The sequence below is a fragment of the Esox lucius genome, chromosome 11 (assembly GCF_011004845.1).
Source record: "Esox lucius isolate fEsoLuc1 chromosome 11, fEsoLuc1.pri, whole genome shotgun sequence".
NCBI lineage: Eukaryota > Metazoa > Chordata > Actinopteri > Esociformes > Esocidae > Esox > Esox lucius.
In genome coordinates, this window is record NC_047579.1 from 11,288,921 (window position 1) to 11,349,868 (window position 60,948).

Sequence of the window (60,948 nt, forward strand, 5' to 3'; positions counted from 1 at the left end):
TTTATAAGCCCGGCCTACCAAAGGCGTAGATTTAGGGTGGAAAAGTGGGGACATGTCCCCACCAATGTTAGAGACATTTCAAATGTCCTCACCAATAACTGCAAAGGATCTGAATGTCATTTTTCCTTGTTTACCCTTTTCTGTTCCACATCGAGTTATCGTTCTCGCTAGATCAGAGTTTCTCCTGATTGGCAGGTAATGGTAACTGCCAATGCACATGCCACTCAGGGGGAGTAATTGCTGGGTGAACAAGGGACCAAGTCAATGCGGTAGAGGACGTTTATTCTCTGACTTATACCCCTATACTGTAAGATTGTCATTAACATTGACTGAATAATAAACTATAAATGTTCATCGGGAAAACCTGGACCTCAATGATCTCAAAGGGATCTGCCAACCATTTGTGTCAGTCAATTACAGACATAGACATGTGTTGAGTCTTTCCAGCAGGTGGAAGCAAACGTGACATGCAAGCAAGTTACTGATAACAGGAATAATGTTCGGATAACAACAAAAGCATTTCATGTAAGCCTGTACTCATTTGCGTAATCTTTTTTCTCCATTATTATTTGCAAAGTAATGTAGCCTATTTTCACGAAAAAGGAAAAACTGTACATACACACGTCACTGCACCTACAAAATGAAGAAAGAGCTAATCGGTAAAACATAAGCTAGTTAACTTTTGTTTTAGTTAACTATATGTCGAATGTAAGACACTTTCTTTACACAGAATAACAGAATACACCCTTGCCGCTAATGTGCTGGGCTGTCTGAACCATTAAAAGATGTTATTTGGCATTGGAATAACGGCCTTCTAATTTAAGATACACCAGAACTTTTTACTACCATTATTTAATAGTGTTGTTTTTACCCTGTAAACAGGCAATTGACAAGGTTTGACACCAATCCATGCTTTCATTTTCTTTCTCTGACTGGCAGTGATTACAAATGGTTATTCAAGTCCTTGTTCCAATATTAGCATTTTCGGCATAGCATGTCCAAATCAATGGAAAAAGATTACAAACCTTAAAAAAACTATTTTGATTATATCAACATGACATGGGAATTGTTCCACAAATGCGACAAATTCATGGTACCTACACGTTCATTTTTCTGTGAATTAAAGCTGGACTAGGTACAATAGGTTCTGAAAATGATTCAAATGTGACAAACAGCTCCTCCAATTCTTCTCTCTACTCCACCTTCCCTCCTGCCCGAGTTTGATTGACAGCTGGGTGTCTCCTTTCTAATCACATGAATGTGCATACAGGTGATCTGATGCAATTTTTAGACAGCAAACCGAAAATGTATCAACATAGAACCAGCTAAATACAATGGCAACGTTAGCTATCTAGTTATATGTTTCTTTAGGCAAATATATATTTTATTTTAATTGGGTTAAGTTAGACTAGCCAGTTACACAACTGAGTGTAGCATAGCCACCGATCAGAAAGTGACACCACACCAGTGCCAGATAACGGAAGGACTGGCAAACAGTGCTCCTTGGAGTCGATGTAGTAAGGTCTTTCCCATAACTACAAATCACATTACACACATTTGTTACATGCTAGCTAGATAGGGAATTAAGCTACGTATATAATACTGGAAATGATAGCTAGCCTAGCTGCTTCCACTGGGAGCTACAGTTGACAAGTGTAAAACGATATCAAGCGAAACAACCTGTATAATAATGCACAACATATTTTTCCTGTCCAGAAAGAAAGCGCTAACTCTATGTCCAACTTAACATTTTTGATTGGGTAACTCACTAAGCTAGTGTTATCTTAGAAGTAATGGGAGCTACAGTACCTATAGTTGGCTGTTCAAAAGATGAAGCTAAACAATTTGTATAATAATGTGAATAAATCAATTTACCTCTCTAGAAGAAAAAGCACGAAATCAGAGTCAAACTTAATCCCTTTTAAAAGTAGGGAATTGTCAGGGGCCTCTACACCCGAAGGATAGATACAAATCTGTATATGCAGCTCCGGAGAAAATGTATAGAACACTGCAAATTTTTACTTTTGAAAAAGGTTGAAAAGGAAAGTTTTGGGTGAGGAACCGAAGCGTTCAATTTGCAGTGATCTCTTAATTTTAACCCCTCTGTCCCTCACTCAAAACCTTCCTTTTTAACTTTTTTGGAAAGGAAAGAAAAAGGTGCCGTGGTCTTTAAATTTTTTCCAGAGCTGTATTTTTGTATATTATCATTTTTTGTCTTAATTGTAATGATCTTAAAATTCAGGTGTGAATCAAGTGTGTGAGTGCTAGAGCAAAAAAATAGCACACAAAGCCAATTGACTTTCAACTGTGATCAGCTGTGGTCATTTTGATTTGCTCAGCATGAAACAAGCTTTTCCTGAAGCATTTCAGTCCTTGGTAGTGCAACTGAAGAAAACAATCAACTATGGGTGTCAAAGCATTGTCAAAAAAGCTCTGGGATAAAGTTGTTGACAGGCACAAGTCAGGAGATGGATAAAAAAAAAAAAGACTTTATCAGTGCCTAGAAGCACAGTGAAGTCTATTATTAAGAAGTGGAAGGTATTTGGTACAACACAGACCCTCCCTGGGTCAGGACGTCGCTCCAAACTGAATGAAAGAGCCAGGAGGAAACTGGTCAGAGAGGCTACCAAGAGGCCTACAGCAACTCTGAAGCAGTTGCAGGAATTACTGACAAAGAGTGGTCATTGTGTGCATGTGACAACAATATAACAAATTCTCCACAAATGTTGCTTGTATGGGAGGGTTGCAAGAAAAAAGCCACTCTTCAAGAAAGGCGACATGCAGTCACGACTGAGCTTTGAAGATTCTAAGGCCACGTGGAAAAAGGTGTTATGGTCAGATGAGACTAAAATTGAATTATTTGGCCTCAGCGCCAAACAATATGTCTGGCGAAAATCCAATACAGCTCACCATCCAAATAACACCATTCCTACAGTAAAGCATGGAGGTGGTAATATCATGTTATGGGGTTGTTTCTCTGCAGCAGGGACTGGAGCACTTGTCAGGATAGAAGGAAAAATGGATGGGGCAAAATACTGTCAAATTCTTGAGGAAAATCTGCTGTTCTCTTCCAGAAAGTTGTCAATGGGAAGAAGACTTACCTTCCAACATGACAAAGACCCAAAGCACACAGCATAACTGACCACACAGTGGTTGAAGGAGAAAAAGGTGAATGTCCTTGCATGGCCTAGTCAGAGCCTGGACTTAAACCCCATTGAGCATTTGTGGAATGACTTGAAGACAGCAGTTCACAAATGGTCACCATCAAATTTAACTGAACTTGAGCAGTTCTGCAAAGAAGAGTGGTCAAATATTGCAAAGTCTAGATGTGCTAAGTTAGTAGAGACATATCCCAACAGACTAAAGGCTGTAATTAAAGCAAAAGGTGGTTCAACAAAATACCAACTCAGTGATTATGTTTTTTTATTTTTTTATGACATGTTGGTGTTGTATCTTTCACTTGGATGTTATAAGTTGCACTGAGTAAATACAGCTGAATGAAACAAAACTGTGTCTGTCTTAATTTCAGTCTGCAAAGCAACAAAATGTGATTATTTTAAAGGAGCGTGATTATTTTCTATACCCATTGTAATAGGTGGAACAATTGTAAGATGCTTCAAGGCCCCCTAGAGGGCTCATGTATACATCACTAATTCAGAGCCAATAGCGAGCCTTATCTTGTTTTCTCACACATGAGCCTAGCTAGCTGGCTAGCTTTTTGCAATGATGGCGATGGCCCGGCTGTCAGCCCTGGCTTTGATCTCAATAAAAAAAAAAACTTTAAGATTTAAATTGAAAAGACAAGCTACATGAACCTGCATTATCTATTTCATAAAGAAGGACAGGAGAATAAACTTTAAATGATAATCATAATGGTGAGTGGACTTTTTGTTTTCATCTTAAGCTTGCTTTTTGTTGCTATCTCGTTCATATCATTTTGAATACAAAGTGTGAACTATTATTTCAACTTTAGATCACTGATTGTTTGGTAAAAACCAAGGCAATGGTGTTGCAACTGGAAGTACTGGGTACATGACATTTCTTGTCGTGGTGCATTTCTTTATTTTTGCATGCTGGACATCGAACTTTTTTCTTTCTGAAAGAGTATACTTTCCGCGGTCTTGAAACATTGTGAGTAGTGAGTAGTATTTTATTCCGCCACTATCTGAATGGCTGTTTTCTTTGAAATGACTCAAAAATATTTTCTTCTATCGTATTTTCTTCAACAATTGAGTACGTTTGCTGTTTCTGTGAGCCACAGCTGAGGCGTGGCTTAGGACCGTTTGACTCTGTCATCAAAGAATGTCTTCTCCTACATAGGTCCGCAAAAGAAAGGTCTCAAGTCACAGGCATCAGAGTTCTCTATCTATATGTATGACGTATATGTATTTCCTATCTGGAAACCTCTGCATCTGGCAACACTGGTTACACCCCCACGGTCGATCATACAAATGTTTTATGGAATAATAAAACAAATATAAATGTTTATTTGTTACTTCAATGTCAACTAAACATTAAGGTCTCTAGCAAAAAATTCTAATGTATTCTGCTTGCGTAAATGTTTTCAGCCGTAAGATAAACTTATTGTGGGCCCCTGTGATTGGCTGCCATGGGTGCTGCACACCCATCGCACCCATTAAAGCTCTGTCTCTGCGAATAACCCTTCTCTCCGAAATATTTCTTTGCTTTGCTTCTTTTGATGTGTATGGTGTTGTAGGCAACAGAGGACTTGGCATTTTGTTATCATCTCTATCTGCCATTGTAGCTTCTGTCTGAAATGTATTTTTCTTCGCTCCTTATCGCTGACTTATGCAACCTCAAGGCAGTATGCACATTTACACAAATGGAGCCAGCCACACCCTGCCTCATCAAAGGCGATTGGCTAAAGATTGGCTGGATTAACTGCTTAACTACCAGCGTGTCACATTTTCAGAGTAGGATTCCAGGGGCAGGAAGCTGCCTCATTTAACTTAGACATCATGTTTATGTAGACAAAACATTTTATTTTCAATGAAAAAATAATTTTGGTAGACAACGTTGTCAGTTAATTATTCAGCAAAATTTTTTCACACATTTACTTTTTTCCTTATTTTAATATTTTTATTTAAAGGATATTAGGAAACAGAGGATAGCAAGACAGGAATGTAGAGTGAAAGAGAACAGACTGTCAGCCAAGCTGAGGCTCAAACCCCTGTTGCCTGACAACTAGAAGAGAAAAAAACACCATTACATTTATCTCAGTATGAAATACAGTACAGATCATGGTTTGTGGGGTAATCGAGTGCTACATTAGGTTGTATTTTGTTTTTAGAACTTGTAACCTCACTTTACAGGAAAGGTGAAAATGTCTTTGCCAGTGGTAGCATGCTGATACGTGGAATGGGAAACAGAGTGGTCAGCACAGTCCAGAGCAGCAGGTTTTCTTCTGCAGACTGAGGCCAGTCCAGCGGTGAGAAACTGTTTCTGGCTGATACTGAGGACTGTTGTGATGAGACAGGGGTTTTCAACAACTGCACGCAGACTTATTAAATACACGCCATCTTGTCTATTCAGAAAATATCCTCATTAAATTCAGGCATCGTCATCACAAATAGGACGAATACAAAACAAATACTTCAACAAAAGATGCAAGCACCTGAGTGCTTTCCTCAGGTGCTTCTGTAAGGTTTCAGTCCATGAGAGATGTGTAGTTGTGCCCTTGTCCAAAGTTTTTAAAAGTCAGGAAACCTTTATACCTGCAGAAAAGCAAGGATGTTGCCCCCTTGTGTTTCTCTCAGATGTACATCCAAGCTGAGAGAAAACATTTCAGAAACAACAAAAGGTGCACTCCAGTGTTTGCATCGAATGTATGCCGAGGACATGAAACATCAGACAGAACTAAAAGGGCTGTTCAGTGCTTCTCTCAGATGTGTACTGACAACACAAAATGTTTCAGCCACAACAAAAGATGGAACGGTGTTCCCCCATGCATCTCAGGGGTAGATCTGAGCTGAGAGCAAACATTCTCAGAGATCAGAAAAGTGCTTCTCTCTTGAGTGTCAAGGGCCTGTAAAAACGCTCGGATACCCAGGGATGTAATTTAGCTCCTGGAGCTACTATCTGTAGCGGGTAGAGGGGGCGCATTGAAAAGTTATTGCATTCATAGCTAGAGTACTGTTTTCTTACACCTATCTTCGTGAAGTGCTGTCTGGCTTTCTAGTAACCTACTTAAACTGAAATTCTGTCCGCTCATAATTTGCTGCTAGCTGATTGTTGTTATTCTTGTCTAGTTCTGTATTTTGCTAGCTAGTGCAGTTGATGTAATTAGCTCTCAGTGTTTGATTCATTCAGTTCTTTTCTTTACACCTCTATTTCCACTCCCTTCCTCTATTGACCGTAGCATTTCCTATTTCCCTCCCACTCACAAGGCAGGCAGTGTACTGGACCTCATCTATACTAGATGCTGCTTATCAACTGATCTCAAAACAACCTCCATGTTTCTCATCGTTATTTCTTCTCATTTTCTTTTTCTCTCCTCCAATCATTCTCACTTATCATTCTCATATCTCTCTGTATTTTCTTTCCATAACACAGGGATGTCTCTGACCAGATCTCTCAGAGCCATCTCCCCAACCCAACCCCAACCCAACCCCAACCCCAACCCAACCCCAACCCAACCCCAACCCCAACCCCAACCCCAACCCCAACCCAACCCCAACCCCAACCCCAACCCCATCCCAACCCCAACCCAACCCCAACCCAACCCCAACCCTACCCCAACCCCAACCCAACCCCAACCCATCCCAACCCCAACCCAACCCCAACCCCAACCCAACCCCATCCCAACCCCAACCCAACCCATTGCATTTGAATAACTAACCAGTAAAGAAGGTTAGATATTAGTGTAAGATTTTATATTTGAATTTGATTGTCTGATTCAAAATAATGTGTTGTTGCTTTAATCTGGTTGGAGTTTCTTAAACAACACATTTTCGGGATCCTTTATTCTTTCTGTGTCACCGAGGCCCTTCAACAGTCTAAGCTGACTATCTTCTCTTAAACTCTACACATATGGATTGCATTATAGCTGATCAGCTGCGTTGAACAGATGACATGGAGAGGATCTATCTGCTCCACTGGCTTTCACTACTGGTGTCCCCCAGAGCTCTGCTTTAGGCCCTGTCCATTTCTCTATGCATTAACACACTTGGCTCTGCATGCCTGAAATACATTTTTGCTTGAAAGTCTGCCCATCACTGTGGACTCACTGCATTAAAAACAGACACGATTCAGCAGGACAATGCCAAACAACCTTCTGCAAGTATCACAACAGCTTGGCTCTGTAGTAAAAGAGTCTGGGTGCTAAACTGGCCTGCCTATATCAGGCAAAAATGGGACAACATTTCACTTTCAAAAATACAGCAATTGATCTCCTCAGTTCCGAAATGCTTACAGAGTGTTGTTTACAGAAGAGGTGATGCAACACAGTGGTAAACATGCCATTGTCCAAACTTTTTTGACATGTGTGGCATCAAAATAAAAAATGGTTATGTATTTTCCAAAAACATTAACATTTCTCAGTTTCAACATTGGGTATGTTGTCGTTGTACTATTTGTAATTAAATGTAAGAATAGATTATTTGCACATCATTCTGTTTTTATAAGTAGCATCCCAGCTTTTTTGGAAATGGGTTGTATATTCACAGAGTAAAATCTCACCTCACACAGAAAGTGGTGCATTTCCCAATCCAAGCACTTGCCATCTCAAGTCTGGACCACTGCAACATACATGACTGTGCCATCAAACCCTGCCAATGTATCCAGAACATGGCAGCCAGTCACAGCCAGACAGCTTTATGCTTGTCACTAAACTGGTTTCCAGTTGAAGAACTCTACTGCCTACTGAGCAGCAAGCAGAACTGCCCACCCATTACTTCAGGCTATGCTTCCCTAGCCAAGCTTTTCATTCTGTCACCCCTTGACTCTTAACCTTCCCACTAATATGGGAGAGCAAGTCCTGTTCAGGCCCGAAAAAAGAAATGTTCTGCACTTGCAGCCTGATGAAAAAAAAACGTCCTTCTGCTGTCTAGCACACATTTAACAAAACAAAAAAAACTGAAATATCACATTGACATAAGTATTCAGACCTTTTGTTATAACACTAAACATTTTGTTAAGATGGATGTTTCAATTGATCATCCTTGATATGTTTCTACAACTTGATTGAACTCCACCTGTGGTAAATTCAGTTGATTGGAAAAGTCCCACTGTTGTCATTACATGCCCGTTAAACTCAGACAGGATTGTGTAGAGGCACAGAACAGGGGGAAAAAAACAGAGAAATGTCCCAATGAAGTCAGTGGCCTCGGTCATTCTTACATGGAAGAAGCATCAACAGAGATTCCTAGAGCTGTCCACCAATCAAGGCGAAATGGCCTTTGTCAAGGAGGTGACCAAGAACCAGATATTCACTCTGACAGCCATCTCTGCAGCACACCACCTTTATGACAGAGTGGCCAGATAGAAGCCACTCATCTAAAAAAGCATATGACAGCCAGCTTGGAGTTGCCTATGAGGATTCTCAGGCCACGGGAAACAATGGTCTGGTGTAACCATGATTGAACTCTTTGGCCTGAATGCCAAGCATCACACCTGGAGGAAATCAGGCCCTCGGCCAATCGCATGGCCAATACCATCCCTGCAGTGAAGCATGGAAATGGCAGCTTATTGCTGTGGGGATGTTTTTCAGTGGCAAGGATGGTGAGACTAGTCAGTATTGAGGGAGAGATGAACAAAGAAAGAGCAGACAGATCCTTGATGAAACATCTTCCAGAGCACTCAGAACCTCAGACTGGGGTCAAGGTTCACCTTCCACCAGGACAACGACCCTACGAACACAGCCAAGACAATGCAGGAGTGGCTTCAAGACAACTCTGTGAATGTCCTTAAGTGGCCCGGGCAGAGCCCAGACATCTGTGGACCTGAAAATGGCAGCCAACCCAACAGAGCTTCAGAGGATCTGTAGAGAAGAATGAGAGAAACTCTCCAAATATGTTTTAAATGTGATATCTCTGGGGTTTAGTTTCTTTGCAAAAATGTCTAAAAACCTGATTTTGCTTGGTCATTATAGGATATTGTTTGTTGATTGATGAGAAAAAAATATGAATTTAATACATTTTTGGATAATTCTCTAAAGTTAGAAAATGTGGAAAAAGTGAAGGGGATCTGTGCACGTTCTGAATGCACTTTGTTTGAAACACCTGCTCCAGACTCTTTAGAGCTCTCCAGATGTACCTCTAAGCTGAGGAGAGCAAACACTCCAGCCTTTCCATTTCATGTTTTTCAGAGCTTGAAGCCGATGCCAAAGTATTCTACATGGCAACAAGTGGAGGAGGGAAAAGGGAGTGTTTGTCAATTGCTAGGTCCAACCAAAATGTGTCTCTGGCTTTTATTTTAGGGATATTAGCAGGCTAGACACATTCAACAAACTGTATGATTATAGGGCCTCTATCATTACTATACAGTTTAGATTTTTTTTAATACAGTTTTCATTTGCTGAGGTCAATAAAGAATATTGAGTTTCGCCTGTGGGCCATAGGTTTGGGTCTCTCCAGGTCTGGACATCCGAGCTGTGGAAAGGAGATGCTGTAAAATGTTCCCATTTGTTTTCAGCACTTGAATTGCCTGTCTGAGTGTGGAAGTCATTTTGTTTAAAATGTTTTTTCTGCCATCAGTAACAACAATCCAGTAGACAAAATACATGGCCTTTTGGGGAGATAAAGTGCATACACCCACATGTGTCTACCCAGACAAACCGATTTGAACTCTCCTGAACCAGAGGCACTATGAGCCAGATTGACCAACTCAATACTAAGTAACCTGAGGAAGGGAGGTCACACGCGATAGAAGGATGTGGGGAGTAGGAGCAAGGTTACTGTAAAGGTTACTGTAACTATTTTCGGAGTTTTTTTCACATCAATAACAACAATCCTGGACAAGACACCCAGTGTACGATAAAGATCTACATAGGGGGGCATCAGTCACACAGCAACCTCCTTCTAACTCCACATCCCAGAGCCGAGGGATTCATTATACTTTTTCAGTTATTTTCTACAAAGAAACGGCTGTTCAAATAGAACATTTCTACTTTCTCCATTTGCATTTAACTGTTGTTCAATTTCTCAGCGTTTATAACGTTCAAATGTCTGAGGTTTTGTTGCTCTTTTCTTCCAGCCTTCTTTATTTCTTTGTTCTTTGGATTGAAGAAATGTGTTGGAAATCTCCACAGACTTCCACCCGTTCCGCTTCCCACTAGACAGCAAGACAGTGATTCCTATGAAGAGGAGCTGCTGAAAGGGCATTCAGTTGTTCAAATCAGATCAAATCATCTTTAATATCAGCACTCACAAACCAGTTTGGTTGAGGGATTTTAATGCAGCCACTGTCTGTCTGATTGTTTGAAAAAAAGATCCAGCTGTTGAGGTGCTTCAAAGAAAATCATCTACTCCATTGTTGACTTTGTCCTCCGGTCTATGGTTAATGCTAATGCCATTAAGCTTCCATGTATTTTTCTGTTATTCCATATTTTCCGGTCAAATGTAGCACTGATACATCTTTCTGTTGGTTTTTTTCTGAAAAAGAAAAAAGGATTGAGATCGGGGGAGAAAGAGTGACAGAAGAAAAGAGATGCAGATGAGAATGAGAACAGAGTTAATTGACCTATGTGGTATTTTGTATTCAAACTTTAATGGATATTATTCTCAACTGTAGGCATTCCAATGCATGTGATCTGTGATTGAGTGCTTGATAAAGCACAACAAACTGCTAATATAAATCTGCCATAAAACTGTGATTTGGCTATTTGGCTAACACATAACCGAGGCCACAATGCACACTAGCAATTGCAGATTTCACAAACATATCTAATTTGCAATGCATTTTTATCCTTGACAGGGGAAAATAGAAGTCTGTGTACACTAGCTAGCATCTCACTCAGGTTTTCTGTACATTCATTTCTGCATCAAGTCCAGACTCCTGTAAATCACAAAGCCACACGTAAATCAGCAACAGCAGTAGGGTCCCGAGAGCAGATGATGAATATAAAGTCAGTCCATCATTCTATAGCTGGCAGTTGCTTTTCCAGTAGCAATTTGGGAGGTGTGCTTGATTTGAACAGCATTTCTTTCGCCTGCTGATTTTGAAAGTGTCTGTATTGTGTGCACTGTAAGACTTCCCTGCCAAAACTCCCATGCCATAGGACAGGCAGTTTCTAAAGCATGTGATAACTCTCTCCTTCTGGGAAATGCTGCTGGGCATGAAACAGACTTCTTTAAGTATAGGAAAAACGCGATACCACTTTGCGAAATTCATTGAATCCTTGCCACAATCTCATCAAAATGGGTCTTAGAGAGGACCGTGCTGAACAGCATCCCACTGACAGCCCATCCAGCCGAAGTCTAATGCGGATGGCCTCTCACCTTAAAGGGGTAGTTCATGTGAAGAAAATGACACCTGGCAGAATGGTTGTCATGCCTTGTCAATAGGGTTAGGAAACAAATGTCATTTTTAACTTTGATCAATGATCCTTTAACCAGTTAAACTTTTTTAAATAGCTTACAGGTAAACATGTTTCCTTAGTTCTTCCCGGGTCCAGCACCTTAGAGAGCTGTTTCAGGAGGCTGGACTTCAGATGACAGGTAACTGACAGTCTGCGCCCCTGCCAGCTACAAAATACACCTGCCAAAGCCACACGGCCACCTCCCATTCATTTCAAAGGGATTTCTGCAGCGGGCAGCTGTGCACCGCGATTCAAGCCAGGAAAGCATTTAACTAGTTGGACGACATCATTATTACCCAGGCCTGTAACCAATCACCAGGGTGGCATCATTATTACCCAGGCCTATAACCAATCACCAGGGTGGCATCATTATTACCCAGGCCTATAACTAATCACCAGGGTGGCATCATTATTACCCAGGCCTATAACCAATCACCAGGGTGGCATCATTATTACCCAGGCCTATAACTAATCACTGGGGTGGCATCATTATTACCCAGGTCTATACAGTGGGGTGAACAAGTATTTGATACACTGCTGATTTTGCAGGTTTTCCTACTTACAAAGCATGTAGAGGTCTGTCTTTTTATCATAGGTACACTTCAACTGTGAGAGACGGAATCTAAAACAAAAATCCAGAAAATCACATTGTATGATTTTTAAATAATTAATTTGCATTTTATTGCATGACAAAAGTATTTGATCATCTACCAACCAATAAGAATTACAGCTCACACATACCTGTTAGTTTTTCTTTAAGAAGCCCTCCTGTTCTACACTCATTACCTGTATTAACTGCACCTGTTTGAACTCGTTACCTGTATAAACGACACCTATCCACACACTCAATCTAACAGACTCCAACCTCTCCAAAATGGCCTAGACCAGAGAGAAGTTTAAGATGATGGTCAATCTCCCTCGGTCTGGGGCTCCATGCAAGATCTCACCTCGTGGGGCATCAATGATCATGTGGAAGGTGAGGGATCAGCCCAGAACGACACGGCAGGACCTGGTGAATGACCTGAAGACAGCTGGGACCACAGTCTCAAAGAAAACCATTAGTAACACACTACTCCGTCATGGATTAAAATCCTACAGCGCACGCAAGGTCCCCCTGCTCAAGCCAGCGCATGTCCAGGCCCATCTGAAGTTTGCCAATGACCATCTGGATGATCCAAAGGAGGAATGGGAGAAGGTCATGTGGTCTGATGAGACAAAAATTGAGCTTTTTGGTCTAAACTCCACTCGCTGTGTTTGGAGGAAGAAGAAGGATGAGTACAACCCCAAGAACACCATCCCAAACGTGAAGCATGGAGGTGGAAACATCATTCTGTGGGGATGCTTTTCTGTAAAGGGGACAGGACGACTGCACCGTATTGAGGGGAGGATGGATGGGGCCATGTAGCGCGAGATCTTGGCCAACAACCTCCTTCCCTCAGTAAGAGCATTGAAGATGGGTTATGGCTGGGTCTTCAAGCATGACATAGACCCGAAACACACAGCCAGGGCAGCTAAGGAGTGGCTCCGTAAGAAGCATCTCAAGGTCCTGGAGTGGCCTATCCAGTCTCCAGACCTGAACCCATTAGAAAATCTTTGGAGAGAGCTGAAAGTCCGTATTGCCCAGCGACAGCCCCGAAACCTGAAGGATCTGTAGAAGGTCTGTATGGAGGAGTGGGCCAAAATCCCTGCTGCAGTGTGTGCAAACCTGGAGAAGAACTACAGGAAACATATGATCTCTTTAATTGCAAACAAAGGTTTCTGTACCAAATATTAAGTTCTGCTTTTCTGATGGGTGAGAAGCTCGGTCACCCGGGAGGAGCTCAGAGTAGAGCCGCTGCTCCTCCACATCGAGAGGGGTCAGCTGAGGTGGCTTGGGCATCTGTTTCGGATGCCTCCGGAACGCCTTCCTGGGAAGGTATTCCGGTCCCGTCCCACCAGGAGGAGACCCCGGGGAAGACCTAGGACACGCTGGAGGGACTATGTCTCCCGGCTGGCCTGGGAACGCCTCAGTGTCCCCCCGGAAGAGCTGGAGGAAGTGTCTGGGGAGAGGGAAGTCTGGGCATCTCTGCTTAGACTGCTGCCCTCGCGACCCGGCCCCGGATGAAGCGGAAGAAGAAGATGATGATGATGATGATGATGCTTTTCTGATGTATCAAATACTTATGTCATGCAATAAAATGCAAATTGATTACTTAAAAATCATACAATGTGATTTTCTGGATTTTTGTTTTAGATTCCGTCTCTCACAGTTGAAGAGTACCTATGATAAAAATTTGACTTCTACATGCTTTGTAAGTAGAAAAATCAGCAAAATCAGCAGTGTATCAAATACTTGTTCTCCCCTTTGTAACAAATCACCGGGGTGGCTGTTTTGCTGGAATCTCTTCACTGTTGGACAACCAAAGTTCAATCCCAAATCATCTCCTGTCAGACAACTAAAGTTGATCCCAACTCACCCTCCACCATTTTCCTTACTATGGTGGGGGTGAGTTTACAGGCATCTTACTATGGTGGGGGTGAGTTTACAGGCATCTTACTATGGTGGGGGTGAGTTTACAGGCATCTTACTATGGTGGGGGTGAGTTTACAGGCATCTTACTATGGTGATGGGTGAGTTTACAGGCATCTTACTATGGTGATGGGTGAGTTTCCAGGCATCTTACTATGGTGGGGGTGAGTTTACAGGCATCTTACTATGGTGATGGGTGAGTTTACAGGCATCTTACTATGGTGAGGGTGAGTTTACAGGCATCTTACTATGGTGGGGGTGAGTTTACAGGCATCTTACTATGGTGGGGGTGAGTTTACAGGCATCTTACTATGGTGGGGGTGAGTTTACAGGCATCTTACTATGGTGGGGGTGAGTTTACAGGCATCTTACTATGGTGGGGGTGAGTTTCTAGACATCTAACAGGTAGCTACCCCTTCAAAACTATAGTAACGACGTAGGGCACTCAAAGTGAACAGGGCAGCAGGGCTTGGCACCAGAGTATACTTTAGTTCCATTAATAAACCTTCTGTTGTTGTATTTAAAACATTATCTGAGGGGAAGGGGAAAAGTTGCTATATGTGAGACTACAAGGGAGACTATATGGGAGACTATATGGGACAGTGCTAATACCAGCAGACCCTGTGGTTTTGGTGGAACGTTCTCTACTTTGGCGTGCAAAATTAACACTTTGATCCAAGTTCAAATCCATCCCAACATTACAATTTTTGTTTCTCAGAAATATTTATCAACTCTGTACTTTTACAGCTGTTGTAAAACTGTACACATCCGTTCTGTCGTGAACGGATGTGTCCACATGAACGGATGTGTCCACATTTGGAGCTGGACACAAATGCACTTACCACTACACCATTGGGAGGTGATCATTGTGGATGTACAGTGGTAGGTCTAATATACGGGATCAGCAGGGAAGCATTTCTCTTTTGTCAACTATATTTAGTAGTAAATGAACATATTCTGTTTCTTAACACATTCTTTATGAACCATTGCAAAACAGACCTTCACCTTGAAATAAAGTCATGAAACAATAATGGATTATAAAGAACCATTTAATAACCGGATCTCCCGTCCTCTGAACATGTTCAAATACGTTGACTTCAATCCCAAACAAACGTTTCTGTGAAACACACACAGACCTGCAACTGTGTTTCATTGAAATGGAGGAATTGAACTTAACTAATCTACTATTTAGAGGCAGGAGCTCGTTTCAGCCAAACATATTGTCAAATGAACCGGCTTCTATACGGTTTGCGGTGGTGTGACATCAGGCCAACACGTCCTCAAGCGTCCCCTTCAGAGCAGCAGAGATGTATCATGGGCTTCAGACACCAACAGCGTCACCATTTGTTACTCTGACGAGAGTCGCTTGACTCTAATGAATTGAAAACTCCATTCGTCTTGAGTGAGCGGAGATCCTCCACCGGTTTCTGTTCCTCACTCAAAACCTTCCTTTTCAAATTTTTTGGAAAGGAAAGAAAAATGTGCAGTGGTCTCTATATTTTTTCCAGAGCTGTATATAAAGAGTAGTGCTGTCACGATTAAAAAAATCAACACTGATTAATCTCAATCTTCTGCAGTTAATCACCATTAATTTAGATTTTAGAATGTGTTCAAATGTTGCTCTTAATACACACTTATCTGTTTAAAAATCGGGGCATCATGTTAAAGACATACTGTGTTTTGTTTTAAACTTGACTTGGAATTAAATAAATGCAAGTTGACACAGCCCTTAAATGTCAGTCCATAACTTATCACAATACCTGGCAGCCTCTATATGGCGCCCATGTAAATCTAAATAGAAGGTTGCTTGTTCCATACAGTCGTTCTACCAACTCATATTGTTCTCTTCATTAATGTATCAAGTACAATTACTATTACGTCAGGCTGCTGTACAAAACACATAAGCCCTTCTTACCTGGAGAGATGCAGGGTGCTCAGGCATTGGATCCAACACTGCATCACACCCAGACTTTTCAAGGTATTGTATGTGGTTAGAATGGGGTTCAGGTGGGGGCCTGTAAATATTAGCTTTCCAGGTGGATGGTTAACCACAACCAACTACTTGTGTCTTTATTAAATGATTCCCAAATTCAACCAAATGCATAAAATAGGCTACTTGAATGAGAAATGGCATAATGTATTCCAGGTTGCTAGGGATGTTTATCTATGGTAGGGTGACCAGACGTCCGGGTTTGCCCAGGACTGTCCCGATTTGCCCAGGACTGTCCCGATTTGCCCAGGACTGTCCCGATTTGCCCAGGACTGTCCCGATTTGCCCAGGACTGTCCCGGTTTGCCCAGGACTGTCCCGGTTTGCCCAGGACTGTCCCGGTTTGCCCAGGACTGTCCCGATTTGCCCAGGACTGTCCCGATTTGCCCAGGACTGTCCCGATTTGCCCAGGACTGTCCCGGTTTGCCCAGGACTGTCCCGATTTCAAGCTGGTTGGGCCGGGTCCCAACAAATATTTGTAAAACACTAAAATGTCCCAGTTTCCGCCATTCACTACCAAATTGTCCCGGTTGTCACCACAATAATAATAATAATACTGTAATGTTTCCACATCCAAGTCGGAGACAAACAAACAGCTTTGTAAAACTGCCTGGCAAAGCAACAGTTCTCATCAAAGTTCAAAGCACCCCTCCCCCTCTACCAACCACAAGCACACATGACGACCAACATTAGCGTGCGGTTACACAAGGGTCCCGGTTTGGGGGTTTGACAATGTGGTCACCTGATCTATGAACATTAATCAGGGGAGATCTGTAATTAACGCAGAGCACACAAGCTGTTTGTTAATTCAACTATTAGAATATGCTTTGTTTTGTGTCCGCAAGTAGACAATGTTCTTAAGGGGGGCTCCATCTTACCCCTAATGCATTGTTAGGCAGCATTCATACTACAGCCGGGTAAACACGAGTCAAGTATTCATGCCACGAATGCCTGATCTCCAACAATACCCTATATTGGAAAAAGCATTGACTCTGAATGGCTCTGAATGACTGAGGCTCAAAAATGTAAATGGCGATTAAAAAAGATTACCGGCATTAATCTCTGTATTTTAAATTAATCGCAAGCGTTAACTTTGACAGCACTAATAAAAAATGATAAATTACATTAAATATGGCCACATTTTGTATGCCTTTCTTTGGTAACCTTGCCTTTTCTGCTTCTCCTTTTCAATTTTTTCTCCATCTTTTAACATATTATCAGTCACATGTTATCAGTCACATCAGTCAGTCTCTCCAATGTAAACTTGTATTTACGTCTAGTTAAGTGATTGTCAGAGGGCTGCTTGTTTGGTGCCAGCCCAGTTGGCAGCACTTGTGTGTTTCTATATGTAAGAGAGAGAGAGCCGCAGAATTGCAAATTGTCAGGCCGGTGGCCCACTCTGTGCTGCAACAAGTACAGCCATGATAAAATAGCTTTTCTGCCCCGCGTCACCCACCCAACAACCTGTGGCCCAGTGGGAATGGTCCCAATTACCCATTCCGACATTGTACCAGGTGTGCCTTTGAGGTGAGGGGATCTCTCTCGTTGGAGCCCTGTGAAGACACAGGGATAGAGGGAAGATATACTCAGTTATGCCTGTTTGTAAAACCATACTCACTGAAAAGAGATGAAAATGTTCTCTACCCCATGGCAAAGTCCTACGAACAGCCAAAAGGGTGGGCACTAAAATGTTTTAGTTGCGAGGTGTCGGGCCACCACTCAAGATAAACCAAGGAAGGTTTAGGGCCCCCAACACTACAGGCAGATGTGTATAACGGTGTTTAACTGTCCAGGGCTGGAAACCGGCAGAGCAGCAGCTGAACGATGCGGCGTGGCAGCTTATCAACGTGTCTGAAAGCAGAGCATGATTGATGAAGCCTCACTGTAGATGGGGAACACGAATGCAAAACCACATACCCACACGCACAGAACAGACCGAGCTGGACGGAATAGGAATCACAACGCTTACAGCTGATTGAATGTTGGCAGAAACCATGCGAGAACCAGTAGCATCCAATATTATTATTCATTTTTTGAAGTTTAAGATCTTTTTTTTTAAGTTTAATACAAATATCCATGATGTATTGTTACAAGCTGTCCGTCTGCGGAAAGTGCTGATCCAGTCCAGAGTTGGAGAATCACGGTGGGACATGGTGGATAGAGTTCAACAGAGATCACATTACGTAGAGCCAGATGACACCCAACCTGATGAGACATGTCGCTAACTAGAGGAAAAGAACATTAGCTGTTAACACAGAAAGGAAGTAAGGCAGGGTCAGACTGACCGAGAGACACGGAAATACGTCATCTCTGTAATAAGCATTTTTATTGACTGAGACACATTGTTATTTACAGGATTTCTTAGTTCAATGATTGCCATTGCTGTTTTTTATAAATGCCCCTCACTCATATCATCATTTGTTAAGTAACATTAAGCTATACGTTTTGACGACCATAAGAGATTAAATGTTCAATAAATTATCTTTTATTGTTCACTATAATTGCTTTTCATAATGTGTGTTTATTATATACAGCTCTGGAAAAAATTAAGAGACCACTCCTAATTTTTCTTAAATTAGCATCTCTACATGTGTGGCAGCCATGCCATTCCAGGTGTCTGTTAAATTCCAACACAGACACACTTCATTTTAATTAATGAGGCACTGATTAGGTAATTACCTGAACCAAATCTCATTTAATAAGTAAAAGTATAAAAACCACTGCTGTGGTCATCACTATCCTCTTGCAATAGGACCAGCTGGATGGCAAAAACTAGAACTCTTGTCTTAACTATTCAGAGTTGAAAAGAAAAGCTTTGAGTGAAGAAATGAAGGGTTCAATTCTGGCTTTTCTGGGAGAGGGATACAGGGTCAGGTTGCTTCCATCCTGATTTATAATGTCAAAGACGGCGGTTCATAAGAACAAGGTCAAGCAACAGACATTGGGGACAACCAAGCTACAGACTGGCAGAGAGAAAAAACAACTGTCCACTGACCGAGATGACCGTCAACTCATTTGAATGTCACTCAACAACCGTAGGATGACATCAAGTGACCTACATAAAGAATGGCAAACAGCAGCTGGGGTGAAGTGCACAGCGAGGATGGTTCCAAACAGGCTCCTAGGGGAAGGGCTGAAGTTGTGCAAAGCTAGAAATTAGCCCTTCATCAATGAGAAGCAAAGAAGAACCAGACTGAATTTTGCAAAAGACCATAAGGATTGGACCGTAGAGGAATGGAGTAAGGTCATCTTCTCTGAAGAGTCAAATTTTCAGCTTTGCCCAACAGCTGGTTGTCTAATGGTTAGACAGAGACCTGGAGACTCCTACAAGCCACAGTGTCTCACACCCACTGTGATATTTGGTGGAGGATCGGTGATGATCTGGGGATGATTCAGCAAGGCTGGAATTGGGCAGATTTGTCTTTGTGAAGGATTCATGAATCAAGCCAAGTACAAGGTTATCCTGGAAGAACACCTGCTTCCTTCTGTTCTGACAATGTTCCCCAACTCTGAGAATTGGTTTTTCCAGCAGGACAATGCTCCATGCCACACAGCCAGGTCAATCAAGGTGTGGATGGAGGACCACCAGATCAAGACCTGAACCCCATTGAAACCCCCTGGAATTAAATCAAAAGGAAGATGGATGGTCACAAGCCATCAAACAAAGCTGAGCTTCTTGAATCCTTTTGCCAGGAGTGGCATAAAGTCACCCAACAGCAATGTGACAGACTGGTGGAGAGCATGCCAAGACGCATGATAAAAAAAATCTGGGTTATTCCACCAAATATTAATTTTAATTAATTAATTCCTAAGTTATAACATTAATATTTTGTTGTGGAAAAATCTATATGAAATAGTTTTCTTTGCATTATTTGAGGTCTGAAAACAATGCATCCTTTTTTTTTTTGGACCAGTTCTACAAATAAATACTTTAATGACAATATTATTTTTGGGAATTTGGGAGTAATGTTGTCAGTAGTTTGTAGAATAAAACAAAACTTAATTTTACTCAAACACATACCTATGAATAGTAAAACCAAAGAAACTGATCATTTTGGAGAGGGCTCTTACCTTTTTCCAGAGCTGCAGATTTGTACACTTATGTTTTATTATTGCTGTAATGACAGACTCAACAGCAAAAGGCCTAGGTCTCAGCTTGGATTCTCAGTATAAATAATAAAAATCAACTATTGGCACTTGAGTAACGATCTCCAGTATAACTGTTATAATCACAGACACCCAGAGTTGGGCGGGTTACATGAATTCCTTGGATTATTCAAAGTGAGTAGGCTAGCATGAAATCGATAAGATCCTACATATCATCCATAATTATGTTTGTGAAACAGTTGCATCAAGGAGTGTCAGTACACGGCCACACCCCTTGATTGCTCCAAAACAATCAGTACAAGACAGTAGATCCATTTGTAACAGATTAAATAGAGGGATTCAAAACATAAATTGAACATGACAACCCCAAGCAGGATGACCAGTGGAGAATCATAATCTTGTCTCCGACCATTAGGAAACTGCTGGCAACCGTTGAGCTCTAGTGTTTGACAATAGGCAACTTTACAGCTCCAGAAAAAATTAAGAGACCACTGCACCTTTTTCTTTCCTTTCCAAAAAAGTCAAAAATAAATGTTTTGAGTGAAGAACAGAAGGGTTAAAATTAAGAGACCACTGCAAATTGTTTTTCACTCAAAAAAAAAAAAACTTTCCTTTTCAACTTTTTTTGGAAAGGAAAGAAAAAGGTGCAGTGGTCTTATCATTTTTTCCGGAGCTGTAGATCTGTCAAAATAATGTTCCGACCTTTTTAGGTCTTTGGGAAATCCTTACAGAAATGTGGTTTGGAGAGAGAACCTGAACATGGAAATGGTTCTCCTCATTAATCCCTTAAAACATCACCGGATCCCTCAAGGTACAGAAACAGTGTTTTAATAATTACACACTCCTCTTTAATCCAAGGAGGTTTAGCAGATTGTGAGTTGGCAAAAATCCTGCATCAAGAATATGGGCAACGTGTTATTATTGACAATGAAAAAGGTAGCAATGTTGCTCCCTGACATTAACAGTCAATACATTGAAATGCTGCAGTGAGAATATTGGGTCATAACAGACATCCTGGTTCAATGTGTCCTGAGTCAAAACAGGTTGAGAACCAATGTGGGCATTATAACACAAGGCATATTATGGGCACAAGTGGAGTTGGCTTGATACATTAAGGCTCATTTCAAAGACCAGTCTATTTCAGACATTCATTTGTGTCCCAAATTGCTTTATATTCACTTGATAGCGCATTACTTTTAAGATGAGTCCAATGGACATTATACAGAAGAGGGCCACTTTAGATGTCAGCGTTTTATTTACTCAGTCATAATAGATCCTTACATCACAAAGTAGATCATTAGTAATCCAGTCAATCAATCGCTATCATAATCCATTCGATTCTCAGTCAGTAGGCCTCGTCTAGAAACGATCTCCGGAAGGGCATGTTGCACTGAGTCCCCGGCCTGGGAGCCCCACCACAGGGAAATGGAAAGGATAATGACCTCTGCTATTGGAGGTTAACAAGACGACACCCCATCATGCTCATCCTCCACAGACAACCTTCCCAGACATTACGTTGTCCTTTCGTCCAGTCCACGTCAAGACACGGCTCAGAGGCTACATTGAGTACTGGTCCATGACGGTGGTCGCCAGGCCAAGCTGGGGGCATTTCTTTTGTTTTCAGGGTTTTGGCTCTGGGTCAAGGGTGCCTGAAGGGTTCAAATTGGCCTGTTCACTGGCACCCAGGTAATCTCCCGGTCATGTTCAGTTAGAACAGTTAAATACAGTAGGGGGCATGCTATGGCAGACACCCCGACACAAAGGTCAAAGTTGAGACTCCTCGCGTGAGATCAGGTGATGACCCTGATGCCACAATAGGTCCTCAGCTGTTCTAGAAAGATGAACGTTAGGACCGTTTGAGGGATGAGGCGGATCCCTGCAGGAACCAGACCCTACATTGGAGAGACAAGACAAGTCAGTACACACTGGAGAGACCAGACAGTCAGTACACACTGGAGAGACCAGACAGTCAGTACACACTGGAGAGACCAGACAGTCAGTACACACTGGAGAGACCAGACAGTCAGTACACATTGGAGAGACCAGACAGTCAGTACACATTGGAGAGACAAGACAAGTCAGTACACACTGGAGAGACCAGACAGTCAGTACACACTGGAGAGACCAGACAGTCAGTACACACTGGAGAGACCAGACAGTCAGTACACACTGGAGAGACCAGACAGTCAGTACACACTGGAGAGACCAGTGGATAAATAGTCCCAAAAAGGGTTAAAATTTTTGACCCGTTATGTTTCTCATGTGGAATGCCAACAAAGAAATCAGTGCAAATGTTTGTAGCAAGATTTCACAAATTCCAATCAGGGTAATGGTACAATTCACCTTATAGAAGGCCATGGGTCCCAGTTTAGCAGTGTCTGTCACACAGTGTAGAACCCCCTGAAACAGAAACAAACTGAATCAACTCAAGCCTTTCTGGCCGGGTTCAAAGCCCCAAGGCCAGCGGTCTTCCCTCTCCCCGCAGCATCAACGTCAGAAGTGTCAGGGCAATGGCGAGCAGCAGGCTGACAGACAGAGTGTCCGTGGGTTTGACAACATCCGAACCGCAAGGCTGGCAGCGGCGGGATGAGGTTGGAGTGATCGAAAATAAAAGTCCCCCCGGGTTAACAGCGATATCCCCAGACACCATCCACGGAGTGTGGGCTCTCAAGCTGATTCAATGAGTCACTGGGGCCCTACCAATTGGTTCTGCTTGGTCCCTTGTGAAAGCACCGGTGATTCCCTTTCGTTTGGTTCAGGTGAATCATCAAGCCCTGGACTCGTTGAATCACAAGCTGTAGTGTTGGGCTCCTAAAGTTGTGTTTGTAGCTGAGACTGGAACTAAGAAACCATGATCTTTATGCTAGCCCACACAGCCACGTCACAAACAGCCACCAGACACACACTTACCACATATTCCCCTTTTGAGTTCATCAGCCTGGTTTTCAAGACGTCCAGTGGTTGGCACAAGACCGTGGCACAGCCTCCCTGCACACAGAGACAAGGAGTTCATCACACTACTGACGTCTTTACAAAGGTTTGGAAGGAAACGAGCAGCGTAAAAAAAAACACCCTGCATCCTAAACCATGAGACCAAGAGGATTTCCCGGCTGGTTTCCCAGGGCCTTTACAGCCGTTTCACGTTGACATTTTAATCATTTAGGTGACACTCTCAGTCATTTAAATGATATTACTGATTAATCCATGTAGCACAAAAAGTGTGTGTGGATTTCTTTAGATATTGTATTAGTATTTAATAGATAGAAGGATATGGATGACAGAACTTTTTTTTCTTTTACAGAAAAAATTGAAATGCTTGTTTTAGGAAGAACCAAAGATCTTTTGTCTGATGTCACAGTGAATTTAGATGGACAATGTGAGAAAACTTGGCATTGCCCTTGACCCTGATCTCTCTTTCGATTAACATAAAATATATTTATTGAGCAGCTTATTTCCATGTTTGGAACAAAATTCAAAATTCAGTGACTTCTTATCAAACAAATTATGCAGAGAAGCTAATGCTTTTGTTACTTCAAGATTAAATTATTGCAATGCTCTTCTCTCCGGTTGCACTGATAAGACAATAAATAAACTTCAATTAGTGCTAATCTCAGCAGCCAGAATCTTAACTAAAATGAAAAAACTTTAGCCTATTTACACTGTTAACGCTAGAGCTGATTTTAAAGTCCAATTGTAAACTTGCCATTCAGTATAATAGGTATAATTAGGTACTCTTGTGAATCCTAGGAACGCTCGCTCTACATTTCCGGCTGTCCTCTTTGACCTTAGGAGGACACAAGCACTTGGACCTCACCTCTGATCTACCTGGCCAACTGTCCACACCCCACCTGCCTGTCTCAGTCCACACCTCACCTGACTGTCCCAGTCCTGTCCCAGTCCTGTCCCAGTACACAACCCACCTGACTGTCCCAGTACACAACCCACCTGACTGTCCCAGTCCACACCTCACCTGACTGTCCCAGTCCACACCTCACCTGACTGTCCCAGTCCTGTCCCAGTCCACAGCCGACCTGACTGTCCCAGTCCTGTCCGAGTCCATAGCCCACCTAACTGTCCCAATCCTGTCCCAGTCCACAGCCCACCTGACTGTCCCAGTCCTGTCCCAGCCCACACACACCTGTAAAAGCACTTTGTGACAACAGCTGCTATAAAAAGGGCTTTAAAATAAATGTGATCGATTGATAGGTCCAGACAATAGGATAGGATTCAAATGTTAAAGATCTGAGAATTATTTGAATGTTTTTTAATGATATGACTCCATTAAATATTGCAGGTGTATATTCTAGGGTTATGACTATGTGAGAATGAGTCTGTGTTTTGACCAGACTACATAGACACTCACTGCGATGATGCTGGCCAGGAAATGGGTAAGAATATTGTCTTGCATGGCTCCAGTCCCCAGAACAAGCTGCTTAGACTGGTCATAACATGCAAGCTGGAGAGACACAAAACAACAGGTTAACAAGAATTAAAACATTGACTTTCAGTCTGATATTTTCTTTTAAAACACAGACACTTAATGATTGACTGGTGGCATTGGGTTTATGTTGGGAAGAATTTGTCAGATAAGTATTCATCCCCTGTGCTGTGGAAGCTCCCAGTAACCCGAACGAGGACAATTGCTTTAACATAACCTTTGAACCAAAACTGCCATCTGGAAGCATGACAGGGAACCATCTACAAAGCGGGAAAAGGTGGTGTGGTCAAAGGAGACCTTGATAGATATTTCAGTCCAGAACTCAAAGTACTATCTTGTACAGACCAAAGACTAGCCAGGCCTCAATAAACCCTACAGGGAAGGATAGTGGTGAGGCATCATGCTGTGGAGATTTTACATTTATATTATTTTCATCTAGCAGATGCTCTGATCCGGAGCCACTTACAGTAAGTGTACACATTATAAAAGAGCCAGGTGGAACAACCACACAGTTTAGTAGTAAATGAACTCTAATCAATGAATTAGTTATTGGCAAAGTCAGTGCAGGAGAGAAAACCATACAAAACAAACATACATAAACATAAAACATAAAATGTTAAAAGACAGCTTGGGAAATTTATTTTTCAGCAGTACAATGATTCCAAGCACAAGACCAAAGAAACATTGGATTGGCTCAAAGACCAAAAAGTGAATATCCTACAGTGGCTCAGTTAAAATGATGATATGAAAGATGGCCCTACAAAATATTAATGTGTGGGATTGAATACATATGCAAGCCTATTATTATTATTATTATTACTACTACTTTGTTACAAATATTTCCTAACATGAAACCAATACCACATTACAATTATTGAGGACAGTACGGCCTCACCTGTCCAACAGTGACCAGCGCCCCTCTACTAGATGCCATTGTGGCTCCAGAGAACAGCTTCTTCATTCCCTCTATTGAAAAACACAGCGTAATGGGAGCAGCTGTCCAATCAGCTGTCTATCACACTAAATCTTATTCCAGCCCCATTGGTCCGTAATAAAACAACTTACCTTCTTTTCCTACTCGAAACAGTCCATCTAGTGCATGAGCATAACTAGAAGAAAACGTATAGATACCGTAAGCCGGTGTCTACATGTATGATAATGTTATTATCACAGTACAATATAACATCCACATACATACTTTCTTCTGAGTGCTGGTGGTACTTTCACATCATTCTGCATTCTGGACCAGAGCAAAAAAAATAAACTATGAATGTCTTGTCCTATCCTGTGTTAGGTTCCTCTGTTGAACGGTAAACATACTGTGTGGCATCGCTGACATCTACTGGACATTGACATCAATGACCAACTGCCATACATTTATTCAGTGTGAAAGTTAGTAATTAGATTGTAGGGTACCGGGGTGACTTGCCTGACATTAACCATGTCTGCAGGGGTCCCAATGAATCCACCAGCGAATCCTACAGACAGACATGCGGGATAGTTGAGAGACTTCTACACACTAGTGTGAGGACATCAACTGTACCGCAGTGCATTGAAGAACCAATCATGTAGTTACAGGAAACTGGTTATGGGTCTGTGGGGAATCAAGTACTGTTGTGGTTACATGCTGTGGGAAGTTCGCTAATATTTGTATTCAAATTCTCTTCAATGATTTTTTCTTCTTAGATAAGTAACATCTGAAATCAGAATTTGGTTTTCTTGCTGAATCGGATAAAAAATATGATACGTACCTGAAGCAAACCCCAAGAGGACCTTTTGGTAGAACGGCATGGGGCCGTGGGTCCAATCCTTCATCTTATCGCTCACCGTCTCATAGATGGCAAAGCGGGTCAGAGAATATGTCATCTGGAATAGAAAGATTAGATGTTAGCGACACACAAGTGAGAATAAAGTTGATTAATGGCAGAGGCTTAGCAACATACATGTACACAGTAAGCTCATTTCACATAATACTCTCTTCAAAATGTGTGTGAGTGTGTTTGTGTGTACGCATGAGCCCCTGAGTGAACATACGTGTGTGTAAATGTGAGTGTGTTTGTGTGTACGCATGAGCCCCTGAGTGAACATACGTGTGTGTAAATGTGAGTGTGTTTGTGTGTACGCATGAGCCCCTGAGTGAACATACGTGTGTGTAAATGTGAGTGTGTTTGTGTGTACACATGAGCCCCTGAGTGAACATACGTGTGTGTAAATGTGAGTGTGTTTGTGTGTACACATGAGCCCCTGAGTGAACATACGTGTGTGTAAATGTGAGTGTGTTTGTGTGTACGCATGAGCACCTGAGTGAACATACGTGTGTGTAAATGTGAGTGTGTTTGTGTGTACGCATGAGCACCTGAGTGAACATACGTGTGTGAAATGTGAGTGTGTTTGTGTGTATGCATGAGCCTCTGAGTGAACATACGTGTGTGTAAATGTGAGTGTGTTTGTGTGTACGCATGAGCCCCTGAGTGAACATACGTGTGTGTAAATGTGAGTGTGTTTGTGTGTACGCATGAGCCCCTGAGTGAACATACGTGTGTGTAAATGTGAGTGTGTTTGTGTGTACGCATGAGCCCCTGAGCGAACATACGTGTGTATTGGCCCATGTCGACCCACCTGTCTGCAGACTGAGGCACTGAGGCCACAGTAGAGTGCCAGCACTCCTTCCCTCTCCACCACGCTCATGGTCATCCCCACCATCCTCATCCTCACCTCGTGCTGCGTCTGCAGGTGCACCTGTCAGGCCCAAGTTCAGCAAATGGTCCTAATGACTTAAAACGTCTGTTATACGGACTTATACTCATTTCTTTCAAGTTTAAAATAATGTTAATTATCATATTTTTTGCATGTACATTGACTGAACGATTAATCTTGGCAACACAAACATCAAACACATACATTTGTCTAAAGTAATCCAATCAATTAATAAAACAATTATTTTGCTCCATCTACTGAAATGTGTGAATATTTTTTTTTTTACCTTGACTTTCAGGCCTCTGTGCTAGGATTTAAATAACCTGACAGCACAGCACATTCTGAAGATATTTGTTGGATATGTTGCCTATTCACAGTTAAATATCTCATAACAGTTGTGGCGGAAATAAAACCATAGAAAAGGAATGGGTTCAATAACCATGTCTTTGTCATTAACAAGTACAGTCATGGGTGGTAACTCTAGAAAGGGCAATGCATACTATACGAAATTATATTGTAGGTGTGGCTCTATATTACACAATTCTTTAAAGCAAATACAAATAAAATCTGAAACCCTGTTTAAGTTGTATCAACTGAATATATTGGCGTGCTTTCTCAATAATTTAAATAACATGTAAAGAAAAGATATATGTGTAAACCCGAAGTTATTCGGGTTTACAGTTCGGTGGAGATATTGATGTCCGAAATTTAGCTTCCACTATCAGGAAACGTTATATATTCAAGACGACAATATATTATTTTCACTTATTTAAAATGTTAGGCTACTGACTGATTTTGATTTAGTTTATTTAATATTATACGTAATTCTCAGAAACACAGGTGCTATATGGGTAGCCTACAACACAGCAGTACTAATTGTTCGGTTTCCGTGAAAACACATTTAAAGTGCGGCAACAGGCTGCAACTCAATGACCTCGGCCCCAAGTGCAGTTCATAACTTGAATAAGCGCATAGACCACAGAGAAGCAGCTTGAACTTGACAGTTTCCTACGAGCTTTGCGCGTACATTCCCCATTAAAATCCTAACAAAAACCGACAACGATTAATGTAAACTGTGAGGAGCATGCTGTCCAGATAGACCGTGGGAACAACGGCTCTGAGGCAAATTAACCGGACTGTATGAGCAGGGACTCTGATGCACCACTTTTTGAAATTTTACCTTGATCAGATCCAAAGGGTGTGTAACACAGGCAGCAGCACTAGACGATATTCCACCAAAATACCATCGCGACCGGTGTTTCTCCGTCATGTTTCCAAGTATCCTTGCTTTCAATTAAGCCAAGAACCCGCTAGGTCTAGGCGCGTCTTGTGTAGCTTACGCCCACAACCGCTTGGCCTCAAGATCCTTACAAGACAATTATTGGCATCACAGTCACAGACAGTAGGGCCTTATTTTTTCCGGTTCCTTCACCGTACAGAGTAAAGCTGATGCTAAACGGCAGTAAAATCTATCAAACAAGTGGACCTATAGGATATACTCACTACTTTGTGTTGCAACAGCTGAGCTGAAGTAGACACTTGAAAGCGGCTCTAGTGATCCTGGCTTTGTTAACACCACCACACTACGAAACCAGATCGGATTTTCTTACTATTCGATCTGATTTCCAATCATTTGTCTTTTGTGTGGGTCGGTGGGTGGTGACGAAAATATTAGCTCTGGGTTGCCTGTATGGACACAGATAGTGGTGCATACGAAGTTGAAAGTTGATATTGGCTGCATTTAGCCCAACCAAGAGTTTTAATACCCATGAAACACACACACACAAACAATTTTCTAGAAATAGGCTATGCAATGTGCAAAGCTTCAGACATAAATGTCAAGTGAAAACCAACTGTTGCCTTATAATGGCCACTGATGAATTGTGAAAATGTATTTACGCGGAGCTATTCAAAGGTTTACGGTGTGCAGGCGCCTCAGTCTGTTGGTCAAACGTGCCGGATGGCCCGTGGGTCTGAGGGATGAGAATTCTCCTTGCGCTACAATCCTGTGCCAAGACTGTGCGCAGCTGGTTCCGTCTTAAGTGGCCTACGTGACTGATGTAAAAATAGTAACCAAGAATCTTCCCTGACCTCTGCCGTAATTTTGTGGAATACATTTGAACCCAGCGAGTTAAAATCAATAGATGTTACTACTGGATTTATTAGAGGGCTGTAACAGCTGCTTTAATCAGGACCAATCTGATTTATCCACCGCTAATAGAAATTCTGAGCTAATGATTGCTCCAAATAATTTAAAAACAGGCCGTCTGTGTAAATTTGACAGAACGTTTTCAGTTCATGTCAGTCAATCGAGCCAAAGGAAAAGTCCCCAGAAAGTCAAGCTCAGATGTTACCTCCCACCCAACCTGTTATACAGGTTGGAGTATTTCAGTCCTCTCCGTTTTCCCCCTGCAACAGCTGTGTCATTGGTCTTTATTGAACTGGGGTTTGAGGTTAAGACTATATTCATAACCTGTGGTTGGTATGAATGGGGTAACTCTGCACCATCAGTAGGCAGCAAAGAAGCAGAGATGCCAGAAATGGTAACCAGACACCCAGCGTTCCTCCTCACTCGCCACCATGACTGTCACAGGGAAAAGCAGTGACACATCCCGTCACACGAGAGGCAACTGAAAAAGGAGAGACAAAGGCTGGAGCTAGCAGAGGAACCTACAGGAGGGTGGACTCTTACTGGACTCAACCAAGCAGGAGTGGTCTGCTACAAAAGCCTTAATATTATATAACTAAATAAACTTGACCACCAGTGGGGTTGACTTTAAAACGGATGGCTGAGTAAGAATTAAGGTACTAACTAGTTATGTTTATTTTAGTACATGAATATTTCATGTCATTTAAGATGAAAAAGATAAATAGCATTACATTACATGCCATGATTACAACAGACGCCAACTACTAGGAGCCTCTGTAAGGGGACTATGATGATCAGCTCCACACATCCTTTAGACTGGTACTCAAAACCCATTGGAGGTCAAACGGGCAGGACCTCTAGACTCACTCAATAGGATTCAAAGTGAGGCGTTCATAAGGATGTCATTGAGCTTTTCCCTGCTTAAAAATGACTGAAGAACCTCTTCTGCCACCTGGTGGTGATCGTCCATAATACAAACTCAAACACCAGATATTCACTAGAAATGGACAAGGCTTAACATCATAGAAATAAAAATGCAATGCAACTCTATGAATAAATGTCATGAGCATTATTTAATAAATTTTGCTTTCACTGTCTAATCTGTGATTTAAAAACATATTTAAACGACCAAAGAAATTGTACTTGTATTTTTCCATTTTAATCACATCACCATTGATAGTACAGCAGCCTAACAGTATGAGGACACATTATCTTGGTGCTGCACGACACATTGTTTTACCACAAGTAATAACAGTGGCAAACATCACATTACACAGGACATGCCTGTAACCAGCGACGGGCTGTCCCAAAAAGCTTGGCAGCGAGCACAGCGCCTGGAGCTACTCCCTGACGACCCAGACACACACCACCCATGGAACAACCAGCCAAGTGCTTAATTACACAAATGTAGGAAATTAATAAACAGACGATGGACAGATGACTGACAGTCAAACTGAACTAAATGGCAACTAATACGCTGTGACTGCCGTGTGACTGGGTCATCAGGAAGTAACGTGCTGTGTGGGATAACCACCTTTCGGGGTAACTGACATTCAGACAAACAGGGTTAGTGAGCCGCCACGGTGTCTGCGTGACAGCTGCCCAGCGGAGCCGGCAACACCAAATGAACCTACCGGCTACATCCCTGATCTCCACCCTTCTCCCAGAGTGTGCACTCCCCCGTCGCGGAATAAAATGCAACGTGTCGGCGGACACAGAAAACATGGGCTTGTAGGACAGTTCAGCCCACATGAGGAGGACTGCCACTGCACACACAGGGGAGGAAAGGTGGAGAACGGGAAGGCAGCCGCGGACAAACAAACAGGCAGATGGATGAGTGGCCAGGTGGGAGGGCAGGCGTGTTCAGGCTCTGAGCCTGAGAAGATCAGTCTGTGAGTTAGTCTCTCCCGCCCCGCCCCGCCCCGCCCTGCCTCCCGCTCTCTGGTTGGTGTCTAGAACAGCCAAGTGGCAACATCATCAAGGCAATGGGTTTTTCATTTCCCCAAAGTACGGTTTCCCTTCACCTTTACGGCTGTAAAAAAGAAGAAAAAAAAAGAAAATATGGACAGAATGGAGGAGTAACCAAGCACCAGCCAGATGTAGAGACGGTCAGTCGGAAGGAGGGATGGTGCCCCCCTGGTCACTACTCCAAAACCACAGTGCCCCCCGCCGCCTCCAGGGCTGCCTTCAGCTTCTCTGCCTCGTCTTTGGACACATTGGCTCGTATCTCCTGGGGGAGAGACTCCACTAACTTCTTAGCCTGGAGGATGAGAAGAGAGCATTTTACTACTGACCCTACATACAGCAAAACAGCAAAGGACAAAAATCCAGCTTGATGTCATGGACAAAGGACTAGAAAAGAAATCAAACAGACACTTTCTTTTAAAATGATGGATGTGTACATTGTCACATACAGACCGAAAGCCCAGATCGAGCTTCTGATCCCGTTCTTCAACAACCGTGCCCTTTCTGTCTCATCTCCCTCCCAATGAACCAGGCCAACTGTCCTATTGTCTACTGGATCACCTGCTGTCACAGATTTAAAGATTTCTACCCAAATCACCACAGGATATCACCCTGGAAATGTAGAATATGTAGCTACCCTCAATCCGACTGAGATAACATTCAATGGTGTTCCTTTGCCCAATGGTTGCAGCTCAGACCCAAGACAGCGTGTTCTTTGGCCAAACAACGACCATGCAGGAGAACAGTGTTAGAGGCCATGCAGGAGAACAGCGTTAGAGGCCATGCAGGAGAACAGCGTTAGAGGCCATGCAGGAGAACAGCGTTAGAGGCCATGCAGGAGAACAGCGTTAGAGGCCATGCAGGAGAACAGCATTAGAGGCCATGCAGGAGAACAGCATTAGAGGCCATGACTTGGCAGCTATTCTACAGATATATCCCAACCACAGGGACATTTACCATATTGAGGGTGGAACTGTTTTGTGCTGCATATATAACATGTCAAGTGGCATTTTCAGTGTTAAAGCATCCAATAGAGACATACTTTAACACACAAAATCAACCAAAACAAAGCTGTCATGGATCGACCTGGTTTTGTATGTTAGGGTGGTTGGCAGGAACATTGTGTTGTTTTATAATGAAGAAAAAAACAGACAACCAAAGCAGATAAGAAAATTAGCTGGAACAAAACAACCAGTGACTAGCTTAATACAAAACTAGTCAGCCTTACCTGCACCAGGTTCAAGCCTTGGATACAGTTCTTAACTTCCTTTATGAGTTTCACTTTCTCTGGTGCCTTCAGTTCTGTCAGCTTTACTGTGAAGTGAGTCTTCTCTTTCTTTACTGGAACCATTTCGTCTTCCACAGCCTGCAGGTTGACAAATGATAACTGGCATTAAGGCTGGGCAATATGGGCCAAAACATCACAATATATTCAAGATTTTTGTGGTCAGTCAGATATTTTATTTGTGGGTATATATATGTATTTGTATATCTACGTTGTCATTATTTGAAATGATCCTTTAGAAAAACAACAGTTTTTTCTGGACCGTGTAAACGGAGCCGGCTAAGAAGAGCAAATGTCACTGACTGACTGACTTTCAGGACAGAAAACTTTCACCTGCTACAACCCTACGTAGTTACATAAAAGGAAGCCTAAAATAAAACGGTTCTGGTGGATATTAGGATTTGTTCAGGATAGACAAACACTTCGCTGGCTTCACGATTCTCTCGTCTTTTTACTTTTCACAAAAAAGTCAGTTATCATTAGTGATGGCCATTCAAGGCTTCATTACCATTCTTCTAGTAGCAGGATATTATGCTAGCAGTGCTAAATCAGATTTTCATTTTCTAAATAAAAGTAATCATTTTACTATATGTTAATCTTTTCTGTACATTTTATACATTTCAATTATGGCTTATATTGTGATAAAGAAAATCGGAGTGCTGCCAGCATAATATCCTGCTGCTAAAATAACACTAATGAAGCCTCGAATGGCCATCACTAGTTATCAAATTGAATGCTTCTGTTCCTCACTCAACTTTTGTGGAAAGGAATGAAAAAGGTGCAGTGGTCTCAAATTTTTCCGGAGCTGTAGATGAATGCAGACCCTTGCACTTTTCGGACAATTCCCTATTTATATTAAAAAACATTTTGGTCTCTAGACTTGCTATGGATCTTTGACACTGCCTCAACAAATTAACTTTCATTAACTCCAAATGGATATTTAAACATGAAGATGAAAAATTTGAGACAGAGGAGCATGAGCCTATGGCATAAAAAGTAGCAAGAACGCAAACCAGAGCACGATCAATCCTTCCACTAAATGGTTGTAGGCAGGGTGTTCTTATCTTTGAACACTTAATTTGGTCACTGCTAAACATAGTTAGACCACACCGCAGACAAGAAAGTCTGATTGAACTTCTCAATAACCCACTTAAACAAGCCTGAATTATTTGCCCTCTTCGGCAATACAGATCACTGCTGTGCTTACTGGCAACAAAATCAGGCATTCAATGAAACATATATGTTGTCACATTACACACTGGCATATGTAGTTGCGCTTAGGCTCAACTCCACCTGGCTCTTGTTTGGATATGTGGATATATCTCTAAATAACTGCATAATATATTGGAATACAGAGGTGCTTCTTCTGGGTTATTAAAAAGTGTTTATCTGCCACAACTTTGGCCAAAGGCTGTGCAACCTGTAAAAATGTGAACGTGCGTTTGATGAATACTAAAATGAATACTCATTGTAGAATACATTGTGAGCTACGTCAGAGCCAGATTACACTTTCATCAGCCTTACCTGAGCTACAGGGGCTGCTGCCATCGCTCCCATCGGCATCATTCCAACATCCTGGATATTGAGGGTTTTCTGGGGGAATAAAGCCGTTAGTCAATAGTGGGCAAGACGTATAGGTTAAACAAATGGAGCCGTAGTACCAATTCAGTCGGTAGTTTGGACAGTGGTGTTCAGGAGCCGGAATGAGTCCAGTGTTCTGTTTGACTTCTCATTCAACTGTCAGGGTTTTTCATGCATTTAAAACTCAAAGGCGACTGCCTTCTCAAAATCTCACACAGCCTCTGTGTGTCAGCATGGTATTACATTATACTGCGTTCTTATGTTAAATACCAGCAAAATACTGCAGCAAAAATTATTTTCGTACTGGCAGTGTTGCCAGATGGGGAAGTATCCACCTAGTTGGATTCTTTTTAATGGGCTTGGGCTAGTCGATTTACAGATTGGGTTGTAAAGTAAAGATTGTGTTTGCGCATTTATTTTGTGGAGTATGCAGATGTCACGGTTTACAGTCAATGATCTGGCAACCTTGCATACAGGGACCTAACTGGTCGAGACATGACGGAGACGAGTGATGTCGGAAGAACAAGCTGATCCTGGGTTTCTTTTACAGACAATCATGTCAAAATATTTCATTAAAACTTAACTAAACTACATCCAATCTGCATAAAACATAAATAACTGGTGAAAAGACCACTAGATTAGTTATTATATGCAATATAAAGGGTAAACATACAATTAACATATTTAGCTGTCAGTAACAATATAAATACACTGCTCATAAAAATGAAGGGAACATGTAATAATCACAGTAAAACACCCAGTCAGTTAAACTTCAGGGATATCAGTCTGTCCAGTTAGGAAACATAACTGATTGTGAATCAATGTCACCTGTTTAGGTCCAAATGAACGTGACCACAGGTGCACTGGAGAGACAACAGCAAGACAACCCCCAAAAAGGGAATGGGTTTGCAGCTGGTGGCCACAGACAATTGCACTCTCCTTATCCTTCCTGACTGATTCTTCTCTAGTTTTACATTTTGCTAGTATCCTTGCAACTACTGGTAGCATGAGGTGGTACCTGCAGCCCATTCAAGGTGTACAGGTAGTCCAGCTCCTCCAGGTTGACATCCATACGTCCCATCACAAGAAGGTTTGCTGTGTCTCCCTGTACAGTCAAGAGCATGGAAGAGATACCAGGAGATGGGCCATTACACAAGGAGAGCTGGACAGGGCGGAAGAAGGGCATCAACCCAGCAGCAGGACCGGTATCTTCTCCTTTATGCAAGGAAGAACAAAAGGAGCACTGCCAGAGTCCTACAAAATGACCTCCAGCTGGCTACAGGAGTGCATATTTCAAAACTGTCAGAAACAGACTCCATGAGGGTGGCATGAGGGACCGACGTCCTCTAGTGGGACCGGTGCTCACAGCCCAGCACCGTGTAGCTCAATTGGCATTCGCCAGAGAACACCAGAATTGGCAGGTCCGCCATTTGTGCACTGTTCTCTTCACAGATGAGAGCATGTTCACACTGAGCACATGTGACAGATGTGAAAAGGTCCGGAGACGCCATGGTGAATGTTCTGCTGCCTGCAACATCATCCAGCATGACTGATTTGGTGGTGGGTCAGTGATGGTCAGGGGAAGAATATCTTTGGAGGGTCACACAGACCTCCATGTCAGCCAACGGTACCCTGACTGCTGTTAGATACCGGGATGAAACCCCCAGACCCATTGTCAGACATGCTGGTGCAGTGGGCCCTGGGTTCCTCCTGGTGCAGGATAATGTCTGGTCGGATGTGGCCAGAGTGTTTAAGCACTTCCTGGATGACGAAGGCATTGATTTGACTGGCCCTCAGGTTCCCCAGACCTGAATCCAATTGAGAACCTCTGGGACATTATATATCGGTGCATCTGATGCTACCAAATAGCACCACAGACTGTCCAGGAACTCACTGATGCCCTGATCCAGGTATGGGAGGAGATCCCCCAGGACACCATCCACCCTCTCATCAGGAACATGCCCAGACATTGTCAGGAGTGCATACAGGCACGTGGGGACATACACACTACCGAGTTACATTATGAGTTGCTGTGATGAAATTCACACAAGTTGGAACAGCCTCTGATTTCAACGGTTTACTTCGATTCTCGGTGGGAGTTTGAATCCAGCCCTCAATCGATTGCCGCAACTAATTATGCAATGTGCAGTAAAGATTATGATCTTTACTATAGTTCATTCATTAATATTTAAGTGTTCCCTTCATTTTCTTTGAGCAGTGTATATAAAGTATATCACAGAGGGGAGTATATCACAGTGTATATCAAGTATATCACAGAGGGGAGTATATCACAGTGTATATAAAGTATATCACAGAGGGGAGTATATCACAGTGTATATAAAGTATATCACAGAGGGGAGTATATCACAGTGTATATAAAGTATATCACAGAGGGGAGTATATCACAGTGTATATAAAGTATATCACAGAGGGGAGTCCAGTGGAGCGCAGGGTAGCATGGAACAAAGCGGCTTAAAACTGGGTGAAACAGGGATGTACTACCTGGAGTGGAATTGTGAAACGTCTTTTCCCTTTACAGTTGCAAAGTGCTTTGCTACAATGCGATCAAATGAACATGACCTAACTTTTTTGACTGACTATGACTGTATTTTAGATCATAGATCTTTTCAATTAAAATCAGTTGGAAAAATTTATGGCTGCCGGTATAAACTCTAAAATCTGGAAACCTTCAACATAGCATGTGTCTTACACACATGATCCTAAATGGGCCAGTTTGGTACCTTGAGTAGCTCGTTGAGGTCTGACACCTCTAACAAGGTGAGGCCGGTGATGTCGTTGACCAGCTGGGTAATTTTGGGGGAGTACTGTTTGGGGCTTCCATCTAGTGGTGGGGAGGCGATGACATCAGAATGGCATGCTGGGCTGGTCCTGAGTGTTCGGAGGGCACATAGAGTTGGGGTCTGGATCTCCTGCCTGTTGAAACATTCAAATGTAACACGTTCATCATTAACCATCAACTACTGTTGATGTTGTGGTGCAAGAGGACCTGGAGGTTAGCTGCTTTGAAATGCTAGCTATTTTACTTGTGGTAGCACTATTAGACAATTGGCGAGGTACCAACGGTTAATAAATTAAAGGCCAAACCTGAATAAATGGAGGAACTAAACGCGCATGCTTCCACACTGACGTGCTGCACGATAAAATTAAGCAATTAACATCATATCATGCTCTGTGGCATGTATAGAAATGCTGAGCAGCCCCAGTTGACCTGCAGTTTGGATCAAGACGTTAAGAGGAAAGGATCTATGAGTTATTTGGTGCTCTCCACCACCATCAAAACACCAAATGAGAGAATATCTTTGGAAGAATGGTGTTCCATACCTCCAGTAGTTTCACATACTTCTAGAATCCAAGCTGTTCCGGCTGCTCCTGGTGGACCAGATCCTTACTGAGGATTTATGTTTGTTTTTCCTTTGTCAGCCATCTGTATACCGTGCTTATTCATTCCTTGTTCTCATAGGCCTCAAAGTTTATCCTCCATGCATCTCATTACATTAAAATTATAGTAATTTAACAGACACTAAACTAGAGCAACAGGCAACATTTCCTACATCCAATAGGTTCCTATCCATTTTCTGTTCTGGGAGGACAGGGGATGAATGAACCAACTGGAAGGGTTTAACTCCCATGGGCCTTTGAGGGAAGAGTGACTTGGACCTTGGATGGTCCCTGCTCAGCTTCAGAGGAAAGCCAGCAGTGGGACTGGTTGGGTTGTACTACACACAGTTGCCTTGTTCAATTGAATGTTTTCTGCACTACTGCATCAATAGGACAGGCCACCAGCTTAAAAGTGTTTGGCTTCTGGCAGAGTTGAATCTGTCTCTCCACATAATTGTGTGTCATTTTTCTAACAGATGTCCAAGGATCTTCAAATCCAACATTACATGTAGCTCACAATGAATGACTTGCTCATTCATTGTTTTATGTATTCATAGAGCAGGAACTCCATTGGCTAACTACACAGCATTAGTTACCCAGGTATAGAGGTGGAAATCCATACCATCCATAATCCATGGATAAGAAATCCATATCCATAAGCAAACAGACTGAAGAACCAGTAGCTAGCGACCAGTGACAGCGTTTGTCAAGGTTCAACACAGAACGTTACTGGCATTCTGTAGCACGGAACACAGATGCACATGACCTTGGATAGCTAGCTTGTTACCAACACACATCAAGAATCAGCGGGCATTCGGTCCCTAGGACTAGGTGCTGGAAACATGGTGTTTTGTAACACACATTTCCCGTGACAGATCCAGGACAGTTGCTAACTCAAGAACATATTTTGCCTGCACGGTTGCTCCATCCCTACGTTAGCTGGTTAGCTTAGGTAACGGACTAAGGTATTGGTGGCATTGCATTGGTATATTAGTTAGCTAGTTATCCGGTTGAACATAAAATCGTTCTACACATAAATTAGTCGCGGAATATAAAAGCCATAATTGAAATTGCGGGCCAAATAAACGATGCATTGTTTGCCCTTGAATGTTTTAAACAGTGTTTGCGGACTCCAAGTCAGACAGTTCTAGGAACACAAGCAGATTTACCGGCGCTCCCCCGTTATGACACCCGCTTACCGATTAGTCTTTGCGGCCATTCGCAGTGCGGTCCGTATGCAATGTCTTGTGCAGTACATGTTTATTATTTGTGACCCCAGTAACACGTCTGAAACTACTTTACGGATCTACGACAGCTAATTCCAATTCAGTCAGAAGCGTACTCTGTCAGTCCTTCTTCCTCAAAAGCACATGGCGTCCTCCACTACTGTCTCTTGACCTACCCACAATGCAATGCGCCTCAGATGTAGTTGGATTCAGCTAACTATATAACTTTATTAACAAAGGATATATATTTTTAAAAGATATATACAGAACACATTAAATATGTAAATATGAATGCACTTTATATGACAGAAGTAAATATGTAGGGACTTTAGCATGTGATATGATTAATTAATTGCCAAATATGAATAACTGAATGCGAATATTTTACCTTATTTCACCTTGAAAGTTGACAGCGAACACATTCGTATACAGCTACAGCAACGACAGGGAATCACTGGGGAGGAAAGGGGTCCAATGAGCCAAATGGAAGTAAAGTGTGAGTATACAATCATGTTGGTATTAGGGTCAGATTTAACATTTGGCCATGACACGGGTTCAACAGAACTCAGAGGGGTAAACACCCATAATCTTACATTCAGGTATTTTTCAGGATTGTTTATCGTCCCATCTGAAAAGAATGCGCATTGCCCTGGGTCAATGGTTTTCGATATTTAGACATGATGGAAGAGTGCTCCCTACTGGCCCTCCAATACCAATTCCAGCAGCATCTGGTATCAATCCGACACCAACCAGGAACAGGATATGTTTGACAAACTAATTACATTTTTCATTAAAGTATAATAATTTCTTGTACATTTGATGGATCAAATCCTGAATTTGGCTGTGGATAAGAGACCTTATGAACCAGATGGTTTAAATCCTAAGTTTCAATTGGCTGATAGCAGTGAATATGAGACTTTATGAACCAGATGGTTTAAATCCTGAATGCAGATTGGCTGATAGCAGTAGTATACAGCTCCAGAAAAAATTAAGAGAACACTGCAACTTTTTCTTTCCTTTCCAAAAAAGTTGAAAAGGAAGGTTTTGAGTGAGAAACAGAAGGGTTAAAATTCAGAAACCACTCCAATTTTAACACTTCTGTTCCTCACTCAAAACTTTCCTTTTCAACTTTTTTTGGAAAGGAAAGAATAAGGTGCAGTGATCTATACATTATTTCCGGAGCTGTGTATGACACCTTATACTACAGGTATGACATCACATCACTTCTTAATGCTCTAATTGTGTCTGACCGGTTAGTAAAATCAATAAGTCATCTTGGGGGTTTGTAGTATATTGCCAATATACTACGACTATGTGCTGTATCCAGTCAATCCAGCAATATGTTGTGGTTTATTGGCTTTGTGCTTTATTGCTGAAATAGTGTTTGCGTTTAGTGTGTATGTCTTTTTGAAGACACTGCCTTATATAGATTCCGTTTGGGGGAGGAGTGTTCACTAGAGCATCCAGAATCCTCTTAGCCAGGTAATCTGGAGACCCATCTGCCCCATAGGCTATAGGGCTGTAGACTACCCATCATCCTCCTCCTGGTCCCAGCCATCAACCATGCCATTTCATTAGCCTCCAGAGCAGCTCAAGAAACAATCATATTTAGACAGCTGCGTGGATGATTTTAAACAGTTTGCCTTTACTCTCACTTTCGGGTTGATTCGTTTAATTATATCCTACACTCTCTCTCTTTGTGAAGACCATGCTGATCTCGCCTCTGGCTGACAGAAACCAGAAGGAGCTGTGTTCGGTGTTGAGCGATGTGTTGGAGGAGCAGTCTCACAGGGAACTCTTTGCCTTAGAGCTGGGCTCCGGCACCGGACAACATGTGGTCAACTTCGCCCTGGCCTTGCCCTTCGTCACCTGGCAACCGTCAGACATAAAAGAGGAATCTCAGGAAAGGTGGGCCCTGCCAACAATATAGATACTATAAGAACAGTATAGGTAGGACAATTCACAATAGATAGACACATGCAGTATATAGATAAAAACATAAATAACAATAACAACAGGTTCTCCCCGCGTCTTATTGTAAAAATCTGAGGGATGGTGCTAGAGAAATGTAAGCACTCTGAAATGCATTGACAGAGCTATTGTACGGACAAAAGGACTGTGATCTACATTTGAATTTTTCCAGAGAGTTCTTCCTAACCACTGTTCATCAACTCAGTTGTTGCTTGCTGTTTGGGGTATCAGAGGTGTTTGTAAAAGCACTTGTGAGAACTGCTGATGTGAAAAGGGGTTTATAAAATACACTTGGTTGATTAATTTGAGCTATGAATTGGGGCTGTAGGCTTTTAACATTTCTTTTCTTTTCAAAAAATCTGATATCAAGCTTACTTTTCTACAGAGTGCTAGAGTCTCTAATATGTATTTTGCAGTATCAGATCGTACATTGCAGCAACCAGAGTGAAGACTGTCCTCCAACCTGTGCACCTGGATGCCAGCCAACCCTGGGAGAAGTGGGCGGGTCTTCCATGCAGCTCTTGTGATGTCATCGTTGCGATCAACCTGCTTCAGTACAGCTCTTTCAAAACAGTGGAGGTACGTCATATCTGGCCGCTGGCTTGGATCTGGCTACCAACAGGAAACATACCAGTTGTGTAAGTTAAGAAGTGTGTTATGCTTGTGTTATGAATGTGAGGCTGCAGTTATAAATCCTTTATATCAGTATAATTACTGCACAATAGATTTAATGGGTTAAATATCTACTGATGACTTATCCCTTGATCAGGATCATGAGTTTTTTAAATCTATTATTATATTGGAAGAAATGTCTGCGGCTTACAAAGATAGTGAAAAAAAAATTCAGAAACCCCCAAAAATGATCTGACATGAAAAGATCTTACCTGATCAAAATAGGGGGGGAAATGAAGATGTGAATTTGGATATGATGGACAGGCTGTATCAACACAGGTGTCTGTATTGTATTGTCAGGGTGTATTGAAAGGATCAGGGCGACTGCTCAGACAAAACGCCGTCTTGATCACACACGGGGTAGGTTTCATCGTCACCACATGTTGGTATGAGCCGGGGCAGAACATACACATATTATCATCAAGTATGGATTGATGAAGAGAGAGTGAGACTGAAGATAATCACTGCTTTTACCTTGTCATTTCATTGACATCAGCCAAACCTTTCCTCTACAGCCCTACGCAATCAACGGCACCATCAGCCCCAGCTGCATGGAGGACCTGGACAAGGAGCTACGAGAGATGTGAGTTAGAGTTACTCAGAAAGAAAGCTGTCCAGCGTCCAGCTACAGACCGTGTTTAGGGACACAAATCCCTTGACGCATCATAAACTGTGACTGACTGACCGATCTCCAAATCATCCTGACTAGAATGAACTGTGACTGACTGACCGATCTCCAAATCATCCTGACTAGAATGAACTGTGACTGACTGACCGATCTCCAAATCATCCTGACTAGAATGAACTATGACTGACTGACCGATCTCCAAATCATCCTGACTAGAATGAACTGTGACTGACTGACCGATCTACAAATCATCCTGACTAGAATGAACTGTGACTGACTGACCGATCTACAAATCATCCTGACTAGAATGAACTGTCCCATAACCTGTGCACCGTTTCCCTACAGGAACCCTGAGTGGGGTCTACCAGACATAGATACTTTGAGACAATTGGCATTTGGGAATGGGCTACGAATGGAAAGGATGGTGAGTGTTTAATAATACACAATACATTAACTGAATCAATGTGCTCACACACTGACAGCAGTGCAGACAGGTTTCATTCACTAGAACATTCACAGATTATGGGCCGGTTTCAGAGACACTGATTAAACCACCTCAAGGACAAATAAAATCAAGTCCATTGGAGCTCAAATTTACCTTGATATTTTGGGGGTTCTAGACTGGGCTTCATTTGTGTCAGCAAAACCTGCCCTACAAATGGCTCTACAGCTAGCTCCGTCTTTAAAGTAACACACTAATTGATTTGTCACTTGTTTCTTTTCCAGATTGAAATGGAGCAGTACAATAAATGCCTGGTCTTCAGGAAACTTTGAGGATTTCTTGTGCAACTCATATATTACTAATTCATTTATGAAGCATGGAATAATCTGTGTGTAAATAAAATATCAAACTCATTGAATACACATCCCCATCTATCTTAGTCTGGTCCCAGATCTGTTTGTAGTCTTGCCGACTCCATTTGTCACAGTCCAACCAAACATCCTGGAATGAGTTGGCATGATTGAACACATTGGCACTCTGGCTACTTTATTCTTAGCTTCCAAATAATAAAATGATGGAAAAACACAAAGCAGATGGACAATAGAAGAACAAGATATTTATTAAATATAATCTTAAAATTACTTTGAAGTCAGACAGAAGATCAATAATGACAGAGTACAGAAGAAGTACACAGATGGCATTAACGTGGTTACAGAAGAACTTGTCGACCCTGGGGGGGGTGGTGGGGGGGGTTATAACAGAAGAACTTGTCGACCCTGGGGGTGTTTATCATGCACAACACATTGTCATGTGTTCATCACGTGTCCATGTCCTGACTAACTGACCACCACCAGCTCCCCTCTATAGGCCCGCGGTTTACAACTAACGTCAACCAATTACCTCAGTGCGACTGTTGCCTCTAAACATTGTAAGGGACTGGGGAACCAATCGGAGGGAACGAGAAGAACACACTGGATCAAGGAAATACCTGTGATTCAACCCAACATTACAGAAACCAAAAGACCCGAAACAAAACTGACCCTCACCTTTTTAACTGAGGGTTATTCAATTCCTATCCTAATCAGGTCCAATTTCAGCTCATTCTATTCTATCTAATAATTAATTGCACACACCTGGTGCCCCAGCTGTAAATAAATCCTTGATTTGGACATGACCTGGAGATATAGTAAGAGTACCACACAGTCCATTCTGCAGTCTGTGGTTCTGAATCCTCCCCTCAAGGACCCTGAATATTCTACTACAGAGCTGGCACAACGCGCTGTCAACTCCTCAAGCAAATGACTAGGTAAATAAGGGTAGCTAGATCGGACAGCCAAATTATAAAAAACCCTGTGGGGGTCTTTGAGAGGAGGCTTGAGAACGATTGGGTCAGTTAACATCAACGTAACTCATTCTCCAACTCAGCACAAAAATGAACACAAGTGAAATTCTGGTCAAAAGTAGAACAGCCAAGTCTCACAAGCCTTGTTTACACAGCCATACCAATTATTTTGTCTTATATGACTGGTTCTTTCGAATAACTGGTCAACAAATCTGAATTATTCTGACAAGTAAACAAGGCCATTTAGGCTTCCCTCTCTAGATTGCTGCTTGTTAACATTTGGCAATGGAACTACATTTGTATTTGTCCTAAGCACTATTTTTACACTAGCTCCTCCTGGAGCTTAATGCAAGGCATTGTGGTTAATGGAGTTGCTGTGAGAGACCCATTAATGTCAACTGTTCTGACAGGCCGGACACCTTCTGTGGGACAATGTAAATACATCTTTGGATCTGTGTTTCTGTAGGAGCTGTAGTTCAACGCTGGAAGGGTGCTATTGTAGTCTTCCCCAGTCAGTCTGATTCCTAATAACTAATCAGCCGTGTGAAACCCAGTACTGTACAGGCTCCTCCCATGTCCTCAACTGTCAAGTCAAAAAGGTGAAGAACATACCTCTCTCCACTACCAAGCCCAGCAGAAAAAAGGCCCATCGGCACACTAAAAATGAACTGTCAGCAGGTCTCATCAATACAATAATGTATTTTTTTGTTGCAATTCTACATCAGGACTGACTAGGTGGGCTCCAGCAACTTGTTTCAAACAAAGAATAAAATAAAGACTACGTACAACTTGAGTGGGCTGAGAGAATGCGGGTCGTATTCATTAGTGCCCGTTGTGGCAGCAGAAGGTGAACCCATGAGCGCCTTGTTAGACATGCGGTCTGAGCAGCAGTTTCCCATAACGACATATCGCTTGTGTTTCATTGCTAGTGAATACGACCTTTGGGAATGCTTGGTGCCCCCCCCATCCAATAGAAAACATCTTGTTTCAGATGGGCGATGCAGAATGGCTAACAAGGGCCTAACGTCTGTAACATCACAACAACCGCCACAACATCACAACAACATGGTAAGAAGAACTGTGTTTGCTAAAGGAATCCAGGCCTCAGAAGACAGGGGACAGGGGAGTAAAGAGAAGAAGACAGGGGAGTAAAGAGAAGAAGACAGGGGAGTAAAGAGAGGAGGACAGGGGAGTAAAGAGAGGAGGACAGGGGAGTAAAGAGAGGAGGACAGGGGACAGGGGAGTAAAGAGAGGAAGACAGGGGACAGGGGAGTAAAGAGAGGAAGACAGGGGGAGGGAGTGCTGGAAAGCAGAGGAGGCGTGTAGTGTGTTGCCCTCTGCGGGAGCAGGTTGGTGAGGAGAAAAGCGGAGTTAGCCAGGCGGGTCAGTCGAAGGAGATGAGCTGGGCCTCACTGCCAGGATGGACCTGCTGAGGCTGCTGCTGCTGCTGCTGGGGCCCACCAGGGGGAGCCATCTACACAGAGAGAGATGAGAGAAAGAGTAAAGCCTCGCACAGGCAGGTCCTCACAGTGCCGTATGGTACGTTTTCTGCAATCCCCTCCATCCACGGGCCACATCAACACAGAAACACTAACGTAGCATTAAGAGTATGATTCGGTCCTTGGCGCCTACCTGCTGGTACATCGGCTGTTGTCCCGGCCCCTGAATGTAGGCCTGCTGGGAGGGCATGTTTGGGTCCGGTCCCGGCAGGGCTGCCATCATGTTCTGCATGGCGTAGGGCGTGGGGTAGGCCATGTAGGGCATGCCGTTGGTGGTGGGAGGCTGGGAGATGGTCGGCATGGACTGGGCCTGAGACACGGCGTTCTGCTGAGGACGACACGTGATAAACATGAACGGCTTGGACTGGGCGCCGTGCGTTTTTATGTTAGTGCCATTCAGACAGGCACGGCATTGCGACGGGCCCCACCTGGTAGCCCTGTGAGGATGTGGGCTGGTAGCTGGAATAAGCAGGGCTGGTGGTGGGTGGGGCCTGGCCAGGGGGAGCTTGCTGCCCATTGGTTCCAGCTGGCTGGTACATATACATGTTGGGGTCTAGAAGAGGGGAACGAATGAGACATTAAATACAAAACATCCGACATCCTTCGATGCCGTTTCACTGGGATTGTTTTCTTAAGACATCTGGATTCGTGGTTCTCCAACATCTCCTCTGGAAAAGGGGAAACAGTTCAGTTTTGTCAGCACTGTACCAGCTCAACCGGTTCACCTCCAGGGGCCACAGAGAAGACGTTAGACAACCACTGACATGACGACTTACGCGTGCATTAAATTAAATGTCCACATCCTGTAACAGCAACTATTTTAAACACCATTCACCCATCAGGAAACATCCCAACCCCTCTGCGTACATTTTGAACAGGGTATCCAACCCTGGGCTTTGCTGACATAACCACGGGGCACCTTAACCCGGGTAGCGTGAACATGGGGGCATGGCCTGGTACTCACCCGGGGGCATGGCCTGGTACTCACCCGGGGGCATGGCCTGGTACTGTCCCGGTCCGGGCTGGCCCGGCTGGTTCATGTAGATGTTGTGCATGGGCGACCCCTCCACCGAAGCCGAGGGACTGAAGGTTCCTGGGTAACTGGGGGGGGCCCCTGGCTGGCCGTACACCACCCCGCCTGCCACGTTGGGGGGCAAAGACTGCATCTGCACCGCAAAAGAGTAGATGGTGAGCGTGATGCCTTGAGGAACGGGTAAATGTGCTGCCGTTGTCATGGCCAGTCCTCCCAAAGATCCACCTGAGGTAACAGGAAGAGGTTTCCATGCTCTCCAAACCCTCTATGACTTGACTGAATAAATTAATTTGGGTGGTCGTACCTGTGCGTAGGCGGACGTGTGTGTGTGTGTTCTGTGTCGGTACCTGTGCGTATGGCATGGGGAAGGCAGGCATCTGGGCTCTCATCTGGATGGTGTGCTTCTGTTGCTCCAGTCTCATCTGCCTCTCCTTCTCCTGCTCCTGGAGGCGCTGGATGGCCAGCTGCCGCTGCATCTCAAGGTACTCCTGAAATAAAAGACCCAAAACATTACGGTCAGACACTTGCTAATCAAATGTAAATAACCAATCTCATGGTCAGACATGCTAATAAAACATAATATAGCATAATAATCTCATGGTCAGACATGCTAATAAAACATAATATAGCATAATAATCTCATGGTCAGACATGCTAATAAAACATAATATAGCATAATAATCTCATGGTCAGACATGCTAATAAAACATAATATAGCATAATAATCTCATGGTCAGACATGCTAATAAAACATAATATAGCATAATAATCTCATGGTCAGACATGCTAATAAAACATAATATAGCATAATAATCTCATGGTCAGACATGCTAATAAAACATAATATAGCATAATAATCTCATGGTCAGACATGCTAACAGAATGAAAAAACATCAGATTCACCACCAGATAGGCTGATGCGGCAAACTTAAGTTACCCATCAGACTCTTTGTACCTGTTCTACGTCATGCATTTCTATAGTGCATCACCACAGCGAGGCCGTTTCTCACCTGTTTCTTCTGCCTCATGATCTCCAGCTTCTGGGCCAGCTGGATCTGCCGCTGCCTCTCGGCCTCCTCTGCGGCGCGGCGCAGCTTCTCGCGGTGCTCGTCTCGCAGGGCGTTGAGGGCAGCTCGGGCGTCCCGCACCTGGGCCAGCTTGTCCTGCAGGCCCTCGTAGTACACTGGGAACAATGGACCACAGCAGGGAGAGGCTTGTTAACGGGCACACGAGACACCAGTCCCTCAGAGCGCCCGGGCGCCGAGACCTGGCTGTACTCACGTCTCTTCTCGTCCAGCTGGTTGAGGATGTCCAGGAGCTGCGGGTGCATGTTGTTGATGGACTGGAAGAGGGAGAGCACGGCGCTGTCGTTGGTGATGCTGCGCCCGCGCATGTGGTTGCTCTTCATGCGGTTCAGGAAGGTGGTGACGGCATTCTGCAGGGCTTTGAGGAATGCCTCGTGGTTCTCCTCAGACTCGCCGTTCTGATACTGCTGCTGGGATGAGGGTGGTGGTGGTGGGGGGGGATGTCAATCGGGATGAACACGGAGCTAACAGGAAAGTGCCGTCTTCCCCCGCAAAATCATCCTCACAGGCATTTCGGCTAAATAACGGTTCTCTCTTAAAGCGGTACTGTAATCTCACCTCCACCAAGTTGACTGGAGGCGGGGCCATCACTTGGGCTGGGATAGGAGCATGGGTTTCCACAGGCTGGGGCTGGCTGACTGGCAGTGGCTCAACAGCCAATTGCACTGGAGCAGGGGCAGAGGGGGTGGGACTCTTCCGCGCCTCTTCCTGTTTCTTCTCCCAGTATGTTCTGTTCAAGTAACGAGCCAGCTGGGGAAGGTGGCCACATTGGTATGTACTCACAAACAATGCACATGATTTAACCTATTGACCTGGGGCGGGCCATCCCATAAAAAAACAACATCCACTTCATAGAGTAGATGATCAATCATGTAATAATAATAATAATAATAATAATAATAATAATTATAATAATGTTCTTTGGGAAAATCCCACTACAGCTTCTATAGAAATCTTACCTCAGGGTCTACATCTTCAGCTGAGGGAGCAGATGAGTTCTGAAGAAAATATACAGGTTATTTATGGATGAAACAATCACAGAGCTAAACATTGTCATTTCGTTGTACTTAATAAGAATATAAGACTCCAATAACAAGACCAATGTCCATTTAGTCTACTGCCTGGTGACGTCATGCTCTGGTGTGGCCATAATGAAGACAAAGTCCAATGGCAAGATGAAGCCACTGCATGTGCACAAATACTAGCTACAGATTACCATAATTACAGGTGTATAGCCTACCAGTGTGGTAATTACAGAAATATAGTGGCACCTAAATATGTAGTGTGTTACCATTTCCCCAATAATTAGTAACCTCCTGGCTAAGAAAGTTATTTTAAAGGATGACTGGCTTTACATTAAACAATGCCGTGTAAGAGGACTAATCTTAAAAAAAAAAAACATTCCCATTCACAGATAAAGTCCTGGACTAAAAATCAAGCTCAGTGGAAAATCTCCATGGGAATGTATTTAAACTTTTGGACTAGGTTTAACCAACACAGGGCCAAACTCTGCCTCAGTCTGGAGACTACAGATTAGATGGCAAATCAGTGGATGGAGACAGGGAGTCTCACCAGCGTAGGTAGACTAGCCAATCAAAGCCTAACTCAGGTGTGAAGATTCAATCTACATGAGATAAAAGAAAGGCATTTGACTTCATCTTTCAACCTCCATATTCAACCAGTCACCAGGAGGTTACCAAAGGAGCATGTGGAGACATTAAACCCCACGGCCCTGCCGCAGCAGGGGGAAGTCAGGACGCCGTGAGCTGTGGAGCTGACCCGTCTCCTCTTACCACAGGTGAGGAGTAGAGAGAGTTGACCGGGGGGGCGGACGAGGTGACCGGCGTGGGTTCGGCTTTGGGGTAAACCCCGTACGAGTTCTTCTGCCTCTGTAGAAACACACAAATCACACGTCAGTGTCTTCGCACACAGAACGCAGCGAGGCGGCGTTGTTCGTTTTCCAGCGCGACTCACCATTCTCTCTTTCTCCTCAGCCTCGCTCTGTGATAGGGCGATGGCCAACTGTAGCTCCTCCTCCTCTTGCAAGGCCGCCTCATCTCGTTTGGGGGGCATCTGGGGAGACAGGGTAATGAGACGACACCCCCAGGGTAAGAGGGGGTGGGGGGGGGAGAGGGGAGGAGGGAGGCCCAAAGGAGGGGAGGCCAGGGGAGGATAACCCCAGGAAAGAGGAGCAGGGATGGGCTTGATCGGGCAATAATGGCAGTGTTTCAGGTTGTCTTTAAGGCAGTTGTGCAGGCTTCATCGTCTACATCGTCTTCACACAGGTCATGGACTTGAGATGGTGGTTAACACTTCATTATCATCAGTTCAGCCAGCTTTACATGGTAGGTGTTCCAGGCTCATATGTGCAACATCCTAGGAACGAGGTCAGCAAAACGCCAGCCGTATACAAATGAAATATTGTTGTCTATGGAATATAGAAGCTGAGTTTCAACATTTTAAGTCAAAGAAAACTGGACTTTGCTTAGGAAGTAATGTTGCAAATGTTATCAATTAATCTAAATGCAAGATAACATACATTCGAAAAAAAGGTTTAGCAACCCCTGATCTGATCACCCTGATTGAAATAAAAGTGAAACTCTGCTTCCTCACTCTTCAACCAGGGCCACTGAACGGAGGAGCACCTTGACTGCCGACACAGACACCCTGGAACACCACGGGGTCACAGGAGAATGAAAGGGGCAAAAGGGAGATGACCACAATCTAAGAAAAGACTTGTCCAAAGCGTTGGGGGGGTTGTATTTTGTTGATTTTGGGGGGTCTAGACCTTCTTACCATGACAAAATACAACTCCCAGAATGCCCCTGAAACTAAAGCCACCGGGTTTAGAGATTGTGACGTGTTAAAATCCCCCATCTCAGGGACAGAAGCCAAGCCAGTCAGTATCTGAAACGCCTCCCTAATGCCTACAGGCCACGTTAACACAGGCAGCTCCCATCTTACGTTTCGCCCACGATTTGGACGGATCACATCAGATCAGGTTTCTCAGAACAGATCCGACTGGTCAATTAGTGAAAACAAAGACCAGAACAGGGCTGCGTGTGTAAACAATATTGTAAAGCCAAGATGTTCCCAGCCCAAAACAAGTGCCCGATCAAAGGAAGTGGTGGTCATTTGGAAAGCCCAACCCCCCCGCGTCGGCCCGTCCCAACGCCCTCCTTGGGAACCACCAGACATTTCCCTGTTCTCGCTGTGGGCCTGGACTGGCACACCGCACAGAAATCGGTGGAGGGATTGACGGTTAGCGTCTGAAATGCGTGGTGGTCCCGGAGGCAAGGGGTGGAGAGGACCCCCTCGACGTCTAGGGCTTCACTTACTGTTTCCTGGACCACTACCTGAGACTGCTGGGACAGCGGGCTGGTCAGGTACTCCGGCGGCAGCTCGGCGGGGCCCGGGGCCATGGAACCGGACGTCCCGGACGGTTTACCCCCCTCGGCTTTCCTAGGCGGGGGAGAGAGGGAGGGGTGGCTGGTAAGGAGAGGGGATCAGAGGGGAGGTCAAGGGTCAGACACACAATCTGATGAGTCAGAGGACGTTGAAGGCGGATGGATGGAAGGGGTTCAGAGACCAGTCGATTCCTTTCAGGAACCATTCCCATTACTGTAGCAGACAGCTGTAGGGAGACCTTCACACTCCTTTACCCACACGACTGGACAACTTAACCCGTACAAAAGGGTTAAAGAAACGGAATTCAACTTTACATTCGCTGTCCCACACCAAACAAGAGGAAAGGAAGCGCGGCTTCGGGCGGAGCCACTCACTTGTTGAGCAGCTCGAAGCAGGGCTCGCAGACCCGCACCTCCTTTTCGATGCCAAACTTCGGGATGGTGGAGTATTTGGAGGAGCACTTCCCACAGAAGATCTGACCGCACGCTCTGCAGTGATGCTGGAACAGGAGGACATACTAGGGTTACGCGGACGGTAAGAGACTGTGCAGACACCTTAGGAAAGTACCCCTCTCTCAACCACACGGCTGGTTACTCATAAGGAAGTAGATGACATTTCCACACAAATCACTGAGGTTACTACTGAACAGTTTGTTGTGGTGGCTGTGTTGGTCTCACTCAAGGACCCGCCTCCTACCTTCCTAGTCATCACTCCAAACTGTGTTGGTCTCACTCAAGGACCCGCCTCCTACCTTCCTAGTCATCACACCAAACTGTGTTGGTCTCACTCAAGGACCCCGCCTCCTACCTTCCTAGTCATCACACCAAACTGTGTTGGTCTCACTCAAGGACCCCGCCTCCTACCTTCCTAGTCATCACTCCAAACTGTGTTGGTCTCACTCAAGGACCCGCCTCCTACCTTCCTAGTCATCACTCCAAACTGTGTTGGTCTCACTCAAGGACCCGCCTCCTACCTTCCTAGTCATCACTCCAAACTGTGTTGGTCTCACTCAAAGACCCCGCCTCCTACCTTCCTAGTCATCACTCCAAACTGTGTTGGTCTCACTCAAGGACCCCGCCTCCTACCTTCCTAGTCATCACTTCAAACTGTGTTGGTCTCACTCAAAGACCCCGCCTCCTACCTTCCTAGTCATCACTCCAAACTGTGTTGGTCTCACTCAAAGACCCCGCCTCCTACCTTCCTAGTCATCACTCCAAACTGTGTTGGTCTCACTCAAAGACCCCGCCTCCTACCTTCCTAGTCATCACTCCAAACTGTGTTGGTCTCACTCAAAGACCCCGCCTCCTACCTTCCTAGTCATCACTCCAAACTGTGTTGGTCTCACTCAAGGACCCCGCCTCCTACCTTCCTAGTCATCACTCCAAACTGTGTTGGTCTCACTCAAGGACCCGCCTCCTACCTTCCTAGTCATCACTCCAAACTGTGTTGGTCTCACTCAAAGACCCCGCCTCCTACCTTCCTAGTCATCACTCCAAACTGTGTTGGTCTCACTCAAAGACCCCGCCTCCTACCTTCCTAGTCATCACTCCAAACTGTGTTGGTCTCACTCAAAGACCCCGCCTCCTACCTTCCTAGTCATCACTCCAAAATGTGTTGGTCTCACTCAAAGACCCCGCCTCCTACCTTCCTAGTCATCACTCCAAACTGTGTTGGTCTCACTCAAAGACCCCGCCTCCTACCTTCCTAGTCATCACTCCAAACTGTGTTGGTCTCACTCAAGGACCCCGCCTCCTACCTTCCTAGTCATCACTCCAAACTGTGTTGGTCTCACTCAAGGACCCCGCCTCCTACCTTCCTAGTCATCACTCCAAACTGTGTTGGTCTCACTCAAGGACCCGCCTCCTACCTTCCTAGTCATCACACCAAACTGTGTTGGTCTCACTCAAGGACCCCGCCTCCTACCTTCCTAGTCATCACACCAAACTGTGTTGGTCTCACTCAAGGACCCCGCCTCCTACCTTCCTAGTCATCACTCCAAACTGAACCCGGCAGCGGTGGCACTCCTCCGCATCCACCCAGTCAGGAGCCTTGAAGGAGGAAGGAGACGCAGACACACAAGCGAGGAGAGAGCGGGGGAAAGACAGAGAGAGATTAGAAATGATCCTAACAATGAGATTGTCCAGTCAGCAACTTTCCAACCCGTTGGGACGGAGAACAATAAGACTCTTACCCGCTCAGCAGCAAACATGGCGTCACTCTCCTTGAACTCGGGGAACACGTGACCTGTAAGGATAAACATGTTAGGAAACAGGACTCCTTTACATACAGGATGGTTTCTGCTCTACAGGAGCGCCAGCGGGGCGTGATTTGGGCTCTGGGCGGCGTGTGTGGGGACGTACCCTCCACCTTCATGATCTGGTACGTGTCCTGGACCACCTTGTACTTGGGCTCGTTGCGGAAGGCATGGGCCCAGGCCTGGATTAGGTACAGAATCTTGTTCCTCACATTGGGCTCCGTCTGTTTCTAGGGCAACACATCACCACTCACTGAGTACAACTTCATAGCACAGAACTGACCAATGAGTTAACAAGAAATTAGACACACACAAACACACACACCTTTCAAAAGATATCAAATACCACAGAAATACATTGATAAACTACAACTATAATATGAATCATACACAGCATGAGTCAAAATCATAACCTTGCCAGGGAGATTTGCTCAATACCTAAGTCTTTTTTCCCTTTAAATCCTTTATTTTAAATAATAAAAATTCTATGAGAGGCTAAACGTTCAAACTGTTGACTTGTTGTGTTCTCTCACGGAGGGGTGGGAACTCTGCACTGTCATGTGACCAAACTATGACATCACCACCAGGAAGCCAATTAAGACTGCAAAGTCATGCTGTCTACACTGCAAATGTACTGGGAACTTTACTGGAGGGATCATTACAGAACATTCTGAATCAGATTAAAACGGATGAGTTTCAAGTAGAATGAACACTCATGTCAAATTTACTCATTACAGGTCTATTAGATTTTAAACATTAAGAACAGTCTAGATAAAGGTATTGCAGGTAGAACCTACAATATAAATGACAGGAAGAACAATGAATCATCTCTCTTTTCATTAGGATCCATTTCTATCGGGTACAGACGTTCTGAACCTCAGGCTGTTAGTCGACAGATGAGCAGGGTTCAGTTACTAGGCAACTTTCACCCCTTGCATTTCAAACGAGAATTGTGCTGTTCAAACGGAGTGGCCGTCGGCTCGTTGGGCACAATTCATTGACAACACCCAAACTGTAAATATCAGCTCACAAATCACAAGGAATAAACTAAAACAAAAAAAACAGCTGGTTGGCAAACATACATCTAAGAAAGCATGATAGAAAGATGGGGGGGACTTTAGGTGCACAAAGAATGTCAGTCAGAATCAAATCCTAATACACAAGTTGCCTTTTGTGTTTCATAAAAAAAAAAAAAAATGTGTAATATAAATTAAACAGCCATAATTTCTACCCATTTATTTTTTCCAGACCAAAAAACACCACTAATATTTTGTGTGGCCTAGGAGGGTCCAGTGCTCTGAGCTGTGGACTGATGCACATGTATTGTTACTACCTTATAGGCCCAGGCCAAAAGAGTGAAGAGGGAAGCCTATCACGTCAGCTGACTCGCTGGAGGCCTTTAAACTTCCTCCTCAAGCCAGCCAGACCACAAGCGCTCCCCCAGAGCCCAGACAACATTCCATCATGAAGGAATGCTCCACTAGGTACGGACCGATCCGGGATCAGCTTTTCCTTCCTCGACTGAAACCTTAACAGTTAGCGGGGGAAATTCTAAAATGATCTCCGATTAGAGGCACGTGGCTCTTATGCTTGGAAATACAGAAAGGTGAGGTATGCTGCGATCATTGACTCTGACGGGAATTATTTCCTGCTTTCATTTAGCCGTCCTATGTGGAAACTACCCCAGAAACACTGTCACATGGAGTTGCAGTGATTAGGTGTTAATCCTAACTGTTCCATGTCTACAGTGGGAACAAAACAATGGCATCGTGAAGGCCAAAACAAACCCTACATAACCAAAAGCACAAGTTTGACCAAACATTTCATGAAAAATGTCCTAAAATGTCCAAACGCTTCCCAAAGACCCAGTTTACAGTCTGGGTTAGGTTCCCTTTCCCCGACTAGTCACATTACTGGGCTCTCTCAGAACCAGAACCGGCATGCCCTGCTGTGTCAGCTGTCTGAATGGGGGTGAACTAAGAAGAAGTGATTGACAGGGAGATAAATATTACTGGACTTCAAGATAACCTTCCACCCCACCGCAGTAATGTGGGGTCAGAGGCCATTTTATGTTTAACTGAGGGGATTAGCGTCTTGCCAGAGGTTTAGCGGAGGTTAAATGCGGTGTACTGCATTTCCGTGACAATTTCCACACCTTTATCCAAAATGTATTACAACGCAAAGTATATGGAACCTACATTTTCTCCTCACCACTGGCACACGAGAGATGTAGGAGCACCCAAAAACAGTGCGGGGTGAAGTTAGAATCCTTTAAGACGGTCTACTGGGATCTTCACATTTAAATTCCAGGATGCACAGCCAATCACAGGGCCCCATATAAGCACGTTAATGGTGGCATTGTAGAGACCTGTAATGGGCCAATAAAGATGAGGCCTGGGAGGGGGAAGGAGGAGAAAGGAAAGGTCTGAACCAAACAAAGGTCACCTTGAGTAGCTCCTTCAGCTCCTCCATGGTGGTCTTACTGGCCACCTCATCATGGACCGTCTGTCCACAGTTCTTCACTACGGACTCCAACACCTGGAGGACGGGAAAACGGGTTATCCCACTGCAGAACACTGTGCTCCACACTTCAGCATTAAAGGAAGACTTGGTGTTTCAAACTCAGCCTCCTCCCTTAAAAAAAATAAAAAAGTGTTTTGCTTTGTGGTTCATTTATAAATAGCTTGGTCACACCAGATACTGCCATGGTTTTGACAGTGTGCGGTCAACCATGCTTACAGTATTTGTCAATTGCCAGGAATATGTTTTGGCTGGATGACAGAAGTCGGTAAGAAATGTAGACAAATATTGATTGACACGGTGTGACCGTGCCCTGATTGACACGGTGTGACGGTGCCCTAGAACGCATTCAGACACGGCAGGGTCATCATACACCAGTAGCACTGCAAGTGTCAAACTAAAAGCCACAACACAGGTGGCGCTTCATGAGTCTACAACAAAAACAGAACCTTTTTATTTTGGGGAATATTATGGTCACTTGCACTGTATTACGGAGGAGCGGTTACTTGAATTCATGTTTGAATACTACATGATTCTGTAACTCCTTAAACATTGTTTTTATTGCAATTAAAGGGACAAATGAACATACTGGGATACATGCCGTTACAGTCCAAAACCCCAAATACACCATAATATGATTTAGGCAGTATTGCCCAGCCCTCCAGTAGATGAATAATGCCATCCATTAACCAGATCTGGATGGTTTAAACTGTGTAATAACAATTTGGAGCAGTTCAATACAGATTCATTTAGTAACGCACCTCAAGGGCGTACAAGGCCACGTGGGGGTTCTTGTCCATCAGCTTCTTCTTTATGGAAGCGACAGCATACTTTGCCCTGCAGGGAAGAGAACAATATCGATGAGGACCACAACAACAACCACTCAGTCATAACGTGAGGGAAGCAGGGCTGCCCTTCCATTTTATCAAATGTCTTCCATCTTCCACAACGGCTCGTGTTTGATCACACTATTCAGATGACCCATCAACCGCACCAATCCAATCACACGCAGTGATGTAAAGCCTTGATTATGTTACAGAAGGGAAATGAAGAAGACCAAAATGATGTTTTAAATATTCAGTCAGGGTCTTGGTGGACTGAGCCACTCTCACATACTCACTGTGTGTCTCCTTGACGAATGAGATCACAGATCTGTAGGATGGACTCCCAGTCTGTCTCCAAGAGCAGCTGGCTGGTGGCTTTATCTGAACACATGCAAGGAGGGAGGCTTCGATTAGTGTCTCACATCTATAAAACACCCTTGACCAGGGGCCATGGCAACGCTCCTCCAGTACCCCAAACAGCGCTCCTCCAGTACCCCAAACAGCGCTCCTCCAGTACCCCAAACAGCGCTCCTCCAGTACCCCAAACAGCGCTCCTCCAGTACCCCAAACAGCGCTCCTCCAGTACCCCAAACAGCGCTCCTCCAGTACCCCAAACAGCGCTCCTCCAGTACCCCAAACAGCGCTCCTCCAGTACCCCAAACAGAACACATTTTCATCACAGCCAAGGCAAGCACAGCTGATTCAATTTATCAAGAAATTACCAGGCCCTCACTGACTCATCCAGGGCCACAATAGCAACGATAGAATAGTTAATGTTACAAAATAATTCACATAGGTACCTAGACGTAAGGTTGTTTGACGAAAAGAGAAAGGGCCTAGCTGAATGTCTGTTTGACAAACAAAACCTTTGTACCTTTGTACATTAAATATAACCCAGGATTGTGCGTAATTGTTATCCTGAGACATGACACAAATCCGATCTTTATTATGCGCTGACAATAACGTCACGACACTTCGAAAAATATACTCCCTATGACCGTTTTCAGTGAGTGGTTTGCTGTGAACGACAGGTCTGGGGTTTTAATGAAGTATATGATGAAGACACGTCTGGTGACACTGTCATGTTGTCTCGAGCATTGAGCCGAGCTGAAAAGCTAACTTAGGCTAGCTGATACGTAACAACATGACAGTAGTTAGTTATCGTGACTAAAGTAGATACTTGTCACCTACAGGAAACCAACGTTACAACAGACAGGGTGATGGAATACGTAATTATTTAACGACTAAGAAACAAAACAATGTACAGTCGCAACAAAAATTGGGGCGCAGCGCAAAACCCCCAACGCCAGCATCATCACCAGCTGATTGCGTAGCTAACATGTTAGCTTGGCTAAAGTCGACATCATATAGGATCACTGCCAAATACCTGGCATTAAATGCATCTTTATGGGAACTGAAACGAGATATAACTGTTGCCACATACATAGTTGGGGTAATGCCGACAACAAAAAAATAACTTGGGTTCGGAATACAGGCCTCGACCTAGACAACAATGGTAGCTAACGAAGGAGCTTGCTATTTGCACGGCCGTACCACAGCCCCAAACGACTGCCAAAACAATACGCAAAATCATCGCACTTCAAACATCACCAGTGTAAACGTTAAGCTACTTATAGCTTACCAAGAAGCCTCTCAAATGTGCCACCACCCTTTCCCATTGCTGTTCCAAGGATTCAGACTAGCTGACGATAAGTTATTTTGGGTCAACCGAATATGCTTTCACCATAGGTTTAACAGATAGCAAACCAGCTACGGAGACGGTACTACTTCCTTCTTCCCGTATCGTAGAGTTCAGTGAAATGGTCCTTCTGTTCTATTCCCAATTGTATTGCGACGTCGCCCCCTAGAGTACCAAAGAGGTGAGTGCACAAAAAGTGTGCTCTTAATTCAACGGGAAATGGGTTTCAACTACTTTTGAGTTGTCAGAGGTCAGTTTACCAAGGTGCAATCATGGATACAGACCGGTAGCCTGTAGCCTTTCGGATACCACCAAAAATGATGTACATCTTTCAGCCATAACATAATGACCACTGACAGATGAAGTGAATAACACTGAAAATGTCGTTATCATAGCACCTGTCAGTGGGTGGGATATATTTGGCAGCAAGTGGACATTCTGTCCTCAAAGTTGATCGATAAATCAATCAAATTTATTTATAAAGCCCTTTTTAAATCAGCAGTTGTCACAAAGTGTTTTTACAAAACAACCATCATTAAAACCCCAAGGAGCAAACAACAGTAGTGTTGAATTTCAGTGTCTAGGAAAAACTCCCTAAGAAGGCCAACATTTGTTCTAAGAAACCTAGAGAGGAACCAGGCTCAGATGGGTGACCAATCCTCTTCTGGCTGTGCCGGGTGAACATTTTAAGAGTACAAATAAGTAACAAAGGCATGTGGGCTGAGTCCAGAGTCTATTTAAACCTAGTACAGGTCAGAAGCATGACCAGATGGACAAGGACAGGGACAAAGCGTGGAAAATCTTGATAGTGCATTCCTTAGGTCTACAATGATTTATGGAGGAGAACTGACCCTACTCCCCAGCACAATAATATAGCAGCGCAAGACCTTGGGCCTGTATTAGATATTTGATGTGTTAGACGCAGGAAAAATGGGCAAGCATAAGGATCTGAGCGACTTTGACAAGTGCCAAATTGTGATGGCTAGACGACTGGGTCAGTGCATCTCCAAAACTGCAGCCCTTGTGGGGTGTTCCCAGTCTGCAGTGGTCAGTACCTATCAAAAGTGGTCCAAGGAAGGAAAAGTGGTGAATTGGCGACAGGGTCAAGGGCGGCCAAGCTTCATTGATGGACGTGAGGAGCGAAGGCTGGCCGGCGTGGTATGATCCAACAGACCAGCTACTGTAGCTTAAATCACTGAAAAAAGTTAATGCTGGTACTGATAGAAAGGTGTCAGAACACACAGTGCACTACAGTTTATTGAGTCTGGGGCCACGTAGCTGCAGACCAGTCAGGGTGCCCATGCTGACCCATCACTGTTGAAAGCACCAACAATGGGCACGTGAGCATCAGAACTGGACCACAGAGCAATGGAAGAAGGTGGCCTGGTCTGATAATATTCTCAATAGTAGCTACTATCTGGGAGCAGTTAGGGTTAAGTTCAAAGTTTCTTTATCAAATGCACCAAATAACATGTTTTCTTTTACATCACTTGGATGGCTGGGTGTGTGTGTGTCGATTACCTGGAGAAGACATGGCACCAGGATGCACTATGGGAAGGAGGCAAGCCGGCGGAGGCAGTGTGATGCTTTGGACAATGTTCTATTGGGAAACCTTGGGTCCTGCCATTCATGTGAATGTTACTTTGACATGTACCAACTACATAAGCATTGTTGCAGACCATATGCTCCCTTTCATGGCAATGGTATTCCCAGATAGCAAAAATAGTTCAGGAATGGTAGCTATGGGTGCAACATGATAGTAACATAGCAACATTCTAGGACTAATGTGATTAAGTGCATAGGTCCCAACCATCTACTAAAGACACTTTTAATCATCATCACTCATCTCCAAACAGACAGTTCGGCACCAGCAAAAAATCTACATCTCAAACATCAACAGGAATGCAGTCAATCCCTTCAACTACTCCCTCTTCTATTTGCACTTCTGGTTAGATGCTAACTGCATATCAGTGTACTGTACTTGTACTTGTTCAATAACAATAACGTTGAATCTAATCTGATCTAATCTAATCTTGAGCCAGGAGTCAATGACGTCATTATGGGTGGAATGGCATACACACAAGTTTACCAGCTAAATTGTCAGAGTTAAAGGTTCCAGGCAGTGGTTCGAAGCCCTTTCTATAGATTGTATTTCTATGCATGAGTCATTACCTGGCACCAAGCACACTGGAGGTCATTGTTGTGGCTGTCATGGTCGATAGTGTGGCATTGTGTTGTCTGCTGTTAGCTGTCAGGGTTGGACTTAGAGCGAAGAAGAACTGCCAAGTGTGTCCTCACCAATGCCCAGTCAAAGAGACTAGATGTATGTATAACAATGTATAACTGAGATTGACACCATTTTTCGAGGACAAACATAGCTGACTATATGAATTAAAGTAAAATATGATAACGTGATTTACTTATATGCGTACAGTTAATGTGTGTATACAATATGAATGTAAATATTGTGCATTGATAATCATTCATAATGGTACATTTCAAGAGATGTGGTGTGCCTGTATAAAACCAAAACAAACATAATAACAGCAAGTATTGTAGAAGCTGAAAGATGTCAACTACAATGGGGAGAACAAGTATTTGATACACTGCCGATTTTTCAGGTTTTCCTACTTACAAAGCATGTAGAAGTCTGTACTGTTTATCATAGGTACATTTCAACTGTGAGACAA

General features: G+C 43.6%; 4 protein-coding genes across 16 annotated transcripts; 1 reads left to right on the forward strand and 3 right to left on the reverse strand.

The window, feature by feature from the left end:
• Nucleotides 1-21,048: 21,048 nt before the first annotated feature.
• LOC105029613 (solute carrier family 25 member 10) lies at nucleotides 21,049-28,796 on the reverse strand. Its single transcript, XM_010903067.4, has 12 exons — nucleotides 28,780-28,796; nucleotides 28,457-28,642; nucleotides 27,199-27,318; nucleotides 26,331-26,445; nucleotides 26,009-26,057; nucleotides 25,778-25,819; nucleotides 25,645-25,688; nucleotides 25,475-25,545; nucleotides 24,505-24,597; nucleotides 23,052-23,129; nucleotides 22,485-22,541; nucleotides 21,049-22,033 (listed from the first exon to the last, which is right to left on the reverse strand). The coding sequence occupies exons 2-12, from the start codon at nucleotides 28,544-28,546 to the stop codon at nucleotides 21,932-21,934; spliced, it is 861 nt and encodes a 286-aa protein (XP_010901369.1). The 5' UTR covers nucleotides 28,547-28,642; nucleotides 28,780-28,796; the 3' UTR covers nucleotides 21,049-21,931.
• Nucleotides 28,797-30,562: 1,766 nt separating this feature from the next.
• mrpl12 (mitochondrial ribosomal protein L12) lies at nucleotides 30,563-39,053 on the reverse strand. The gene is made up of 5 exons (XM_010903066.4): nucleotides 38,855-39,053; nucleotides 36,998-37,190; nucleotides 34,200-34,268; nucleotides 32,619-32,756; nucleotides 30,563-31,685 (listed from the first exon to the last, which is right to left on the reverse strand). Exons 1-5 carry the CDS (start codon nucleotides 38,911-38,913, stop codon nucleotides 31,569-31,571), a joined length of 576 nt encoding a protein of 191 aa, XP_010901368.1. The 5' UTR covers nucleotides 38,914-39,053; the 3' UTR covers nucleotides 30,563-31,568.
• Nucleotides 39,054-39,274: 221 nt separating this feature from the next.
• Nucleotides 39,275-43,338, forward strand: zgc:103625 (methyltransferase-like 26 B). 3 transcript variants are annotated; one of them, XM_020050815.3, is made up of 7 exons: nucleotides 39,275-39,377; nucleotides 40,587-40,789; nucleotides 41,269-41,431; nucleotides 41,825-41,884; nucleotides 42,040-42,107; nucleotides 42,498-42,576; nucleotides 42,879-43,338. In XM_020050815.3, the coding sequence occupies exons 2-7, from the start codon at nucleotides 40,590-40,592 to the stop codon at nucleotides 42,924-42,926; spliced, it is 618 nt and encodes a 205-aa protein (XP_019906374.1). In that variant the 5' UTR covers nucleotides 39,275-39,377; nucleotides 40,587-40,589; the 3' UTR covers nucleotides 42,927-43,338. The 3 variants fall into 3 exon arrangements, with proteins under 3 accessions (XP_019906374.1, XP_010901367.1, XP_034151428.1); XM_010903065.4 differs by lacking the exon at nucleotides 39,275-39,377 and having other exon boundaries at nucleotides 40,385-40,789; XM_034295537.1 differs by lacking the exons at nucleotides 39,275-39,377; nucleotides 41,825-41,884 and having other exon boundaries at nucleotides 40,385-40,789.
• Nucleotides 43,198-58,356, reverse strand: hgs (hepatocyte growth factor-regulated tyrosine kinase substrate). 11 transcript variants are annotated; one of them, XM_034295479.1, is made up of 20 exons: nucleotides 58,202-58,356; nucleotides 56,856-56,940; nucleotides 56,497-56,572; nucleotides 55,661-55,753; nucleotides 53,322-53,439; nucleotides 53,153-53,205; nucleotides 52,941-53,009; nucleotides 51,336-51,460; nucleotides 50,892-51,042; nucleotides 49,528-49,626; nucleotides 49,347-49,442; nucleotides 48,513-48,551; nucleotides 48,112-48,303; nucleotides 47,750-47,963; nucleotides 47,479-47,651; nucleotides 46,816-46,956; nucleotides 46,400-46,601; nucleotides 45,864-45,988; nucleotides 45,569-45,760; nucleotides 43,198-45,410 (listed from the first exon to the last, which is right to left on the reverse strand). In XM_034295479.1, exons 1-20 carry the CDS (start codon nucleotides 58,236-58,238, stop codon nucleotides 45,321-45,323), a joined length of 2,370 nt encoding a protein of 789 aa, XP_034151370.1. In that variant the 5' UTR covers nucleotides 58,239-58,356; the 3' UTR covers nucleotides 43,198-45,320. The 11 variants fall into 11 exon arrangements, with proteins under 11 accessions (XP_034151370.1, XP_034151376.1, XP_034151377.1 ...); XM_034295485.1 differs by having other exon boundaries at nucleotides 47,750-47,960; nucleotides 50,910-51,015; nucleotides 58,202-58,355; XM_034295486.1 differs by having other exon boundaries at nucleotides 46,424-46,601; nucleotides 50,910-51,015; nucleotides 58,202-58,355.
• Nucleotides 58,357-60,948: the final 2,592 nt, after the last annotated feature.

Coding starts and splice junctions, on each gene's coding strand:
- LOC105029613 (XM_010903067.4), bottom strand. CDS start 28,546: ATGACGGAGAAACACCGGTCGCGATGGTATTTTGGTGGAATATCGTCT. Junction 27,319..28,456: donor ACCCTTTGGATCTGATCAAG/GTAAAATTTCAA, acceptor TGGGCCTGACAG/GTGCACCTGCAGACGCAGCA. Junction 22,034..22,484: donor GACCCATGGCCTTCTATAAG/GTGAATTGTACC, acceptor TCTCCAATGTAG/GGTCTGGTTCCTGCAGGGAT.
- mrpl12 (XM_010903066.4), bottom strand. CDS start 38,913: ATGTACTGCACAAGACATTGCATACGGACCGCACTGCGAATGGCCGCA. Junction 32,757..34,199: donor CAGCAGCCCCTGTAGCTCAG/GTAAGGCTGATG, acceptor GTCAACCTGCAG/GCTGTGGAAGACGAAATGGT. Junction 31,686..32,618: donor AAGGCTTGAACCTGGTGCAG/GTAAGGCTGACT, acceptor CTCATCCTCCAG/GCTAAGAAGTTAGTGGAGTC.
- zgc:103625 (XM_020050815.3), top strand. CDS start 40,590: ATGCTGATCTCGCCTCTGGCTGACAGAAACCAGAAGGAGCTGTGTTCG. Junction 42,108..42,497: donor GACAAGGAGCTACGAGAGAT/GTGAGTTAGAGT, acceptor GTTTCCCTACAG/GAACCCTGAGTGGGGTCTAC. Junction 42,577..42,878: donor GGCTACGAATGGAAAGGATG/GTGAGTGTTTAA, acceptor TTTCTTTTCCAG/ATTGAAATGGAGCAGTACAA.
- hgs (XM_020050782.3), bottom strand. CDS start 58,238: ATGGGAAAGGGTGGTGGCACATTTGAGAGGCTTCTTG. Junction 56,573..56,855: donor ATTCGTCAAGGAGACACACA/GTGAGTATGTGA, acceptor TCTTCCCTGCAG/GGCAAAGTATGCTGTCGCTT. Junction 45,411..45,568: donor AACAGCCGATGTACCAGCAG/GTAGGCGCCAAG, acceptor CTCTCTGTGTAG/ATGGCTCCCCCTGGTGGGCC.